The sequence below is a fragment of the Notothenia rossii genome, assembly GCF_949606895.1.
Source record: "Notothenia rossii genome assembly, chromosome: 2".
Lineage (NCBI taxonomy): Eukaryota > Metazoa > Chordata > Actinopteri > Perciformes > Nototheniidae > Notothenia > Notothenia rossii.
The window spans coordinates 65,287,971-65,360,059 of NC_136904.1; the positions used below are offsets into that span (position 1 = coordinate 65,287,971).

The 72,089-nt window shown below is 41.5% G+C and overlaps 1 long non-coding RNA gene across 1 annotated transcript; it reads right to left on the reverse strand.

Moving 5' to 3' along the window:
• Positions 1 to 6,178: 6,178 nt before the first annotated feature.
• Positions 6,179 to 44,332, reverse strand: LOC307030431. Its single transcript, XR_013805662.1, has 3 exons — positions 44,179 to 44,332; positions 15,171 to 15,547; positions 6,179 to 6,407 (listed from the first exon to the last, which is right to left on the reverse strand). It is a non-coding gene; the product is annotated as an uncharacterized lncRNA (long non-coding RNA).
• Between the last annotated feature and the right edge of the window lie 27,757 nt (positions 44,333 to 72,089).

Here is a 72,089-nt window from a genome sequence, read left to right on the forward strand (position 1 = left end):
CTTCTCTTTAACATCTACATGCTACCACTGGCTCAGATAATGAAGAACAACAAAATAAGTTATCATAGCTATGCAGATGGCACACAAATTTACGTAACAATTTCACCAGGAGACTATGCTCCAATTCAAACACTGAGTAAGTGCATTGAACAAATCAATGACTGGATGTGTCAGAACTTTCTCCAATTAAACAAAGACAAAACTGAGGTAATGGTTTTTGGAGCCAAGGCAGAACGTATAAAAGTTAGCGCTGAGCTTCAGTCTGCAATGTTCAAAACAACAGATAAAGCCAGAAATCTAGGTGTAGTCATGGACTCTGACCTGAGTTTCAACAGTCACATTAAAACAGTTACTAAATCAGCTTACTGTCACCTAAAGAACATATCTAGGATTAAAAGACTAATGTCAAAGCAGGATTTGGAAAAACTTGTCCATGCTTTTATCTTCAGTAGACTCGACTACTGCAATAGTGTCTTCACAGGTCTCACTAAAAAATCTATTAGAAAGCTGCAGCCTATTCAGAACGCTATTGCTCGAGTCCTCACTGACACTAAGAAAGTGGATCACATCACTCCTGTTCTGAAGTCTTTACACTGGCTTCCTGTGTGTCAAAGAATAGATTTCAAAATACTGCTGCTGGTTTATAAAGCTTTGAATGGTTTAGGCCCAAAATACATTTCTGACCTCCTGCTAAATTATGAACCATCCAGATCTCTCAGGTCTTCAGGGACGGATCAGCTTTCTGTCCCCAGAGTCCAAACTAAACGTGGCAAAGCAGCGTTCAGTTATTATGCTCCAAATGTCTGGAACAAACTCCCAGAAACCTGCAGGTCCGCTGCAACTCTTACTACTTTTAAATCCAGGCTGAAGACTTTTCTTTTTGTCGCTGCTTTTAATTGAACTATTCATATCTTAGACTGCACTGTAACTTTTATCCATGTATTTTTTTTTTTATGTTTATTTTATTAACTTTTCTTTTTAATGACTGATTTTAAATGCCATTTTCTGAATGTCTTTCATTTTTTGTAAAGCACTTTGAATTGCCTTGTGTTGAAAAGTGCTATATAAATAAACTTGGACAGGCTACTTTGTACAGACAAAGTTAATAATAATAATAATAATAATAATATTCCAGTTATAAACAACATGAATCAAAGATGTGTTGCTGTATTTTAGTGGTAAAAAAATGCATTCATCATCATAATTATTCTATAGAATTTAAACAGTGCCTGTAAACCGGAGGAGAATGCTGGCATTTCTCCTCCTACTTGAAAGACTACGGAGGGATAGGGTCTGCAAAATTAGTTTGTGTGTGTGTAGGCCTACCAGTGACGGCTGGTGGAAAATATTTTTGGTGGGGCTATGGAAATGGTGACCAAACCATACTAGGGCGGTCCGGGGGGATTTTTGAGAAATTACTTCTTCAATTATGACTTCTGGTGATGTTAGAGGGGGGGGCTTAAAAATATGAGATAATCCTTAATCTTCAGTGTGATTAGCTATGAATCTTCCAACACTTTGCAACAGTACAGTAGGCCCACACAAACTGCAGAACACTGGTGCTAATTTTTAATGACAATCAAACATGTGGGAAGAGGGGGGGGCGCCACTGAGGCCTATATATATGCTATATATGCTCTGAATGTTCCACTTCCTGCCTGCCCGACATGACCTTACGGCTGCGGGGTAAGAGTGAGAGGTGACAAGGGGAGCACGTCTGTATTAAAACCCGTTGCAATGAATCGACATCTGACCAATCACGGCTTTGATACGGCCACTAGTGCAGGTGAAGAGATGTCGGTGAAAATACAGTTTCAGTCCGGCGCAAACAAGAGGGAAAAAAAACAAAACATGATGCTACTAGAGCATCACTCGAAGGTGGGTTAATGTATGAGTCAAATGTACAACTTGCGAATGTTGTATAAGTAAGATTGCCAATTGCCATATTAAAACATCAGCTGCAATTCACGACATGAAGAAGGTAGTCTCTGCATAGCATATAGGCTAATGGAGATGCAGTTATTTCCAGCATTCTTTATTTACCATTCATTCAAGTATGTTATACCTTGTATCTGCTAATGTACAGGAGGAAGAGTGATAAACTGTCTAGTTGGCTTATATAACAGTCAAAGTTTACAGCCTAAAAAACATGGAGCATTTTTCCCCCTTTTATTCATTTTTATGTCAATTTGCACATTCCATGGTGATGCTCAGCCTCTCCCCTTAAATCCTAACAGTGATCATCATGTCAACCACAACACAGAGACATACTGATAGAAATGTGTGTGTAGTTGTTGATACATTGCTGACAGAGGGAACTACATTTGAATACAGATTTAAGAAATATCAGTTTTTGAGCATGTCATAAGCATGTCATAAGCATGTATTACAACTATATTATAATAAAATAATATATTATTATTATAATAAAATAATATGCTATTTATATTATTGAATTGATTATGGTTATGATTATTAGTAGAAGTAGTTTACTTGCACTAATTATATTTTAATCTTTTTGAGGCTAGTATTTGGCAGGAAATGCAGACGTGCAGACATGCACATTTACCATTTACCTCACTGTATGAAAAAGTAACTGTGTGGATAATAATAATAAACAGGAATTATATTTACAAAGTAGCCTACTTTGTTTCCAAAAAAATGTTTTTCACTCCTGTCGGTTGGGGTGGGAGGTGTGGGCCTCATCTCACAATATCGCTTGGGGCCCCAAGTTGGCCAGGGGCGGCCCTGGGAACAACAGAACATACAGCTAAGGCTTTTTACTTCATTTTTACTTTTCAAAATCTTTTTATTGGCTTTTTGACAGACATTACAATGGCAATTGTATAGACATGTATAGAAGATGGTCTGTAGGAAAATAAAATAGTTACCTCACCCCTCCTTCCCACCCTCACCCAACCCCCACCCCTATGGGCTATGATCACATTATAAACAAGACATAAATAAAAAAGTTACAAAACATAAAACGCCAGCATCCAAAAAAAAAAAGAAAGAGAAAGAAAGAAAAAATAAAGAGGGGTAGAAATTACATGAAATACAAAGACCAATAACTGAAAATTACATAAAGATACGGATGCTTCTTCATGTTAATAGTCAGTAAAAATAAATACCAGGGAAATAACGGTACTGCAGGTTACATGAGGAAACAGAGAAGACAAAAAAAGTAATGGTCAATGTATTAGGGAGATAAGGAAAGGGGGAAGTGAAGGTCTCTCCACCCCCCCCCCACCGGGTTCACTCACACCTCATCAGCATCAGGATTGATTGTAAGGTCATTGATTAGCAGTAGTAAGGGAGTCCAGGTCTTATGAAAGAGTGTCAGGGATCCTTCTAGTTAAAATCGTATCTTTTCGAGATTAATACACTGTAATAGTTCCTGTATCCACCTGTCATGTGTGGGTGGGGAGATGTGCTTCCACTTAAGAAGAATGGAACGCCTGGCCAGCAGGGTTGTGAAGGTTATGACCCGCTGAGTCACGGTGGGCATGTTCTGTGTAGGGGGGACGACGAACAAGGCAGTTAGAGGGTTATGGGGTATGGGTGTGTTAAGGGCCTGCTCAAGGGTTTTGAAAATACTAGACCAGAAGGCATTCAGGCTGGGGCATGATGGGGAAACAGATCTTTAAAGGAGCTGTTGATGGACACCCCCAAGTATCTGAAGCCGTCTGATGCAATATTAAAGGGAAAACCGGTCGGGGGGAGTGTCTTCGCCAGTTGGTTTACAAAAAATAGTTCCCTGTTGGACACAGGATTGGAGACGTATAGGAGAAGGTCATCCGCGTAAAGGGAAAGTTTGTGAACTATACCATGGCGAGTGATGCCCTCAAACCCATTGTGGCCTCTGAGCATACTTCCCAACCTTGAGTCCTCAGAAATCGGGAGCATTTCAAAACCACCGCGTGCGCGCGTCGGGGGGGGGGCGCTGGAGCTGTATTAGATTAACATTAACATGCTTATTGTAGTTGTTAGTGCACTGTCTTGCGGCCTGTAGCATGGAAAGGAGTGAGCAGAGGGTAGAGTTGTCGATTCTTGTTCAGTTTACTGTGACTATCTTCCTCACCCTCTCAGACTGTCAGTTGCGCGCACTATTAAAGAAATGCGCTACCATGGAAACCAAACAATGGTGTAGCTGTATTAAAGTACGAGTGGAAACAGTCCTGAGTAAATCTGATTTTATCAGAAGTCGGGAGAAATGCGGGAGAAATATGACCCCGGGAGGAAACCGGGAGAGGGCAGTGAAATCGGGAGTCTCCCTCGAAAATCGGGAGAGTTGGCAAGTATGCCTCTGAGCCATATAGCTAGAGGCTCGGTGGCTAAATTAAACAATAGGGGAGAAAGCGGGCAGCCCTGGCGTGTCCCACGTTGGAGAGGGAAGGCAGACGATTGAATGCCATTTGTGTTTACCGATGCAGAAGGGGAGGCGTATAAAAGCTTAATCCAAGAAATACATTTGGAGTCAAAGCCACATTTTTCTAAAATGAAGAACAAGTAGCTCCACTCCACCCTATCAAAAGCTTTTTCCGCATCGAGTGAAACTATGACTTCGGGGACATTGGACGGGGGCGAGAAAATAACATTAAGTAGCCTCCTGGTATTGAAGAAAGAGTGTCTCCCTATCATAAAGCCTGTTTGGTCAAGCGGAACTATAGAAGGTGTCACGAGTTGGAGGCGGAGGGATAAAATCTTAGCCAATATTTTACAATCAATATTTAGTAGGGAAATTGGTCTGTAGCTGCCACAAACAGTAGGATCTTTATCCTTCTTCAATAGTAGAGAGATGGATGCCATGGACAGGGTTTGAGGTAATCTGCCTTCTTTAAGGGATTCATTATACATCCTTGCTAGAATTGGGGCCAAAATAAACGAATATGACTTGTAGAATACGACTGTGAAGCCATCCGGACCAGGGGATTTCCCATTTTGCATAGATTTGATGGCTTCCTGTATCTCTAAGTGGAAATAGGGTCCCCCATTCCGCCTGCGTTAACTACGTCAATTTGGGGCAAAGTTAAGGAGTCAAGAGGATTTGGGTTTATTGTTCCAATTGTGGGGCATTCAGAAGTGTACAAATTATTATAAAATTCAAAGAAAGACTTGTTTATTTCAATCGGGTCAGAGACTAAATTGCCTTCGGGCGACTTTACTTTGGGGATTAATCTGGAGGCATTAACTGCCCGAGCCTGTTGAGACAGAAGCCTTCCAGCCTTGTCCCCCTGTTCAAAAAAGCGCTGCTTAGTTTGCCTCAGTTGTCTCTCCACGACACTCGTCATTAAAAGGTCATGTTCCAAATGTAATAATATGCGTTTTTTATATAAGGTCGGTGAGGGGGAGGAGGAATACGTTTCATCAATTCGGAGAAGTTCTTCCAAAATTGCAGACAGCCGAACCCTTTCATCCTTTCTTAGTTTGGAAACATACGATATAACCTGCCCACGAACATAGGCTTTGAGAGCCTCCCACACTGTTCCACAACTTACGTCAGCAGTGTCATTAATTTCGATATATAAACAAATCTGTGAATTAACAAAGTCCTTAAACTTGTCATCTGACAGCAGGTGGGAACTGAACCTCCACAACTTAGCGGGAGTAAAACTAAGAGGGAAGTGGATGTCAATTGATACAGGGGCGTGATCTGAGGTGGCTATAGGATGGTATTGACACGCGCTGGCAAGGTGTAGCAAGCTGTCATCAAGCAGAAAAAGATCTATTCGCGAGAATGTGTGGTGGACGTGTGAGAAAAAAGAGAAAGCTTTACTTTGAGGGTTTTTAAATCTCCAAGGGTCTGAGATTCCTAATTGTGTTGCATAATTTGAGACTACATTAGCTGATTTTGAGAGAGTGCCAAGCTTAAGGGATGACCTGTCGAGATGCACATCTTGAATCAAGTTAAATTCTCCACCCATGATTATGCGGTGATTGTCTGCGTTCGGGACTTTAGCAAAAAGGTTCATAAAGAATTGGTCATCATCCCAGTTGGGTGCGTAAACGGAAACCAAAATTACATGCATGCCCTGCAAGACACCTGAAACTATGACGTAGCGGCCATTATTGTTGAGAATAGTATTTATTGGTACGAACATCACACTCTTGTGAATAATAATGGCAGCACCTCTGGCTCTACTAGAAAGTCTTGATTGGAAGTAATTGCCCATCCACGCCCACTTGATGCAAAGGGTGTCAGACGTTTTAAGGTGTGTTTCTTGTAAAAATATAATGTCCCCTTTAAGATGTTGCAGTCGAGTCAAGACCTTACCAATTTTAATAGCTTTGTTCATTCCTCTGCTGTTCCAGGAGATCAGGTGCACACTCCTGCCAGCAGTCGTCATACTGTTAGTCATATGGGGAGTCTAATGAAGGTGTTCTGAAACCGTTGTTCTTCCAGAGGACTGAGGGGAGAGGAGTGGTGGGGGGGAAAGAAGAAGACCAGGGAAGGGGAAAAAACAGTACAAAAAAAACAAGTGAAGGCAAAAATAGACAAACCATAAACAAAACACAACCCATAAACCCAAATGTGACCATACTGTACCTGGAGCATCCCAAATACAAATCTTGACTGAGCGCTATAGCTCAAAGCTCAACAGCTGAACTTATCTTCCGGGGTCCCGTTCCCTATACTAAAAGCGGGAAGCCCATTGTAACACGGAAGAGTATTAAAGTGAACAAACAAAAAAAAACTCAAGTGCATATATATGCATAGAATAGTAATTATAATAACATCCATAGATAGGTAAAAAGCCAGCCATTATAAGCATAGCAGAGGGCAATAAGGCACTGACATAGATCTCAAGTAAAAAAATAAGGCCCAGAGATCAAGTAAAACACAATAAAATTGCACTTTAAGGGTTAACACCCATAGAAGGAATCAGTTCAAACAGCATTCAGAACAGTCCAAGTACCTGGGTCCCATGCAGTGTAAACAGTAGCAGGTGCATTCATGCTCATTGCAATATCAGCACTAGGCTCAAACTATCAGTGCAAATACCAGAGCGGCTAAGGTGCATGTACAAAAAGTGTCCATGAAAGCAGAATCCGAAAAAAAAGGAGTAATAGTCTCTTACTAAACGTCCCATCAGACGCATGAGTTATCGGCACTGTTAGTGCTAGTCAGCGTCAGGAAGAATGGATGCTATGTAGCCATTAGCCTCTGCCACCGAGGAGAATCTCTTCTTACCTCCCTCCTTCGATACGATGGAAAGCCTCGCAGGGAACAGCAGGGCTGGCTTGAGCCCAAAGTTGTAAAGCTCCGCCATCACCTCCCGGTATTTGTAGCGCTGTTCCATCACTTCGGGTGTGTAGTCCTCGTAGATGGCGATGGGCGTATCTTGGTACTGTAGCTTGCCTCTCTTAGCCCGGGCCTCGCGGATAATTTTCTCCTTCTGCTGGTACCTGTGGACGCGGATGATGACCGGCCGTGGCCTTTGTCCCGGCGTGGGCTCGTCGGTGAGTGAGCGGTGGGCCCTGTCGCACTCCGGCGGCGAATCAAGGACGCCCTAACCAAGCATCAGCAGATTCGGGAAGAATGTCGAGGGATGGGGGCCCTCAATGGATTCTGGCAAACCGACAATTCTTATATTGTTGCGCCGGCTGCGGGACTCGAGATCAGTGACTTTGGCCAGCAGTTTAACATTGCTGTCCGTTAGCGTAGCACAAGTAGCTTCCAGGGCTAACATGCGTTCGTCCTGCAAGTTAGCATTGGACTCGAGCGAAGCAATTGTCTGCCCCGTGGTCTGACACAGTCGCTTGGATTCGGTCTAGTTTTGCTTCGAGAGTTGAGATGGCAGACTTAAAGTCGGCAGAGAGAGCTCTACGGTGGTCTTCAAGGAGGCCAGCTATGCCCGCGATGCTGAGATTGTTGCTAGCTAGCTCGGGGCTATCGGTCGTGGCGTTTTGTTCTTTTTTGTTGCTTTTCGCCGATTTGGACGGCATACTACGGTGGCGTTGTGAGCGGAATAATATTAATGTTCACTTAAATGTAAGTTAAGGAAGAGTTACGGGCTTCAGAAAAGTTACAACACAAGAGTTTGCGGGAGCAGAACTACGCACGTCTCTACTCCGTCATGCCCAACCAGAAGTCCATTTTTACTTTTTTGTATTATTTTGTGTGGTTATTGGCCATTCAACACATAATTCAAATGAAGAGTAAATCAATTATTTTATTTTTCTTTAAAAATACTAATGCCAATCATATTTTTGCCGCAAATATTTAAAGTAGCAGAACCCTCCATCATTGATCTATATACATTTCTGAATATCAAATCATAATTCCCACAACTGGGATAAATTTGTATGTAAATACTGAGCAAGGCCATTAGAACATTACCTGATCTGACAGTGCCAGTGTCATAAAAATATATCATTGGCATATACAATACTATACAATAATATCAAATACGAAATATCATAATTTGTTCCTATTTCCCCCTTTCCCTTACAATGCAATACACCAGTGTTTTTCTAACTTTTTCATACCAAGGACCACTTAACCAATAAAAAAGCACTCGCAGACCACCTAACTCCACAAATATCCAAAAACAATAGGCCTGCTGCTTACCACTCCAACAGCATAAATTACAGCCTAATAATGACAGTTTAACCTTCTCTATATTGCCTCGTTCACACATTAAATCAACAATACAAATACAACTACAGATTATATAAGCATTTCGTTCAAATGCGATTTAAAATGCTCAGGTTTTACATCTCTTATGAAATGTAGACTACATGTATTACGGAGTTTATGTCCGAGCCAACAGACTCACAGATCGTTGGCTACTGAGAGATATGCAAAATACACCGCATGTAGTACGACACAAACCTCCGCTGTGGATTTTCAAAACAAAATACAGTAAAACTATGGTCGCAGGCCCAAGTTTATCTCTCTGAGGTCAAAGCCATTCTTTGTAAAAATGCTATTAAAACATCAACCTTGGTGACCATTGGGCTGGCCTGCATAGTCTGCCTACAAAACAAAAATAAAAAAACGTTTTTGCAGCCCCAACAACACCCTCTGATCATCGACAGACTTCCTGCAATGCTTCATTGGATGCATATATTAGATAATAATCTCTATCAAAATATACTTCCAGCATGGATAAATGTTCATAAATACATCCATTGTTTGTTTTATATGCTTCATGAAATCTAAAAAAAACACATCGTTTTTCTAGAACAGATTAGAAATCGCCTGAAAATGGTACAAACAAGTGGCAACAAGTGTGACAAATGTGTTGCGCTGGGCTATATCATGCAATCGAAAGTGAAGTGAAGCTCACTCCATTGCGGAGATATTCCCGCGAGAGTGCGGAAAACTTAAATAAATACATGTATTTCAAATGTGAAATGTTACCAATATACTCACGGACCACTAGGGGGCGCTCACAGACCACCAGTGGTCCGCGGACCACACTTTGAGAAGCACTGCAATACACTATACACTTCCATGTTACTCGAAAGTCTGAACTAAGATAGGGTTTCACATTGTGTTGCAATGTCACCATTCATTTAGTTTTGCAGAGCAATGATGCAAACACACTACATGACATTCCTACATCCTCTAGTTTAGTCATCACCTCAATTAAGTTGTGTCTCCAAATTCTTGACATATATGTTTTCACACTCATCAAATCAGATCTCTTATTTTGTAAGTACAGTATGAGAGGGCTCTTGCAATATTGACATTGAAATGTAGGATGAAAATATTATGTAATCAGTGTGTTTGCCTCTGCAGATTTTACTGCTTTCAGTTGCTTCCTGCTCTTTTTATTTTGCAGTTCTTAAAATCGCTTCCCACTCACTTCATCTCAGCCTTTTTTGACTGAAGGAGCTGGCATGCTTGCCATAAAAATCCCAACTAACATATACATCAGCATCTTTCACTGAACAGATTATGTTTATGAGCAATTATTTTATTTAACATGTTTGCCTTATTAATAAAACTCATTTTGCCTATATCTAAGCTGCAATACAGGGCACATTTACCAATTTTCACACTTCAAGGTTTTTTATTTTGATATAAATTACTCATAGTTAACCATCAAACCATCAAAATAAAATACCTACTGTATCGTTTCAAATACACACACACACACACACACACACACACACACACACACACACACACACACACACACACACACACACACACACACACACACACACACACACACACACACACACACACACACACACACACACACACACACACACACATACCCAAAACCACCTTAAAAAAGAAGTTGGGGACATCGATTTAGAGGGACATGGATCAGCTATAAAAGTTAATGAGGCAAATAAGATTTTCTGTCTCTTTCTACGGATTATGTACAAAGTGCCCAAGTAATTGCAGGTAGGAAATCTAAGGATCTACTTATGGCGCGTTTCCACCACAGGCCTCGCTCGACCTCGCTCGGTCTCGCTCGGTTTGGTTAGGCCTTATTAGGCCCGGCTCACTTTAATGCTGCGTTTCCATTACAGTTTAGGAGCTGGGGCAGTAACTATAGTAACGCAGTGTAGGCGGAGCCGTGACATCATCTTCGATGAGCACCCGTGAGCACCCCAGAAAAAACAACATCAGCCGTTAGCTGTTTGCACTCATGCTCCTCATATCTGTTCAGAAACTAGACAAAAGTTAAACAAGTACAAACCACTGACTGTCTGTGTCATGGCGAATACAGTCGCTGGTTTATTTATGTCTGTATAGGCCGTTGTGAGTGTGCATGGTCGGCGCATATAGCCTATATTGCGTTAGCTTAGCCGATCTCCATTTAGACAACAAATCAAATCAAGTTTTATTTATATAGCACATTTTTAAACGATTTTTGGTCGAGCCAAAGTGCTGTAGATATAATAAAAATACCCTTCAGTAAAGAAACTTTACAGCAAATACAACAGCACAGTTTTTGCAGAATATCAGTATGAGAAATTGACACCCTCTGTCCTTAGACCCTCACATCGTACAATGAAAAACCTCCGGAGAAAAACCCACAGTTTAAAGGGGAAAATGGGAGAAAACCTCAGGGAGAGCAACAGAGGAGGGATCCCTCTCCCAGGACGGACAGACGTGCAATAGATGCCGTGTGTAAATCGAAGAGATAATACATTTTACAGCGTAGACCAAATGTTTGGAAATACATGTGTCTATAATAATAAGATCACGCATTTTAAAAGGTTTTTCGCCTGCCGTCTGTCTGCAGACTTGTCAAAGCATTAATTCATGGTTTTTACTAACAGGTATCAGTATGTTGTTACTTCGGCATAATTTTGAAACGTGTATTACAGTTAAATCACGGTCAAATATGTTCATCTTGTTGTAGTTGTAGCCCCCTTGACAGCGATTCTCTCTCTAGATTAGCAAACTCAGCCCGACTCAGCCCTGTTTGTTGGCCTCGATAGAACCACGATTTAGTCGGGCCAGAAAAAGGTGAAAAAGTAGCCCCGGGCCAAAACTAGGCCAAGTGGAAAGGCAACCAAAAACGGGCCCCGCACGGCTCGGCGCGCTTAAAGCGAGCTACCCGCTGCAGTGGAAACGCGCCATTATATAGCCAAGCATTCAGCCTATTATTTTGTTCAAACCAGCACCACAATATGCTATGCACACACTAAATGGCATGGTCCCCACTGAGCATAATGACACCTACTCAGTCGGTAGAGCTATTTCTCCATAAGAACACAGGCTAATATGATTCACTTGAACAACAGCTAAAAAGCATTATGGTGTGCAGGACCCAAGCAATTTCCATCGAGCAATCTGTGACTCATCCCTGTTGAGATGGTGGAGAACCAATTCAGTCTTGATGGCATGTTAGCACTTGTTTTATTGAAGATACATTATACTTCAATTGGAAACATTAACACGAGAAACACTTCTCTTGAGTAGTGTGTCAACTGATTGTCTCCTTAGCGACCATGACAAGCAAGGTCTGAGTGTACGGTAACTGACAAATACTAGCATGTGCCTAGATGGCTAGCATGTTAGCAGTTACATATTTATCACATGGATCCATTGTGTTGTGGCACTTGCAATAGTTGGTCCTTTTAAAAGAAAAAAACAGGCGGATAGTTTGCAGATTGCAGGACCATGTTGGATAAATGGAAGAAAAACACAGAGGACTTTCCCCCTGCTGACCAGTATCATACCTGCCAACCCTACCGATTTGGGCGGTAGTCTAACGCTTTTTACATGTTTCTGGCCTACCGACTTAGCTGGCTTTCCCTACCAATTTTCAATCTTCCCAAACTATGACAAATAAAAATGACACTGCATAGACACTGGACTCGACTTTTGGTGGACACCGTTTGCAGCGTGTCAGTGATCGCATCATACAAACAGTCCTCTGTGTTTCTGAAAGAGAAACAACGTGCAGACCGGGGGTAACGCTGCGGGAAAGGCAGCGTTACCCCCGACGAGGCATTTGAGTCCTGCAGGATTTCCCCGTTAATATCAGTGTCTCGAAAACACATGTTGGCGACTGAAAGACATCCAGTGTTTGGTCTTTTCCGGAAGCATCCTACAGTGTCTCAACTGAAAGAGGACCACAAACACACACAAAATATAATACAATTTTGAGATTTGGGGATATTTATCTCCCGTTCTTTCACTTTTTCTGACATTTTCAACACCAAACATGTCGTTGATGTCTCTGTTTAGTGAACTATAGCAATCTGAAAGCCTGTTCATTATTTATATCACACTTTATCAGTAGAAAAATGCAGGAAATGACTTTTTTAATGCAGTATTTTCTGATATATCGCGCAACACAAAGATATTTCGCTCTGTGCAAACCTTTGACTCTAATATGTCAACAACATGAAACAAGAATATGAACCTGGCTTTATCCAATGTTCACACAAGAGTTCTACATCCTGACACATCCTTCATCTAATCTACAGTGTCTCAACTGAAAGAGGACCAGAAACACATTAAAAATATAATAAAATGTGGAGACTTTGGGATATTTATCTCCCATTCTTTCACTTTTCGGGCATTTTACAGACCATACATGTCGTTGATGTCACTGTTTACCAAACTACCACTTTTTCTGAAAAATGCACAAAATGATGCAATATATGTTAAATACATAGTTTGGGGTTCCATTTATTCTGATTACCTAATTTGGGCGTGCACATATGCCGCGCGCAAACCTACCTCTTTTGGATTTGGAAAAGTTGGCATGTATGCAGTATGTCCCCTGTGAAGCCAAAAGTCCACTTATTTTGTCCTATGTGCTCAAATTATCTGATATTTAACTTACGTCACATATACGAAATGAATTTCACTTATTTCATTACCTAAGTGAAAAGACATACATACTTTGTTGATTTCAAACAATTACCTTTTCAGATAGTGTTGTTTAAATTCACAAAGTTAAATCAATCAATCAAATCAACGATAAACTCATGTTTAAAAAACTGTGACAGTTTCATGACATGCTGGTATTCTCCAACGCTCATAAATGTCATTGCAAACAACCCATTGGTTGGTAGAAGGGAGGAGAATGTGTTGCATAGTTGGTTTAACACTTTCTTAGAAAACTCTATTTCCCATTTTCGATCGATGTCCGAATAATGCTAAAACAAAGGCAGAGCTTACTTTTGTTCAATCTGTGTTTCTTTTACAGTCTTCCACCAGTATTATAAAAGTGCCATTTACAGTGAACTGCAGCAGGCCCGTTGTTTGACATTCAGGATACACTAACAGTTCAAAGGGCAGTAATGGCCTGAGGGTTAGACAACAGTTACAGCGAAATGACTCTTTTAGAAATATCAAATCCAGACCGGAAAAGGCTAAAATAGGGAAACAGGAAACGCCAGATCCAACCAATATTTTTTGCTCCTTCAAATACATTCTTGCTCACTGGCCTTTAATAGAAAAGCTAATTGGCAGCCGATTGGTGTGAAAATGTGAAATTGGTGTTAGAGATTTTTCAGCTAATAAATATCACAGGCACAAAGCTATCGGTCAATAAGGCTTACAGTATGAAGTTATTTTTCTCACTCCACTTCTCAATCTCAAGCTTCCAGACACACTGCCAGCATTAATGTCCGACTGAAAGGCCACCTACTCTTAATATAAAGGACTCTTTTACTGGCTCACTGAGAATCCATTGTACAGGCTGACATAGTAATGTGGACATCTGCTACACAATTATGTCAAATTCTCTGTCTTCACTTTTTTTTTACAGTAGTTTTTCTCATGCAAAGTCAAACTCTCCTCCAATCCAAAGCAATATGCATTTGCATTTACATTTTTATATGACACCTCTAACTTCCCAAAAATGATCTATTTACCCTCCATCACTTTACTTCCCTTCCCTATATCTATAATGCAAACCAACACTGCTAGATAAAATAGACAAATTATATAACTTTGATTGTATTGAGTGGATTTGCATATCATAAATGGTCTTGCAGTAAGAATCCAGTCTCACAAGCATGCATGGCTGTTAGCTGACAGCATAACCATATTCCTCAATTCTTCTTGAATTTATGTTCCAAGAACATTACAATTTATTTGAAAATATAATAAATGAACATTGAAAATAACCAGATGTTTCCCCTTCTTTCCATTTTAGTTTTTTGCTAATATATAAACATAGTACCCAAAATGTCCAGCTGGAGGGATGCTGGACACATGCTAGGGATTATTTCTAGCTCAGAACTGACAATCTCTGTGTTAAACAAAAAGGAGGAGCTTTTGGATTGCCTTAGCATCTAACATTTAAAGGTTAAAGATAATTTGACGTTAAAAATGTTGGTGGTTACAGATGTGATGAAGTTATAACTGAAAAAAGGTTCATTTTGTAACACTTCATAATGCCGGACACCAAAGTACTGTACGGTTTAATTTGATCTGCTAAGGAGGTTGTGTTTTCGCCACGGTCAGTCAGCAGGATTACTGAAAAATGAATGCCCTGATGAAACTTGATGCAAGAACATAGCAAAGGCCAAGGCACAACACATTAGATATTGGAGCAGTTCCGAATCACATAGGAAAAACACTCATCATCTTTCAAATAACCTTGGCAGAGGTCTTCACTCTCCACTTGCCCTTTGAAGATGTTTTTGTGTATGTTTACTTGACTTGTGTTTCAATTATTCATCTCTTCTGAATGAAAAGGTTAACGTAAGAAACACCTTAAAGTTATTCTTACCTGTTGTAGGTTGATAAACACATCTATCTCTTGCGCATGACCTCCTGTAGCCATGGGGCCAGGCGTGCAGCCAGTTGGAGAAGAATAGCTCTATTTTGAGGGCAGGGGGCTAAAATAAAATATTGTAGGATTGGTATGGAGTGCTAATGGTAAGGATTACTTGGGGAAAGATACGACTACACAAACGATTCAAGAGGTAAAGGGCGACAGGACCAGTGTAGGAGTCTGGTGGGGTTAATGCGGTTGGGAGAAGGGAATAAGCAGGTGAAAGGTGAGGGGGAAGATGGGGTGCAAAACAGCAGTAAACTGGGGGAGGACAGGGATCAGCCCTTCTTTTTCACGGTTGGGGATCCAGGAAGCCTTTGGGGTGGCATAACCTGCAGGAGAAGGGACAGAAGAGACAGTTATAATGGGTGAAATGAGGACGATATGGGCAACTGTTGGATGGTAACCAAGCACACCAATCAGTTAACCTAGGTCTGGGAGCAAGGCACCGCCTTATCCACACCACTATTCACCTGCTAATCTTCTTTTACCTGGTCACCAAATATGGCCCTTGTTTGTCTATTATCCAGAGATGGAGTACTCGAGTCCCGGACTAGTGCCGATTTTTGTGACTTGTGACTCGACTCGGACTCGCGCACTGATTGACACGACTCGGACTCGTGAAATCTCGCGGACGATGACTTGGACTCGTGAATTTTCCCCCCCACGATGAATCGGACTCGACTTGTACATTGACGCTCAGACTTGGACTCGAGCAAGTTTTCTCTGGAGTCTGATGTCCTCTATCCTGGCGTGTGCACAAGGCGAGTTCACGTACTGGGCCCCGCTATTCCAGTCTAAAGATGTCTAGAGACACACTCTTCATCGTGCTGTATGCTTTCACACATGCTTCCACATTGGAAAAGAGCAGCGCAAAATGCTCCTTATGTGGTAAAAAGATTGAAGAGAAGGCTCCGTAACACATTGCTCTAAGGATCGAGTTCAGACATATAGGTTGTCTTGAACACTATCATCAGAGTAACATGATCTAATCAATAAATAAAGATTCAGCCGATAACACGAAAGCACATGGCTACTTAACATACAGAACGACGTAATTTTGCATGCTAAGTAGCCATGTGCTTTCTGGGGCTAAATCTTTATCAGTAAACCGATTTAACCGGTAAAAGTTCCTTCAAAATAAGAGTCCCGATCTTATTACTATCAAAATAAAAGTGCAAAATGAAAACTTTACCATAGGAAAATATTGGCATACAAATATAATCACTTCTCTAAAAGGTAACTCATTTTAAATATAGTTAGACATATTATAGGTCCTTTATAATGATAATAATAATAATAATATTAATACTAGTAATAAGCTTTATATTTGTATAGTACTATTAAAAGAGTTGTAGCCAAACTCGCTTCACAACAGTTCAATAGACAGATTAGTATAACAAGACAGGATAAAAGCAATGTAGAGGAGCAGCTAAATTTCAACACATATATCCACAAAGATTAATACATGAAGACTTGTGACTCGGACTTGACTTCGACTCTTCTTACTGTAGGTGACTCAGACTTGGACTCGGACTCGAACACAGGTAATGACGACTCGGACTCGGACACTCCTTGGGTGACTCGGACTTGGACTCGGACTCGACTACGACTCTCCCTTGGTGACTCGGACTTGGACTCGAAGAGTGGTGACTCGAGAGTGACTCGTGAATTGGTGACTTGACTACAACACTGCTATTATCCCTACATCCCTACCTACATCCTTCCCCCCTGCATCCTCAACCCAGCGGTTTTCAAAGTGTGAGGCACGCATCCCCGGGGGGGCGCCAGAGAGCTTCAGGGGAGGTGCAGCGTGAGATTTTACTTTTATAATACTGGTGAAAAATTACAAGAATTTCAGATAATTAACTTCAGCTAACTTTATGCGAGCGTCAACATGGATCGATTTTTAGTGAAGTTACCTAAAGTGAGAGCGGAGACAGCGTCTGGCAGAAAACGTCACTTGCACACTTTTGGCAGTCTGTGGAGACCGAGTCCCCCCACCTCGCCAAAAAGGCTGTAAAAGTGCTTATTCCCTTCACCTCCGCCTACCTGTGTGAGTGCGGGTTTTCCGCATTGACTTTGATCAAAAGCAATTACCGGTCAAGCAGGGGCGGATCTACCGGTGTGGCATGGGGTGGCAACTGCCACCCTAAAAATAGACTTGCCACCCCAGCTGCCACCCCAGTTGACAGATTTGTTTTGGAATAAAAGTTGTGGCTCATCGGACATTTATGAGAGAAAATCCCTAATGTCCGAGTGCAAGTGAATGTAGCACAAGACCCGAGCCTTGTATCCCGGCCCTGGCAAGAGGAAATGTGATTGGCGGCGATTTCATTTGAACGGGACGGCGCAAAACGAGAAGCATTCAGACCCAAGTAGTCGGAAGGAATGAGGTATTTGCGGTCTACAATGACAGAGAAGAGACTGTCAAGTTTGGCTGCACTCAGCATTGAATCAAAACGCACTAAAGCTTTAGATCTTAATAAGTTTGTGAGGCGTTTTGCTGAACAAGATGGTAATCGCCGCATTCAGCTGTAATAGGCATGCCAACTTGATGCTCTGCTCACGGGTGACTCGATGACCATACCAAACTGTTAGGATGATGACCTTACGTGTGTAAATATATTTTTTTCTTTGTGGGGCTCTGCCCCCAAAAACACCATTAAGTCCTGAGAAAGTCAAATAAGACGGTGTGTAAAACTACACTGCCCAGCCAAAAATAATTAACCACTTACCATTAGGTAAGGGCATTCCACTGGATAATAATACCCCTGCATTATAGCGACAACAACAACAAAAATAATAATATGGGAGGGGAGGCTCACCCTCCCACACTTTGAAAACCCCTGCTCTAACCCCTTCCTCCTTATATCCCATTGACCCTGCATCCATTTAGCCTTTCATCCCTTCAACTATTTATCCCTACATCCTTTCATCCCTCCCTATTTAGACCTTCCCCCTACATGCTGTCATCCCTTCCTCTTTATATCCCATTGACCCTTCATCCATTTATCCCCTCATCCCTTCGACCCTACATCACATTCATCCCTCCCTCGCTACAGCCCTTCTACCTCTTTTATCTGCCTCCCTAGATCTATACAACTCCTCATCCTTTCCTCCCTAAATCCCTTCATCCAGTCATCCCTTTCATTACCATATCTCTACTTCCGTACATCTTCTCTTTTCATGTCTCCACTTATCTATTTCTATTCAATCTGATGCATACTTTAGTCTAATCCTAGGTGTTGTCTGGTGGTTCTTTTTTAGGTTGAGCAGAAACACGCCTGAGACGGAACCCCCAACATGAGTCTCCCATTGCCTTGACTTAAGAACGACCTCCATACCAGCTTGACAGATGTCACCCCTCACCCTTTGTCAACCCTTCCACTTACATTCATCACTGCCTGACATCCAATATTTCCCATAATTAAATTTGTAACTGACATTTGTTGTGGCATGGTCCTTGTTAGTGAATGTGCAAACACTGTAAATGATCACTGCATGCTGAGAAATGTATAAAGAGGATACTCATGTTATGCTAAATTCCTGTTTAAATGCTTTACATGTTTTAGTATATTTGTAATTCAAAAGTAATTGACTAGGTCATATCATTTACAACTCCTCAATCTTATACTGTGTCATGGTATTTCACTGGCGCCCCCCACCCACAAAATTGTATTTGTGTTTTATTTTTAAAAGGATAGATTCATCTCTTATGATCCACATGTTCCCTGTGGTGCTTTTATCAGCTGCAATGGTGACCATTCTGCCACACATCCTCAGGAGATTTCTTGCACAAAGGGAACTTCTAAGAATACAGGATGTGAAATGTCATCCCATACCCGAATGTCACTTCTCTTAGGTTTTAGTGCTGTATTCAAACATTTTGAAGGACAACATTAAGGAAGCATCATTATACATATTTCATAGCAATTAGCAATTTACTAGTCTGAATCACAGGACTGCGGGAAGAGGCCTGCTTATTGGCCACTTATTTCCCAAGGTATTTCCATGACCTTCCACATTAATTTAATCTGCGTGTTACCGTTTTGCAAGGTCACAGTCCTCTGCTTAGAGAGGCTCAAGACAATTGTGTTTGGTATACTGAAATACAAACAAGCAAGATCATCCACCCCCCCAATCAGAATGATAATACGGGCAGCCAGACTTTAATCCAGTGCTGACAGGCCGGTGAAGATAGGTCTGGCACTTTACTAGCTTTATATTGACTGATTTATAAAGATATTTACGTTCAATGGTGGTGCCATGAAGATAAAACTACCCTGAAACCTTCCACTTTCTAATTCAATGCGTTTTACTCAACTCAACTTTATTAGTGTGAATGCTGTGCCACAGCATTCACACTATAGTTCTTCAAATTGTTAATCTTCTTCTTATTGTTATTATTATTATTATTATTATTATTATTATTATTATTATTATTAATTCAACCAATACTTTGGCTCTCAATAACTTTTCAGCACATGATGGGAAACTTTATACTTTTCCAAAATATTTTATACTTTTTGAAATATTCAGCTTTTTTAACTCTTTTTTTAACATAGAAGTCAATGGGAGGGACCTTAAAATCCTCTTTTAACACTGTGCGCCAAATGCTACTCCTTCCACATACTTTCAGCTAGAGACTTCATTCCAACTTTAAAATGGTCACAAGACCTTCAACTATAAAACTTTTTGAGATATTTAACTTAGTTTGGAGCTTGGTAAAGAGGCCTTTTTCAGATTTTTAACATGAGTGTGTATTGCGCAGCTCGTTAAGGCTTAGAGTGTGTGATGTCACAGCTAGAGTGGAGGAAAGCTTGCAATTTGCCTTACATTTCTTTGTTTAAACTGCCATAATTCCCAAACCCTACACTCCTTGGACATAATTGTATGCCTGAATTGTAGGAAAACCTCTCTCTAAAAAATGTGTGTGTGTGCAGCACACACTAGCATAAACAAACAAGAGAAGGCACCTTGGGGCTGCTTGATTATCCCGATGATGCCAAAATAGACACAGTGCTGATTATTTTGGTTTCTCACATGGAAGAAAACAGGTGCCTCTCATCCATGTAAACATGCCAAGGATTGTTGGTCTGCAATTATTCTGGGCAGTGTGAGAGAGGGCAGGCCAGACCAGGCCATTTATCATTGTCATTACCTCCAGTAATGTTCTAGTCACTCAGAGTTAATGTTCACAGTTTTAAAGGCAGTGTGCACTGTTTCCATTCTGCAAGGATTGTTGCCCTTTGAACATATGAACAGGCAGCCTGGTCTCCTAAGACATGTGCAACAGTTAGGGGTGTAACGGTTCACAAGCACTTCGGTTCGGTTCGTACCTCGGTTTTTAGGCCACGGTTCGGTACGTTTTCGGTACAGCAGAAAAAAATTATCACAAAACATTAAATATTTTTTTGCTTTTTTATTATTATTAAACTGTGAATAATGTATTCACTCCAATTAATACAAAATATAATATATAATAAAATACACATTAAGGTGCAGCATTTTGATGAACTGAAATAATATGTACTTTAATTCTACTGTACTAGTACTCACAAAACATAAACTATTAGTTTTGGGTTTTTAATTATTATTAAATTGTGAATATTCACTCAAATAAATACAAAATATAATAAAATAAACATTAAGGTGCAGCATTTCGATGAACTGAAATAATTTGTATTTGAACTGTACTCTACTAGTACCTAAGCAGCCAATTTGACATTAGGACTTGCTTGTCATTGTATTATTTAAGAAAAATTTACTTGTCAACATTGCTTGCCGAGAGGGCAGATCTGCTGGCACTAACAATGTCTCCTGCTGTAGAGAATACCCTCTCGCTAGGGACAGAAGTAGCAGATACAGCCAGGTAGCGCTTTGCTAACATGGCAACATAAGGATATTTGGCGTTTGTAATAGCTTTGGCTCGGTCTGGACTTTTTGCGAGTGGTGGAGGCTTAAATGCTAGTGGGAGTTGGGTTTGCACTTCAGTCTCTTTTCTTTTGGTACCGGTGATATTCACGTTCGGGTGATGTTTTTTCAAATGAGTGTGCAAGTTTGATTATGTGCAAGTATTGTCAGCCGCGTAACCAACTTTAGTTGAACAATGCCGACGAACAGCTTTGGTTCGGTCCACCTGTCTTTGTCCGTCATCCTTGTACGTAACTGCGAAACTAAAATGTTCCCAAACCGGAGACTTCAATGATGCTGGAAGATTTTCGAGCTCAATTTCTCTGCGTTCGCCATTTCGACAGTTCCTCAAATTACTGACTACATTTGAACGCATCCCTGTGACCAGCTCTCATAGTATGCCTTTCGTCCAATGAAATGACTTGGTCGCTCTATGACGCGTTGAAACCAATGTGAGCAAATTACTCTGAATGCTGCGACGCAGCACCTGAGATTACTTCCAAAAAGTTTTTCACATTCTCAATTTTTTACGTTTAACGTTATATTAATTCGGCACACTTCGGTACACACATGTACCGAAACGAAGGGCCCGTACCGAATAATTTCGGTACGGGTACGTATACCGGTACACCCCTAGCAACAGTGTGTATTGTGAATAACATTTAAAGAAAACACATTTTGTCATTGATAACGTTTCTTGATGTATCACTAATATGTTTCCAATAGAAGACAGCGGAAGTTTGCATTTGGCGAAGATTGGGATGGACGGTTGGGTCAAACAAACAAAAACCTTTGTATGTAACTTAAATAGCAGATAGCAAACATATATTTTTTATGAAAAACTATAATCTTTGCCAAACCAAATACTCTTGAGTTTTAATGGGGTTTGGTTTGTAGCATGAAATAAGGTTGGTGGTGCAACCCACTCATTAATTGCTATATTTTTCTAAAAAAGGCGGTGTCTAAATGAGTCTTCTAAATGTCATCATGACGAACACTAGTTGGCCTTTATCTTGGTGGTGCTGACCTTAGCTATGCAACTGTGGTGTTGTTTGTTTATAGCCTTTGCTGCCTTACACACTCAGTAGAAAAATGGCTCGGCCCTGTAGTTGCCTTTTGTGTTTCTATGGAGATAGCAGTCCCATCAAACTAGGTGAAGATGCTGCCATTGGTGCCGCACAACGCTCAAAATTGTCACCCGCTCAAAGTTTGACCTTGATTAATGCTAACCTTTTGACACGAAACCTATCAGATGGTATCTGTATTAACCCTCTGAGAACCACGGGGCCGTATGCGATCCCAAATATCACGTTGTGTTCAAAGCGTCATAACTTCTCAGCTGCTTCAGCCAGAGACATGCCGTGTTTTTCCTCTTAAACTATAGAAACGGCAATAAACAACTCTACTAAGTTTTTCATTGAGAGGCGTTTACTTATTTTGGTGAAACGAATGTGCGTAAGGTTTTGAAAGATGCGGATAGTCTCACCTTGATTAACGTTTTCTGTTGTTTTATAGATCTATTCTCATCCACCATCTTTGTTTGTGACGTGAAGAGTCACGTTTCTGAATCGGACACTCTGAGTGGATGCAGTCATAGCCAATAGGAGTCTGATTCAGAGGGTTGCCTGTCAGTTCCGTTGTTATGTGTATGAAACGAGAGCCGGAGTAATTCCACGTGCGAAAACAAAATAAAAGTTGGAATACGTTATTTAGTGTTATTTTAGGAAGTTTACTACAGTGGAGGCTTTGGAGCTGATTTTTCAAGCTGACGATGAAAAATTCGGACGAATCTGCTCAACATGCCATGTGTGATTGTGGACAGGAACTGCCATGATATATATCATGTGTAGTCTGGAATTCTTTTTACAATTCCTCGCAAAAAAACGCCCATGGACACTGCCCAAAGGAGTGGGCATAACTAGTGAACAGAAAGTTAGCATCTTCTAATCAGTTCTGATACAATGATAATAAATGTGTGCATTTGTCTGCATTGAATGTTTATTTTAATGTTATGGTTAGTAGTTCTTTTTAATGAAATAAGTAAAAAATGTAAGCTCCGTTTTTTATTTAATTTTTATTTATGGGCAAATATCCCCCATTATATAAGTCTCTAATGCAGGGGTAGCCAACACGGTGCCCGCAGGGGCAACGTGAGTCGCCCGCAGGGCATGTTCTAAAAATAGCTCGCCAAGCAAATCCAAAATGTAAAAAATACACAAAATAATAAAGGAAATGTAATTAAAATAATCTACCAAACCTCAATCATAGCGGACTCTATCTACTTACTACAACTCTATATCTATCAAACACCCCTCCTCCTCACACCCCCACAATGAATATCGACCAATCACGTTCTTGCTTGATTTGCGGGACCAGCGTTGCAGTCGGGAAGAAAAGCAATGTGGAGCGGCAGCTCCCCGCTTCCTCCGCTTCGCGTCGGGCCGAACCACGCCCCTTAGCTGTGATATAATGAGCATATACCACGGCCTGTCGTGAGCTATTGCTTAAGTATACAGCTCCCTTTATTATGATTGTTGAGAGCTGTATCCATAAATTCATGTTGTGCTCAAAGTGCACCAGATTGATTGACTTCAACATTTAAAAACAAATCTTCCCGGGGGTGCATTCCCCCGGACCCTCCTAGAGGAGGTGAGGTCCACCCCCAAATAAAGCAGGTTAAAATAATTAAATTGAATAAATGTTATTTTAGTAAACACTGAAAACGGGTACCAGAGACCCAAACAGCACACAAAGGTTAAAGGTAAGCATATAATAATGTTAAAATGTGCTAAATATATACTCTGCAGAGGGTTAAGCGGCCCAAGCTAGCAGGGCAGGTAACAATAGAAACAAGCAAACTGGTAAGGTAAGGTACGTTTATAGCGCATTTCAGATGCAGAGGCAATTCAAAGTGCTTTACATGATCATTATCAATTAATAGTAAGACAACAGAAAGAAACACAATAAATAAACATAATGGAATAACAGATAAAAAAAAAACATGCATAAATTAGATACAAAATAGTTTAAAAACTACATTGTAAACACGGCAGGTGCTAAAACAAGTTAAAAGGCATCTGGGTAAGCAGCTGTAAAAAGTAGTGTTTTTAGCCTCAACTTAAAATAACTCAGCGTTGGTGAAGACCTCAGGTTTTCTGGAAGTTTATTCCATTTGTGGGGAGCATAAAAACTAAAAGCAGCTTTGGCGTGTTTGGTTCTGTGTGCAGTGTGCAACTCGTTTTTGACAGGATAACAACTGGTGACTTCTAGAATTGTGTGAGTAACATTCTGTTTTTAGACTTCTCTGTTTCAGTGTGTGTACTCTGTATAAATGCTCTTTAGTTGATCTGACTGAAATTGTGATTTTAAATCTCAAAACCGCTACAGTAGCTGTCAGGCAGAAACTTGGGACAAGTAATTTGACTGAAACCTTCAAACTGAACTAACTGAATGCTAGGGTTAAACTTTGATTTAAACAATACTAAGAGCTTTATTGAGTAGGTGTAACTGTATTAAGTTTTAAACTCATAACTTTATAACTTAGGGTTTAATGTAATTGGAAAACCATTGTGACACTGAAAATACAATAACAACTCAGGAGGGAGCCAGTCTCGATTGAGGCCCATCAGCTCTGATCTGCGGCAACTTCCCCCCCAGAAACTGTATTTAAGTCTCATCCTGGTCACTGACCTGCCAGTGTGCAACTCGATTTTGACAGGATAACAACTGGTGACTTCTAGAATTGTGTGAGTAACATTCTGTTTTTAGACTTCTCTGTTTCAGTGTGTGTACTCTGTATAAATGCTCTGTAGTTGATCTGACTGAAATTGTGATTTTAAATCTCAAAACCGCTACAGTAGCTGTCAGGCAGAAACTTGGGACAAGTAATTTGACTGAAACCTTCAAACTGAACTAACTGACTGCTAGGGTTAACTTTGATTTAAACATTTGTAGAATACTAAGAGCTTTATTGAGTAGGTGTAACTGTATTAAGGGTTAAACTCTTAACTGTATAACTTAGGGTTTAATGTAATTGGAAAACCATTGTGACACTGAAAATACAATAAAAACTCAGGAGGGAGCCAGTCTAGATTTCCTTTTGAGGGCCACCAGCTGCAGAGAGTTAACTAATTAAAGGGGCGTGGCCCCACAGCTGTGAGAACTCAGCAATCAGGTGTCCATTTTAGGTAGCACTTTCCTCGAGCGTCAGACAGACGAAGACTGACAAAGACATTGGAGTCCTGCGGGAGTCTCTAAGATTGACAAAGACATTAGAGTCCTGCGGGAGTCACGAGGGAGGCAAATCCTACTTTGATTGAGCTAAGTATCTCTAGTATTTTATTTTATTTGGTTTGTTAGCCCCTCATGCTATAATCATGTGTATTTTCTCCATTCCTGTTTATGTGTCTTCTCGCAATTATCACTGGCCCTGTGTATCTCCTAATCGATATAACCGCCCAGCTCTCGTCTATCCCACTGAGAACCCACATCTAGTTTCAGGGGGCCTGTGGAACTGCCAGTCAGCTATTCCTAAGGCTGACTTCATCTCTGGCTACGCTTCCCTGCAGTCTCTGGATTTCCTTGCTCTCACTGAGACCTGGATTACTCCATCCAACATGTTCACCCCAGAAGCTCTCTCCACAGCATATTCCTTCTCCCATACACCCAGCCCCTCTGGCAGAGGAGGTGGCACTGGTCTCCTGCTCTCTCCCAAATGGAGCTTTTCACTCTTCAAGCTACCTAACTTCACTCCTTCCACCTTTGAATTCCATGTCGTCACAGTAACCCATCATATACAATTAACCATTGTTGTTCTCTACTGTCCACCAGGCGCCTTGGGGGACTTCTTGGAGGAATTAGATAATCTCCTCTCACAAATCCCTGAAACTGGCCCTCCCGCTGTACTTCTCGGAGACTTCAACCTCCAGACAGGGAAGATAGACGAACTAACATCTCTTTTAACCGCCTTTGCTTTCTCACTGTCTCCATCCCCACCAACTCGTAAAGCTGGCAATGTCCTTGATCTCATATTCTCAAGGAACTGCACTAATTCTAACCTCACTGTAAACCCGCTTCCACTGTTCGAAATGGGGGGGAGCCAGGACGAGCTTGGCTCCCCCGAAGAGGGAGGGAGCTCCCCTGAAGGCGGACTTTGAGATAAATAGGGGGAGCCCAAAATAATCGTGCATATTTGTGTCCCACAGATTAGAAATGTTGAGTTTCTGTAAATAAAAGTTCTTGAAATAAATAATTGTCATTGTTCATTACAGTTTCTGAATATTTGTTTTATATTTGTGAATATTTCTGGGTGTTGCCATCTGTACGTGGCGGCGCTGCATTCTTTACGCTAATTACGTTGCTATGGTTACGGCATGCGATGCTGGAGCGGTATTTGATATTTTCATACTGATATTTTTTTTTAACTCTGGCTTTGTAATAAAAAATATAGGGCGAAACGAAAACAGCCAAGCCTCGCAGCTTTTGGATTCACAAGCAAGCCTCGCAGCTTTTGGATTCACAAGCAAAGAAGCGAAGGAGTCTAAAAATGACAACGTGAACGGAACAACTTTTAGTTGGCCGACTGTAAGCGGCGTTAGGGTCGAGTTTGACAGCTCCACAACGAGGGAGAGGCCTGCCGATGCGGAGCCTGAAGAGGCTTCAACAACGGCCACAGCTGCCCATGACCTGCCTTTTAACTGGACACAGAACATATGGAGTGAGTGGAATGAAAGGTATCCATGGCTTTTAAAAAAAAAAAAAAAAAAATGTGGATGTCAGATTTGCAAAGAGGCAAATAGTATATTGATCTCCCTGCCGCTCGCAAACAAATACACCTTTGTGCACCTTTCACAAGAATGGATTCAGGGAAAAAAATCAGTTGTGATCAACAGAATAACCTGCGGAAAAAGATTTATGAGCACCATAAGAGCCAGGCACACGAAAAAGCGATCGAGATTTCGGAGATGAGAAAAAAAGATGTAGAAGGTAGGCCTATTGGCAATCAATATTGATCTAATGCAGGAAACATATACATCTTTCAGGTCTGCCTATACAGATGTAGCGATTCATTTCAGACAGTTTGAAACGCGAGGGCCGTGATTGGTACGTGATCTGCCCTCGCTCAAGGGAAAACCTCCAGCTTGACTTGAGACCGCCCCCGTGATAGATAAATGTAATTATAATGAAGCCAGCTGCAATGGATCATTGATCCACCAGGGGGTGCAGTGGGGTTCCACACTGGAGCTCATGTGAAATAAAGTGAGATACAGTATGCTGGATGTACAGCGGAACTTTGTTAAGATCCATATGTCACGGATATCATACTACTGTGCTAAATAAGAGACATGTAATCATTTACAAAACATCACCAAGTTGTTATTTAACAAAATAATTTTGTTATTCGAAAAAAACGAACGGGAGGAAATGCAGCCCGGCTCTCGATTTGTAATCCTAATTTAATCATCATCTTCACCACGATCATTTATGTTTATGTTCGCCGAATTGACATGATATCACTGACACATATGAATATACTGTATTCAACCTCATTAAAACGTTATTAACGTGCCTAAACTCAGTAATTCACCAAAAATATGTATATTTTAATGGAGCTTCGTCGGTCGATCAGGATCCCAAAGTGTAGCGGAGGGATCCTCATCTGGATGAAGGGTGTTATTTTCTCCATAAGGAACAAGTCGCTGCAAATTATCCCACTTATTACACGGCCACATTCTCAACAAAGTAACGACATGACTCCCAATATTAATTGAAATGCTTTTATGGATTTAGAAAATGTTTTTATTGATTTAAAAAATAGTTGTATGTATTGATTTAAATTGACATGCATCCGCTAAGAAAAATAGTCCGTTGTTACAGTTTTTTAAACAGTCTGAATGAAACGGCAGCTCTCAGCTGTGTATTTACACAACTAATGGCCCATCAACCACAGCTCTCTCCCCCCTTCCCCCCCTGATCTTTCTTCTCCAGCAGCTAAATTAACAGTAGGTTACTCTGAGTGACCATAGACTGTATGTGACAAGTTTACAGTTAGTGACGTAACAACACCATAAAAGCTGGTGGGTTGAAAGCAATACGGGAGGTAAAAATAACTAGAATAATTGTGACTTATTTATTGTGGCTTTTATGTTTTTAGGTATAAAATGTTATGTAATTCAGGCTTATAGTTCACCCTTCTCTAAAAGCCTTCAACAATGACAATATTCATTGTAATTTAATAAATCCTTCCAACACACATTGTACAAAATAGCCTACTGTAAGTTAATAAATCATTTCAATATGTACATCTTCTGATGTAACAACAATAACATTATAAATAGTAACATAGCTGAACATGGTATTGCACATTTAGCTTTGAGTGTTACTGACCTGAGATGTTTTTATTACATGAGTTAAGGTGACTGAGGCTTTTTAACATACAGGGATGCAAACTCATCAGGTATGAAAAAGGTGACAAGGATCCGAGCCCCCGGCTCCCCCACCCCACGGAATGACAGAGGATTTTAGCAGTCAGAACAACTAAAGCAGCAGTGTTAATAATAACAGAAACGCCAAAGAGTCACATCTAATAGAAATATATAAAAGCATTTATTTTAAATTGTGTAGCAGTCAGTTTATAATTTTGGCAGCACTGTTTGAAAATGTATTTTCGTGCCTCTGTGCAAGGCTTAAGTCTTTTTATCTTTATAGCCACATGGTGTAAAGTAACTAAGTTCATAAACTCAACAAGTACTATGCTTGGGCACAATTTTGAGATACTTGTACTTTATTTAAGTATTTCAATGTTTTGCTACTTTGTTCTTCTACTCCACTACAGTTCAGAGGTACATGGTGTACTTTGACTCCACTACATGTATTTAATACCTTTAGTTACTTCACAGATCTGGATTAATTAAGTGAAATATAATCAAGTGTTAAATAAGACTTTAGTTCCACCTGGAGTAAATCCACAAGCTACCCTGCAGTATACAACGTCATTCAAACTAGCTGCACCTTTACCAGCTTTGAGAACACTTTCATGATCAATCATTATAAAACATATCATATATATTATTCTGAAATGGACCAATCTGTACAATGACTACTTTTACTGTCGCTACTTTCACTATATTTTGATGAGAATACTTTTCTACTTTTACTTGAGGAACATTTTGAATGCAGGACTTTTACTGTAACAGAGTATTCCTACACTCTGGGACTATTACTTTTACTCAATTACAAGATCTGAGTACTTCTACTTTTACTCAAGTACAAGACCTGAGTACTTCTACTTTTACTCAAGTACAAGATCTGTGTGCTTCTACTTTTACTCAAGTACAAGACCTGAGTGCTTCTACTTTTACTCAAGTACAAGATTTGAGTACTTCTACTTTTACTCTAGTACAAGATCTGTGTGCTTCTACTTTTACTCAAGTACAATATTTGAATACCTCTACTTTTACTCTAGTACAAGATCTGTGTGCTTCTACTTTTACTCAAGTACAAGACCTGAATACTTCTACTTTTACTCAAGTACAAGATCTGAGTACTTCTACTTTTACTCAAATACAATATATATATACTTATACCACCTCTGTTTATAGCCTATGAAAAAAACTATTAGAAATAGAAGGCTAAAGCTAACGTTAGCAGATAGTGACAATGTATGCTAGCTAGCTAGCTCAACGATTCCTTAAATAATATTGCCACAGAAAAACTTTTCAGTTCACATTACGCTCTGCCGCTCCGACAGGGAGCTCTGCTCTGAACACCTGAACGGCCCGTTCTAACAGCTGTTCACCAGCGGTCCAGTCTGTGCCACAGTGACTCCGGACGCACAGTTAATATTAACGAACGCACCCGTAGGTAATATAGCTGCTGAAGCTAGACCATCATCTCGGAGCAGCAGAGCCTTATTATACATCCATGAGCAGAGCCGACAGGCAGGAAGACTCGAGCACACAGCTCGTACTTCATTATAATATATAAAAAAAGAACACCATGCGTGTCATGATGGCACATAACAACTCACGGCCGCAGATTACTCCGGGTCCCAGCCCCCCCCATACCCCAAAAATATTTGTATTGCAGATCTACATGAATCACACAAACAACTTATTTTGGATTCAAAACGGTGAATTTCGACGAAAGGTGACACGTTTGCATCACTGAACATAGACAGAGCACAACTGAAACATAACATCTGAGATGTAACAACATAATACACTTGTGGGGATGCTTGGGATGTGAGGAGTGAGGGACACGGCTTAGAACGGGCGTGTCGCCTGGCAGGACAGGAGAGTGTGTGCACCAGTCTGCCTTGATCTATGAATTCATGTCCGTGACACTCACTGCTGCCAACAGCTGTTTTATAGAAGGAAATTCCTTCACTTCATGAAAGTGTTTTAACCACACACACCTCTACACACACATGACGGGTGTTATTTTCCCCATAAGGAACAAGTCGCTGCAAATTATCCCGCTTATTACACGGCCACATTCTCAACAAAGTAACGACATGACTCCCAATATTAATTTAAATGCTTTTATGGATTTAGAAAATGTTTTTATTGATTTAAAAAATAGTTGTATGTATTGATTTAAAAAATAGTTGTATGTATTGATTTAAAAAATAATTGTATGTATTGATTTAAATTGACATGCATCCGCTAAGAAAAATAGTCCGTTGTTACAGTTTTTTAAACAGTCTGAATGAAACGGCAGCTCTCAGCTGTGTATTTACACAACTAATGGCCCATCAACCACAGCTCTCTCCCCCCCTCCCCCCTTGATCTTTCTTCTCCAGCAGCTAAATTAACGGTAGGTTACTCTGAGTGACAAGCTTACAGTTAGACACAACACTGTAATTGCAAGTGACCCTCAGTTAGTTGACTTTTATGTTCAACTGCTAAATTCATTACTGATAAAAAAGGGCTTCTACTGTACCTAATTACCTTAACACTAGAACCGCCAGAGGTTTTTGTATAGGCCTACCTAAACCCGTCAAATCCCGCTATTAGAATGCAATTTTTAACAACATAGGGTGCAACATAACACACTTTCAGGAAAAGTCACGGACTGGGAGACTTTAATATTTTATTGAAAAAAAGTTACATTGCACACACACAACACACATCACACAAATTGACCCGATTGGCGATTCTAGTGTTAAATAAACTCACTAATTAATGAAATCAGTTCAATACTCATTATTCTTATTCTTATCATTCTTTATGAGCGCAGAAATAGTCTTAAAATCAGATCTGTTTTTTAAATGAAATCTGACGGCAGGCAGTTAGCTCTGATCAACTATGATAAATGCGCCGCACCTAATCGCTGGCCATTCAGCCACAGACACTGTTCGAAATGGGGGGGAGCTAGGGGGAGCTTGGCTCCCCCGAAGAGGGAGGGAGCTCCCCTGATGGCTGACTTTGAGATAAATAGGGGGAGCCCAAAACAATCGTGCATTTTTGTGTCACACAGATTAGAAATGTTGAGTTTCTGTAAATAACAGTTCTTGAAATAAATAATAGTTATTGTTCATTACAGTTTCTGAATATTTGTTTTATATTTGTGAATATGTCTGGGTGTTGCCATCTGTACGTGGCGGCGCTGCATTCTTACTTACGTTGCTATGGTTATGGCGGTGATGCCGGCGCGGTATTTGAAATGTTCATATTGATATTTTTTTAACTCTGGCTGTGTAATAAAAAAATATGGCAAAACTAAAACAGCCAAGCGTCACAGCTTTTGGATTCACAAGCAAAGAAGCGAATGAGTCTAAAAATGACAACGTGAACGGAAAACAACTTTTAGTTGGCCGGCTGTAAGCGGCGTTAGGGCCGAGCTTGACAGCTCCACACCGAGGGAGAGGCCTGCCGATGCGGAGCCTGAAGAGGCTTCAACAACGGCCACATCCGCCGGCATAGTGACACCGTCTGTATTAGTAGAAGAGTATTTTTATAGCAATTGATCGCATCCGCGCTGCTGCGCCAGTCAACAGAGCGTGCGTGTGACATATTTAGTAGCAGGATGTGCTCTGAAAAATAGGGCTCCCCGAAAGCAAATGGGTAATTCGAAAACTGACAGAGCTCCCTCTATACAAATCAAACTGTAGACGGTGTGAAAGCACCTATTGTTTTAAATAATGGTCGGAATGTGACCTGTGAGGCTTCTGAATTACCGTGGGACAGCACATTCTAAACTAAAATGTTCAATCAATAAAGTAACATCTTATCTTATCTTAATAATATCTTCATATTAATAATAATAATAAATAATACAGTATGTGTCCGAAAGGGAGCAGGAGGAAGCAAACACAAAAATATACTGCATATTAAAGCAAACGATTGTAAAGGTTAAAGTATGAGCATAACAAATAAAGAAGTGTAACGTAAACATTTACATTATGATTATTTAATATATAAAGACTATATATTATTGAATTACAAGATTAGATATACTTTAGTTGATCTAAAATATTGATGTGTTCAAATGCTCTTCAAAACACAACTGAAAGTCCATGAAACTTGTCTTTCTTTATTTGTGAATGAAGCGCCATCTCCTGGTTAAAACCTGAAATTGAAAATCTGGCAACACCCTCTTGGAAAATAGTGGGAGGGCTTAACATTCCTCTATACTGGTATTTGGCAGGTAGTAGACAGGAAGCTGTAAGCTGGAGTCCGAAATTCAGTGCTACATCTGCATGATTGCCAAATAAATAAATAAATAGGGCTCCCCCGAAAGCAAATGGGTAATTTGAACACTTCCCGCTTCACACATCCGATCACTTCTTCATTTCATTCTCTCTACCCCTTTCCAAACATAACAAACTCATCTCTTCTAATTATGCACCTGTCCGCCGCAACCTTTGTTCCCTCTCCCCCTCTACCTTTGCCTCATCGGTGCTCTCAGCCCTCCCTTCCTCTGACTCGTTCCAACTCCGGCCTCCAAACTCTGCTGCAGAAACCCTCCTCTCTACTCTCTCATCCTCTCTGGACTCTCTCTGTCCTCTCACATCTCGGCAGGCTCGTCAGTCCCCTCCTGCTCCCTGGCTAAATGACGCACTGCGTGCTAATAGAACCATCCTTCGGGCAGCAGAGCGGAAACGGTGGAAATCCAAACACCATGACGGCCTCCTAATCTATCAGGCTCTCCTCTCCTCTTTCTCTGCTTCCATCTCTCAGGCAAAAAGCACTTTCTTTCAAGATAAGATCCAATCTTCCTATTCCAATCCCAAAAAACTATTTTCCATCTTCTCCACCCTCTTGGACCCCCCCAAAGCCCCTCCCCCCTCCTCCCTTCTGTCAAGCGACTTTGTTAACCATTTTGAAAAAAAGGTTGATGATATTCGCTCTTATTTTTCTGACTCACCTTTACTCACCGCTGGGTCACCAGACCCTCCCTTCATCCACACACTGACCTCCTTCTCCCCTCTCTCTCCAAGTGAAGTTCGTACCCTCGTTACCTCTGCCCGTCCTACCACCTGTCCTCTGGACCCTATCCCTTCAAACCTCCTTCAAACTATCGCTCCTGATATTCTACCGTTTCTCACCCATTTAATCAACACTTCTCTAACTTCTGGTCACTTTCCAAACAGTCTCAAGGATGCAAGAGTAAACCCTCTCCTCAAGAAACCCACTCTCAACCCGTCTGATGTTATAAACTACAGGCCTGTCTCTCTCCTCCCGTTCCTGTCTAAAACACTTGAACGCGGTCTTTACAACTCTCCTGTTATCTCCATCAGAACAACCTTCTGGATCCGCACCGGTCTGGTTTCAAGGCAGGTCACTCAACAGAAACTGCCCTCCTTGCTGTCACTGAGGAACTGCACACGGCTAACACAGCCTCCCCTCTCCTCTGTCATCATCCTTTTGGACCTGTCTGCTGCATTCAATACGGTGAATAATCAGATCCTCCTTCGCACTCTCCAAGAACTTGGAGTTTCAGGCTCTGCACTTTCCCTCCTCACCTCATACCTCAAAGACCACACCTACAGGGTTACTAGGAGAGGGTCGGAGTCCGACCCTTGTCAATTAACTACAGGGGTCCCTCAGGGCTCTGTTCTTGGTCCCCTCCTCTTCTCCTTGTCCACAAACTCGCTCGGATCAGTCATTAGCCCGCATGGTTTGTCATACCACTGCTACGCTGACGACAGCCAATTCATTCTGTCCGTTCCCCGCTCAGAGACCCAGGTCGTCGCACGCATCTCTGCTTGTCTAGCTGACATCTCTCAGTGGATGTCTGCTCACCACCTCAAGCTCAACCTTGACAAGACTGAACTGCTTTTCCTTCCGGGAAAAGATTGTCCCACTCTTGACCTAACAATCAACATCGGCACCTCTATTGTTTCCCCGACTCAGAATGCAAGGAATCTGGGTGTGATCCTAGATAACAAACTGTCCTTCACTGCTACAACCCGCTGCAGCAGATACCCTCTTTACAACATCAGGAGAATACGTCCCCAGTTGACCCAGAAAGCGACGCAGGTTCTGGTCCAGATTCTTGTCATCTCACGCCTAGACTACTGCAACTCCCTCCTGGCTGGTCTACCTGCATGTGCCATCCGACCTCTGCAGCTCATCCAGAATGCAGCGGCTCGTCTGGTCTTCAACCTTCCTAAATTCTCCCACACCACGCCGCTCCTCCGCTCCCTTCACTGGCTTCCAGTATCTGCTAGAATCGACTTCAAGACAATGGTACTTGCGTATCATGCTGCGAATGGATCTGGCCCTTCCTACATCCAGGACATGGTTAAACCGTACACCATCAGCAAAAACACGTGGGTTTGCTATCCTGGCTCCAAAATGGTGGAATGAGCTCCCCATTGACATCAGGACAGCAGATAGCTTACACATCTTCCGGCGCAGACTGAAAACTCATCTCTTTCGACTCCACTTCGAGCGATAGAACTATTAACAAAGCACTTATATACTAATAAAGGACTGGCTAATCTAAAGCCAGTTGAGTAGCACTTGAAATGTTTTAGCTCTATGAAACCTGATGTATTTATATGATTCTGTTTTCTTCAAGTTTTTATTTTGTCGGTCGAACGCACTTATTGTAAGTCACTTTGGATAAAAGCGTCAGCTAAATTCAATGTAATGTAATGGTTCTGAGCCGGGGAACAATGAGTAAGCCCGCCCCCGATGATCTCAGAGCCAGCGTTTCCACAAGGGGGGCGTCTTGCCGTCATTTGACGCCCTTATTCAGCTCGGGACCCCCTGAACGCGAGCCGAGGATGTCCAAAAATATTAATAATTCGAGAGAAGATCGAGAGTTTTTATCGCTTGAAATGATGAAAAGGAAAAAAGTAGAAGGACATCCCTCTCTTGGAGGGGCAAAAGCGTCTGGTGGGATTCTTTTTGGAGTATTGAAGATCGTTTCCCTAACATCTACAGGACAACACGGAGCGTACGCGATGAGTGGGGGGGTTTTAGTGGAGCACGCGCATGAGCTGCAGGCGCCGGAGCCTCGCAGCGGCAAAACTGAGGCTCCGTGGTAAACTGTGGTAACATGAAGAGCCGTTTGGGAGCCAAAACAGTAAGAGAGAAAATTCAAAACACCCCCCCCCCCCCCCCCCCCTCTCAGGGTGGACGCCCTCTCAGCCCTGGTCTGATGGAAACACTGCTCAGAGCTCTGTGTGGCTCATAACAGAGCAGCATGTCGGACATTGGGGTCCCAAACCATTTAATGCTTTATAAGTTAGTAATATACACTGAACAAAAATATAAATGCAACACTTTTGTTTTCGCTCCCATTTTTCATGAGATGAACTGAAAGATCTAAAACATTTTCTATATACACAAAATAACCATTTCTCTCAAATATTGTTCACAAATCTGAAAAAATCTGTGATAGTGAGCACTTCTCCTTTGCCGAGATAATCCATCCCACCTCACAGGTGTGGCATATCAAGATGCTGATTAGACAGCATGATTGATGATGACAGCAGGTGTGCCTTCGGCTGGCCACAATAAAAGGCCACTCTGAAACGTGCAGTTTTGTTTTATTGGGGGGGTCTGGGGGGGTCCGAAAACCCTATGGTTAAACCCTAACCCTAACCCTAACCCTAACATGTCACCCATCTCTTTCGCATAGAGTTGATCAGGTTGTTGATTGTGGCCTGTGGAATGTTGGTCCACTCCTCTTCAATGGCTGTGCGAAGTTGCTGTATATTGGTAGGAACTGGAACACGCTGTCGTATACGCCGATCCAGAGCATCCCAAACATGCTCAATGGGTGACATGTTAGGGTTAGCGTTAGGGTTAGGGTTTAACCCTAGGGTTTTCGGACCCCCCCAGACCCCCCCAATAAAGCAAAACTGCACGTTTCAGAGTGGCCTTTTATTGTGGTCAGCCTAAGGCACACCTTTGCAATAATCATGCTGTCTAATCAGCATCTTGATATGCCACACCTGTGAGGTGGGATGGATTATCTCGGCAAAGGAGGAGTGCTCACTATCACAGATTTTTTCAGATTTGTGAACAATATTTGAGAGAAATTGTTATTTTGTGTATATAGAAAATGTTTTAGATCTTTGAGTTCATCTCATGAAAAATGGGAGCAAAAACAAAAGTGTTGCATTTATATTTTTGTTCAGTGTAATTAAAAAATCGTTTCTGTAAGCTACTGTTAGACAGTGCAGAGACCTGAGTACTGGGGTGATGTGTTCTACTCTTTTTGTTTTGGTCAGGACTCTGGCAGCGGCGTTCTGGATTAGTTGAAGTTTTTTAACCGATTTTTTACAGAGACCTGTAAATACACTATTAGTCATCAAGCCTGCTAAAAACAAATGCGTGAACTAGTCTTTCAAGGTCTTGTTGGGACATGAATGTTCTAAGTCTGGCTATGTTTTTCAGGTGATAGTATGCTGATTTAGTAATTGTATTAATGTGGGATTTTAAATTGAGGTCGGGGTCCATAACTATGCCTAGTTCTCACCTGTTATGATGTATTTAGCAGTAGGGCTAGTTTAGCGCTTACTTCAGCCCGTTCCTCCCTTTTAGCACCAAAGATAATTTTGTCTCTGTTTTGTTTTTGTTTAATTGTAGGAAATTGTTGCTGGTCCGAAGCCACCAGGCTTCATTGTAATGTATAACTGAGTGTCATCCGCATAATTGTGGTACGACATTTTGTTTACTTTTAGGATCTGGGCTAGTGGAAGCATGTATATGCTGAATAGAATTGGACCAAGAATCGACCCTTGGGGAACTCCACAAGTCATTGCTGTTTGATGCGATTTAAAAGAACCAACAGACACAAAGAAGTCCCTGTCCTGCAGATACGATGTTAACCAATTAAGTGCTTTGCCAGATAAACCAACACAGTTTTCTAGTCTGTCCAGTAATATGTTGTGGTCCACTGTCCAGCAGTACCAAAATAGTGATTTAGCCATTGTCTGTGTTTACATATGTTGTTTAAGCTAATGTTAGCTTTTTACTTCTAGCGATTGAAATAACACCTTAAAAAATGATAAAGGTGGGCTTGATACGTGGGGATTCTTTTTTGGAACAAAATGTGTAAGTATCATAAACTCTTGTTTGCCATAGATTTTTATTTCCGGAAAAATTCCATTGACATTTTGACGCTGGAAACAGTGCGATGTGGCCTACAAAAACAAGTCATGCTTAAACCACTCTATTAACCCTCTGGAGTCGGTGGACGCGCCGGAACGTCCAGGTGCGCATCATTTACCTAATTAATCATATATTTTCGATTATAAGGAGTAGAAATATGATTCAGATATCCGCGGAATCGCTGGAAGTGTAGCTTTCCAGTGGTACCTCCTATGAGACTGTAACCAGGGCGCAGAAGCCATTGTGGCCGTTCAAAGCAGCTTGACTCTGCGTTACAAGGGGTGTTTCTCAATCTCGAGTAAAGCTGCTCCAGAGCCACTATTTCAAGCATACTACGTCATCGAGTGCCGTCGAAAGACTGTTCCAATGTCCAGCTTACTTGGAATTCTACCGAGCCCGGCGTGCTTTGTTTGGAGAAATTTCGAGGCTGCACATGTGTAGACCCCGCGGTCTTAAAATCCCCACAATGCTTTGCGCAGGTACCAATTTCCCAAAATCTCTGGCGGAAAATGTAAGGCGGGGCCTCTCATATGACGCACACCTGCACACTTGCTAGCCTGTTCCACTCTTCGTTTTCCGAATGCCAGGAAGTATTCTTGCCTCGCTTCTGAAGCAAGACGCTCGGAAGGCATGTGCTACCAAGCAAGCGTACTCGACATTGAGAAACACCCAGTGTGTAGGATTGGTGGATTCGTGTGTCCGTCAAGGAAAACTCGGCCGGCATCCATGTGTCCCCTGTGTGATGTAATATGACGCTTTTGACGTATGACCTTAAAAAAAAGCCCTTTTTAAGAGCAGAGCTCAAAATTGCTCCTTTCCCTCTGAATTCCTGCCCTTATGTCTCGTAAAACATATCAAATCCTGCATTCACTTTTTTAATTGTAATTTTCAAGCAAGTTTAAGCATAAATGTAGAAAAAATAAAAACCTGCAAGATGCTCTTTAAGGATGCTTTTCAGTTGCATGGGAACGCAGTTTTGTAGGATACAGGGTTGAGATAGGGTTACCAAAATGTGCTGCTCCTTTGATCCCTCATTATAAAGTTAGAACAGAGCATGCAGTGATGAAGCAAAACAAAAACATAATGACCCCAACCAAGCATACATATTTGTAAATATTAGATACTGTGTACATAAAGAAGTCATGGGAATTGATGGAACAGAGTCAATAAATCCCAAGTGACCCACTCTGTTTGGAGCGGCTGTTTTCCCACTGTCACAATAAGACACTCTACATCGTTTAATTCGGCTGACTCACTTGCTCCTTCTGCGACATTTAGTGCTGGCTTGGAGCTCACATTTCGCACAAGATGCTGCACCAATAAGTCTGAGATGAGCATGCAGACATGCAATTGGGCAATTATTTAGCACAATGTGGCATATTAACGCTGTGCTAAAGCATGTCCAACAGTTCAATAAGAAGCTTGCAAATGGATACACCTCACACAAATCATATTTGTGCAGTTTTAACATGAAAATGGAAAATATACCCCCTACACACATTACTTCCTACCTTCTATTTTCTCTGAAGAACCAGTGTGTCATCCTGATTGGCCTTCGGTGGAGTATGTAGTGACCTTGGCCAAAGCTGCCCAGGCTCCTGCCCACCACCACCCACCTCCTTGCTACAGTAATATCCAATGTCCCACCCCCTCCATACCAGCAGTGTAATCAGAGAGCTCTGAATGGCTCGCCCTTTGAATGTGTGAAGGGGACGCTGACATACATTACATTAGTGGCAGACATTGATAGTGTTGTGGTATGGGGGGGGGGGGGGGGGGGGTGCCAGCTGAGATATACAAACAGACACAAAAAAGGAAAACAAAACCACTGGTGAATGACAGAACCACAATATAAATGGTGATGGTGTCCCAGGACAGACCCCTTTAAAATAAGAAGTACTGGCCTGAAAGCTGAAGGTCATATGGATGAGAGGGCAGCAGAGTCACCAGCTGATCCTTAATTTCACCCCCCGCTTAACTCAAAATGTGCTGCTGATGATGGAATAGTTATGTAAGTAAAATATAATTTAAATAATGACGGCAAAAAAGAGAAAGTAATAATGAAAGATATCAATGACAAAAACTAAGAACAACAATATTACGCAGACACATTGATTACATAACTGGAGATTGAACCTTTTTTATCAAAAATCATTTCACAAATCCAAAAGTAATTTCATCCAAAAGCTTGTTTTGTCAACCAACAGTCAAACACTGAAAGATATTCAGAGTAGGGATCTAACGATATATCGAATATCGCGATATCGCGGTAAATAGATGTCTCAATACTGTCGTGAGACTGACAAAATATACCGCGATTAAAAAAATTAAAAAAATTAAAAGAAAAAATTATAATTAAAAAAAAAAAAAAACTTTATTTAACCAGATGGTCCCATTGAGATCATCGATCTCTTTTTCAAGAGAGACCTGTCCAACATGGCAACAATTAGGTTACAACATGAACATAAAACAACAGATAACACAAAAGGACATCGTATTTACAGGGCTACATGTACATACCTAGAGACATTGACAAGTACCGACAGTATATTTATATCTCGCCCTGTCAATAAGCCTCACCTTCTTGGCAAAAACTGTATTGTTTTTGAAGTGGTGGAAAGACAATGCACAGTTTGACCCACTGGTGTCACCCATGGCCAAAGCATATCTCTCTGTCCCAGCAACATCAGTACCAAGCAAGAGAGTTTCTTCCACAGCACGGGATATTGTAAACGCCCAAACATCCCAGCTTCTACCTGGAAATGTGGACATGCTCATATTCCTAAAAGATAACCTTGATGATGCTGAGTGAGTGAGTTAGTGAGTTAGAGTTGAGTTACTTGAAAAACTAAAGTGGAACTTGATTTATTCTATTGCAGGGTCTGATTATTATATTGTTGACATTTAAAAATACTACTATCCTACTAAAATACTGTACAAATCAGACGTATTATTTAAATTAAAAACATTAAAAAAAAGATTCACATTCTTTTCCTTTATTTTTCAATATCGCGATAAATAGCGTACCATGGACTTTTTATCGCAATATTATCGTACCGTGAGTTTTTGGTAACGTTACATCCCTAATTCAGAGTATTATTAAATTAAACAAATAGAAGCAGCAATTGGCGTGTAAATAGCAAGTGATTAACCTATTTGGATTCCTAAAGCTTTTAGTCTACCTTACCATCATCCAAGGGTAGTTTTCACTATAAGTACAAAATATTTTTTTGACGGACACTATAATTTACAGTTTTTTACTATGTTCAATCTGAATTTTATTTAAAATAAAAAACATCTATATTGATTCTGACTCTTCTACATCCAACTGACAGGTTTATCATTACTTTGAGAACAAATATTATTAATGTAACCCTTTTAGAAGGGAAGATATAGTCATTCGTTCTGGGAATGTCATTTTCGAGCCTGAGACCTGAAAAACAGGCTCAGGGTTGAACAGGTTAACAGGTGAGAACTAGTTAGAAGCCTAAACCTGAAGATATTGGTCATTTTCCAAGCAAAAGTTATTAAATGGTCATTAAATAAAAATGGTTACAGATTTATTTCTATTCATCTCACAACAAAACCATTCCTTTCAATGAACACTAGTTTTTTCAAGCCATCAATATGGTATGCAATATATATTAAGAAAACATGTTCACATGACTATCTACAGAAATATAACATCAATAAGTTGCAGTTCTGCTCTAATACATTTTATTAGAAGCCTGCCAGCCAATTTGGACAGAAAGCTCAAAAAGAGTCGGAGAAACTGAGAAAGTGTGAGAAAAGAGGAAGGTGAACTTTTAATTGGCACAAACCAAAAGAGTGCTGATTTTAAGATGAACAGTTGGACGACACAGTTGTGCAAATATTGTAAATACTGATTATTGATGAACATACCTCATCCTTTATGATTTGGGGTTCATAGTGACTCTAATAATAATAAAATACTTATTTTTGCAGTCAGTCCCCCTCAGTTTTTTGTCATGGCTTCAGGGCCAGGACTTGAAACTTAGGTTCCAAATGTATTGGAGTTAGGTTCATAACGCAGGTGCTTTACAGTAGGTACCTGACATTATCGCTGATTTATTATGACACTGTAGAAACCAGAATGATCAACTTTGATTAAAAACTGGACAAGAATGACTCTTGGCTTCAGTGCGGAGACATCTTGCAGAGTTTCACAGTACATGATGGCAAACGTGGAGAGGACTTCACACATTACAGTGCAGAGGGAGAGTGTAAGATCACAAGTCACTGCATACCACAGTTAACCTGTCAAACCACACGTATCACTCTGTAGCACCCTCACACAGTACTTCATGTAGCCTTGCATATCTGCACAACAGGCAGCACTGCAAAAAATACACTATCTCTGCAAACACATTCAGAAAGTCTTATCAGAGGCCACCTGCATATACCTCATTCTCAGGTCTTTGCACGATAACAACCACTCCCCCACGCCAAGCCAGATGCCCAGATCCAGCGATTTCAGACGCAGCTTCAGTATTACTTCATGTATGGATCTATATTTAGAGACAAGTGGGTAGAAAACTCAGAGACACTGTGTCTCATAGTTCTACAGAAGCTTCAAATACAACACTGTGATGTGGAAGACAGTTGCAACAGTGGGATAAGCTGCAAGGCTTAAGCTAATGTACATTATGTTCAAATCACAGGAAAGGCTGACATTACAAGTAAAATATTGTAGGGATAATTCACCCTTACTAAAGAGGTCACCTTTGCCCAGACTTTAAGACACCCTATCATAAAAAAAGGTCTCCATGGAAGCAGTTTTTCAGATTCTAGCAGTAATAGGGGCACTTATTCTGGCAGGATATGCAACACCTTGGTCCAGAATAAAATATCTCAACAGTAATGGAAATAAATAAAATGTCTGTTGACATGAAATATAACTTTGAAATATTTACAAAATGCACATTTAATGCGTTAAAATAACTAACTAATATATAATGTGTCACATTTTAAAAAGTAATTTGACCATCACTGATCAATGAGATCAAAGCCTAGCTAGTATAAGTATTGTGTTCTTATTTAACTAACTAGTAGTGTGTGGGATTACAAATTACTACACAATCCCAGGATGCTCTGTAACTTTGACATTCCGAGGTCAGTTTGTTCACTGTCCTACAAAGAGTTGAATGGAGGGTTGAGATCAGTTTGTATTTTTTGGATTCATTGGAGAACAGTTGCAGGACAAGTTAGCTTGATGCGGGAGCTGAGGAAAAAAAGGATGAGAAAGGGACTTCTGCAAATAGTAAAGTTGTCCAGCGTACATAGTATGTGTTCTTGGCAGGCAATAATAAGTACTGTAATTAGTAATAGTTTTCAAGTAGCAGTATGTTAGCATGGTTAGTCTGTGTTTATTAGCATGCTGACATTAGCATGTAGCTCCAAGTAGTGCTGCTACCATAACTGGAGACTCATAATCTTGTTTTAAAGGACACATTGAACAAATAAATCAACCTTTTGGTATTAAGTTGGAGGCAGAAATCGTATACACGACTCAGGAATAATTAAAACCAAAACTTTTGCACATGCACGGTGAAATACCAATTAAGTTTCGCAATAACATGTATTTGTTTATATGTAAATATGGTGACCTGATCCTTTAATCACTTGGCACCAATCATAAGGTTTCAGTCATGTACAATTAGCAAGATTATTATTATATGTTACATGAAAAACAGATAAGTCTTTTAAAATATTTTCTTTCTGGTCATTTATGATGATGACCCTACTGGAGAACAGTCTGTAGTTTACACAGCTGCTATCCCACTCTCCACTTCTTCTTCTTGCCCAGACATAAGTGGTGCACTAATCAATACTTGCACTCAATTCTGAAACTCCATATTTATAAAACAGTGACGCTCAAATGTGTCAGGTTACCACAGGCACTCGGTTTCCACAAGAACTACACAGCCAGCTGCTCTGTACCATCATTTGAAAAAAATTAAAACCTGTGACGCACCATTAGTTTACGCTCGATATTTGCTGAGTCATTACTACAGTATGTGACCTTATCCACCTCCAGATTCAGTTTGAACTTGAATCTCAGACTATCACACTGATTACAGATAACATATATTGTTTCATGCTTAATTAGGTTATTAAGAATAAGCCAATGCACTTTATAGTACCTATACTGCTGCACAACAAGGACCAGACTACAACCAGTAAGCCACCGCCTCCACAGCCCTGCTGCTCTGACTGTGCACAAAAAAGACGTCAAAGCATTGCCGTGCACCTAAAGACAACGTCATACCTGCAAGGACACACTCTCTAGCATCGATTCACCATGGTGCATATCTCAGTCTGTGCAAAAAAATACTAATTGACTGCGCTTCTGCACGTGTCTTTGTTGCATTGCAATTACGCAGACAGCGACTCAGCATCATGCGTAGTTGCCCATTAAAGTCAATGCATTTGCTACCTAGCGTACGCCTTACCTGCGATTTCAGAGAGCAGACCAGCGGTAGGAAAACTGGAAGCAAGAGATGCTGCGACTAAAATTCATAACAGCAGCAATCCTGGTCCATGATGTAGTGGAGAGCATGCAGTCTGTGGTGGAGAGATACGCTGCGCACTGTGATGCCTCTGCAAGGGATGCTCAACAGGACCACGTGACTCTGGAGGACAACCTGCCAATCTGAAGTCACTGATGGAGGGACAACAATAACATGCTGCCTCAACAGTGTGTTCTGTCTAAGGGGGGGGGGGGGGGGTAGGTAAGAGGGAAGTAGTTGTATAAGCTGTTGTAGGGGAAGCAGTAGTATGGTAGTAGTATTTGCTTAAACAGCCTCAGGGATGGAGTAAATGTGTAAATGTGTGGCGCAATGTATTCAATGTATGCTAATATATGCAGCCTTATCACAAGCTTTCCACTTTTTTTTTACTGCAAGTATACACCACATGCATACTTAAATAAACACACATAGGACAAATGTTCTTGATTTCACAATTATTTTTGCAGATATTTACCTACTCCCTCACAATAACATTATCATTAAATGTTTTCTTGTATGTTGTTTATCTGAGGGCAACAGTTATCTGAATGTCTGCTGGCTAACACTTTGAATTATTGCGTTTCTTTTAGTTTGCAAACTTAAATAAACACACATAGGACTTAAAACCATATAGTCTACACAAACAGGATTGTCAAGTTACAGTATATAGCTGAATATGTATTCAATGGGAACATTTACATAGTACATGTGTAAATAAACAAAGATAATTGCCAGCTTTTGAAAAAAAACTGTTTTATTCAGTTTGTGTTTTCCTTTTATTATTTACCATCAATGCATCAATGCGTTCATGATTATGTCATTCTCATGACATTGCCCCATCCCTAAACTGCAACATACAGTCATATTCAGCATCATCTCATCTAAACATTGATAGCAGTCTTTCATCATAGCTGTTCAGTTTATAAAAATATAATTATATCCAAAATAAAGATTATGTGAGTTTGAAGGTCTAAGGAGAAGCAGGAAATAATCCCTTACTGTATAACAGCTTTCTTATTGAGGTTTCAGAACAGTAAAATGACCACCACTGTGTGGCAGCAAAGCTTCAAAGTAAGTACAGAGATAGATAGGTTGCAGTCGAGTTGTCCTAGAATCAGCTCCTATGGTCTTTTCCTGTCCACTATGTTCTTGACCTCTGTGTGAAACTTCACAGAGTTAAGGAATAGTGGTTAGGAGAATTCAAAAGGACTTAGGAAAAGAGACTACACTTACACTATCCAATGTATTTATGAAGCGCCAGAGGATGTTTTATAATGTGCGTCGGGTGTTGGGAAACTACAGTTTTCTATACAGCGGACTACTTTAAGCGCATCTAGTTAGTTTGCACCGTGCTCCTATGCAGGCTTAATGAACATGGAAAACAGTGAAACATGTATTCTTCATTAGGTTGGAGTTGAAATAAAAAAGTGAAGTGAAACTTTTGTTGTCAAACTCCCCCCTCCGGTGATGTATGAAAATATGTATGAAACTTGTTAGGCCTTAACCTCTATCACTGTGTATATCACCTATCATCAGTAGGCTACATTGTTTCATGTCCATGCCATACAACCTTAACCAATAAATACAAATAAATACATCCTTAATATTCCATTATAACTGTCATTTATAAAGTAAGGTAACTCACTTGAGTAAGCTAAAGTTAGACATACTAACTTTACCCAACTTATGTTAACGTTGGCATGAAAACATCAGGAAAGCAATGCAAAAAATCTAATGTAATAATTTCAGCTTGTGTAAAAAGTTTTCTGCTGCGAGCTATAGCATAACATTCTAACATACAGCTAAACGCCTATCTTAAGGCAATTACATATTGGGTTGTAAAATGAAAGGTCACCTATGCATGTATAAACATGTGTAAAGGGATTCTGAAAGTTTCAGTAAAAACGATTTGCTACCTTTTTTCCTGATCCATTTATATAAAAACCTGTCTGAAAATGAGCTGATCAGATTTTGGCCATTTCTTTGCAGCTATTAACCCTCCCTCACAATAACATGAACATAACATTTTTTATTTTATGATGTTTATGTGAGAGAGCAACAGTTATTTAAACGTCTGCTGGCTAACACACACTTTGAATATTTGTGTTTCTTTTAGTTTGCCATCTTAGTCAACTCAGTTATATGCCATATCATACAAGAATGTTCACGTCTGCAGTGTTACGCATGTTAGCCTGAAGTTTATAGGTCTGAGTTCTTTCTTTTCTGACATGTCAATACATTGTGTCAATAATCCAACACAGGTAATCTAATTTAGCTAGATTAAATATTACCGCTGGACAGTATCTTTAACTTGGGAACGCCATGTGTAAGTGTGAACTCTCACTGTTGCTTAAGATAATACTAAATTAGTCTGCAAATCCACACACAAATGATAAATAAAATAAAGGGTAAGAACACGGAAATAGTTCTTACTGCTCTCAATTGTTTTTTGTTTCTACACGGACCACTATTGCGGTAAGCATGTTGTAACTTCCGGTTGTTGTTGTCATCTCCGGGTATCCTGTGTGCCTGTTCTGTTGCTGATAGCTTATTATCTTAACTTAATCTATCGTTTTAAAACTCTTGATCAAGGCAACTGCCTGACGTTGTAATCACACGTTACTACAGCTTAAAGAGCCTGTGACACGATTTTACCCCATCATCCAAACCCATCAATTTGAGTAAATATTGTCCCCTTGAAAACCGTTACTGAACTGATTTTGGATATTTGTACTTTGATAACCATTAATCTGCCCTTCAATGTTGACCATTTCCTGGATCATCTCAGGGATTCTTCAAGTCCCGCCAAATTATGGGTGACGTCAATGCGGGCACAGCGCTCCAGCTGCACCGTTCAGGATCCCAGCATCTGCATGTAAACGCACGATGGCGCACACAGCAGCAAGCTCAGACAGCGATGACAGTTTAATTTTGAACGTGTCTGAGAGCTCATATGAGGCTGAAGGATCGGTTTATTTTGTATCTGTTAGAAGTTTAGGAATTAGGTGCGTCAATATGGGCGATCATACGGTCATGTAGCCAGTGGTGGACTGGGACTAAAAATCAGCCCGGGACTCTCGACCGGCCCACTTCGGTACAACTAGTAAATTGTCAACGGGGGGAGTGGGGGATGTGCTAGTGACTTATCCGACCGGCCCACTTCGGTACCGGCCCATCGGGATTCGTCCCGATGGCCAGTCCGCCACTGCACCCAGCCCAGCCCACGTAAACTGTCAACGGGGGGAGCCTCGCTGCGGGGAAACGGTGGACCTAGTGTCCCGATCGGAGTGGGAATAATAATAATAATAATAATAATCCGTGCATTTTATCCATTAATTTCCCCAACATTGTGGTAAAAAAAAACACACGTTTAATCCATGTTGGTGTACTACTACAACCAGTGGTGTAGTGGGGATGTTTTTACTGGGTGGACGGGGTGGTGGGTGGACGGGAGACACTATGGACGCGCTCGTGAACTGTCAACGGGGGGGGGGCTTGGGGACCTCTGTGTCGCCTGTCAGCGCAATTTACATGATGCCGTTTAGACAATATAATAATAAAGGGCGGTGCCGGCTGTCAGCGAACCGATCCGGCCTTTCTGCGCGACTATCACTCAAATGCGGGACATAATCTCAATGTGTGGGACGCGGGACAAATAATAAAAATGCTGTGTGTGCAGTCCCGCAGTGCGGGACACCTGGTCACCCTACACACACAGTTCTGCCACTCACACATCCATCCATCCATCTTCTCCCGCTTATCCGTGGTCGGGTCGCGGAGGTAACAGTTCCAGCATTGAGCCCCAAACTTTATTTTCCCTGGCCACATCAACCAGCTCTGACTGGGGGATCCCAAGGCGCTCCCAGGCCAGCGAAGAGATATAATCCCTCCATCTGGTTCTAGGTCTACCCCTTGGTCTCTTTCCAGCTGGACGTGCCTGGAACACCTCCCTAGGGAGGCGCCCAGGTGGCATCCTAACTAGGTGCCCGAACCACCTCAACTGGCTCCTTTCGACGCGAAGGAGGAGCGGTTCAACTCCGAGTCCCTCCCGGATGACCGAACTTCTCACCTATCCCTAAGGGAGACACCAGCCACCCTGCGGAGAAAACCCATCTCGGCCGCTTGTACCCGCAATGATTTTAGATGTATTAGACTATTAAAAAAAGAAATCATGCTTCAAATAAGTGGGGGTACGGCGTACCCCCGCATCCAACGCCCACTACACCACTGACTACAACTACAAAAAGCTAAGGTTTGTTTTCTCATAAGGAAATGCAGACCGGCTCAAACAAAAGATTTTTAAATCATCATCCTCACGATCATTTAATGTATCATATGTTCGCCGTATTGACATGAAAGCACTAATAAATGTAGTTTCATCCACTTGAGTTTAAAAAAATAATCGATTTGTTTTTATATCACATCCGACGGGAGGAAATTCAGCAGCTCTCACTACCGATTTTTAATCCTAATTTAATCATCATCTTCACCACGATCATTTATGTTTATGTTCGCCGAATTGACATGAAAGCACTGACAAATATGAATATACTGTAGTCAACTTCATTAAAACGTTATGAACGTGCCTAAACTCAGTAATTCACCATTTCTACGCATGACAACACACTTTGTCCGTGTTTGGCTCTCTCGCCGCACAGTGAAGCGTTCCCGCATTGACGTCACTTCCGGCTTCCCCCAAAACCTCAAAATGAGTCGAAGGAATTTTCCCGCGATGTTCGAAATTATTGATATTTATCGGAACGGTATCGCTTTTTCTTTTTTAAACTGACGGTTCGAGATTACTAGTAGCCCACTATTTCATTGCACAACAGTTGTTGGGTTCGTGTCACAGGCTCTTTAAGCACTCACAACTCTCCTTCTTTTAGCGACTGTAACTCCACAGTTGCCTACACTCTTTTCGGGTTTGCTAACGGTAGCTACTTTAGCTTGATAGCTAGCCATGGCTCTTTCCCCACCCTCGGGTGCTATTTCCTGCTCTAACTGTCTCATGTTTGGTTACTTCCCTACCTCCTTTACTGGTACCGATACATGTGTTAAATGTAGTATAGTTGTTAGGTTGGAGGCGGGAATCATAGCCATAGAAGCCCGGCTCCGCATCTTAGAAAGTAACTCAGCTACAGTAAAGCCCATGTTAGCCGGTGCGGACCGGCAAAAGGTAGCTCCTCTTAGCCGTCCCCCGGCAACTCCCGAGCAGCAGGGAGATTGGGTGACTGTTCAGAAGGGGCATAACGCGAAACCCGCAGGTCCCCACCAACCCGTTCACGTATCTAACAGATATTCCCCACTCAGCGAGATACCCGCTGAGAAGCCAACTCTGGTTATTGGTAGCTCTATTATGAGACGCGTGAATTTAGAGACCGAAGCCTCCACAGTCACATGCATTCCGGGGGCCAGAGCGTTGAGGTGCATCTTAAACTGCTGGCTAAAAATAAACGTAAATACAGTAGGATTGTTATTCACGTCGGTGGTAATATAGGGTGACCAGATGTCCCGCTTTGCACGGGACTGCACAGCATTTTCACGACTTTTGGTGCGTCCCGCAAATTGAGACGATGTCCTGCATATTTCATTTTGATTGGCTAAAACGCTTTTCTAAAATCAGCTTTATCCTATGGCTGTTGAGAAAGCAGGGAAGGCTATCATCACGACGGTGTGTTTGCTGTCAATCTAACTGTAACACACGGCGGGTGCTGGTCAAGTGTTAACCAATGAGACACACACACCCCCCCCCCCGCGGCCCCGCAAAACAACAACAACAAAAGTCAGTCAATAACGCAGGCGACGCAGCAGGTTATGGAAAATGGAGGAAACTGTAACTACAGCTAAGAAGAAAAGAAGATGCACATACAACAAAGACTGGGAAGACACTTACCCGTGGGTGAAGCCAGTGCAGATTATTTTGCAATCTTTGCAAGAGTAATTTTTCTATTTCACATGGCGGTGAATACGACGTCAAAAGACACAGAGAAGGCGATTCTCACAAGAAACGTGTCGCTCAAAAAGAGACATCACACTCTATGGAGACATTCCTACTCAAGCCAAAAAATGATGGCCACTCAGACAAGGTAACAGTAGCAGAAATAACTAGTGTTTACCATACAGTGCAACACTCCCAATCATACAAGTCAAATGACTGTGGTAACAAGCTCGCCGACCATTTTTCAAGACTCTGAGATAGTAAAGAAAATGTCATGTGGTCGTACAAAAGCAGCGTCCATGGTAACAGATGTGCTTGCCTCTGCCTCTGTGGAGAGTTGTTTGACAGAGTTAAAGACACCAGTGGTTAGGTGACATAATAGCCCACACAATGTGGGGGGGGGGGGGGGGCACCTGTTGTTGCTGTGATGGACAAAACTGAAAGCTATTTTATTTTATGTCTTATTATGTTTTTGTTCCCTCCTGGCCAGTTTTGATTTGTATTTATGGTTTTATTTTATCTATTAATTTATGTTGTACCTACTTTTACAGGTAATACATGACTAGTTGAATTAGGAAGATGCATCTCTAAACACTTGTGAATAATAATAAGTGAATAATGCCTGCTGCCTTGGTAGCCTTAGTTTACTTTTCTTTATCAAGATACTAAATTGTTACTGCATTTTGACTTCACTTTCTGTCAGTGTTTATTGGATGCTGTTGAATAAACCAAATGAAATAGAATAGAAATAGAGATTTTTCCGGGGTGCTGTTGAGAGGGTGTCCCACATTGTCCCACACAAACATACTCCTTGTCCCACATTTGGTTTGTTGGGACCTGGTCACCCTATGGTAATGATGTTCGTTTAGGCCAATCAGAATGCACCAAAGTTAATGTGGCGTCGTTTTGTAGTTATGCTAAAACAATGTCGGACACCGTAATCTTCTCTAGTCCCCTCCCCAATCTGATCAATGATGACATGTATAGCCGCATGTCATCATTTCAGCGCTGGTTGTCTTGGTGGTGCCCAGCAAACAATGTGGGCTTCGTAAATAATTGGACAGCCTTCTGGGGAAAACCTGGTCTGATTAAGAGAGACGGCATTCATCCTACTTTGGAAGGTGCAAATCTCATTTCGGCAAACATTTCAGGGGTTTGTGGACTTAATCCATGACAAACTGGAGTTGAGACCAGGAGGCGGAGTCGCAGTCTTACACGCTTCTCTGCGCTCTCTCCTAGGCAGTCATCCATAGGAATCCCGAACCCAATAAAATACCCAATATTAACGGTGTGTGTGTCTGCCCAAGGACAATTTAAGGTAAAACCTAATAGAGGTGTCATACATAATAACCTAATAAAAGTAAATGTAACAACTACTACAGTGCAACAAAACAGGAAGATTAAATGTGGTCTCTTAAAAATAAGATCTCTAGCATCTAAAGCAATATTGGTAAATGATTTAATATCAGATTATAATATTGATATGCTGTCTCACTGAAACTTGGTTGAGACATGAAGAATATGTCAGCATAAATGAGGCCACTCCACCCAGCCATATCAATACTAATATTGCCCGAGGCACGGGCCGAGGAGGTGGAGTTGCAGCAATCTTTGACTCAAGTTTACTTATCAATACTAAACAAAAATTAAATTATACCTCCTTTGAAAGCCTAGTTTTTAGTCTTACGCATCCGACCTGAAAAACTTTGCAGCCAATCTTATTTGTTACAGTGTACCGTGCACCAGGTCCTTATTCAGAATTCTTATCAGAATTCTCTGAGTTTTTATCAGCTTTGGTACTTAAAACAGATAAAGTAATTATCGTAGGTGACTTTAATATGTATGTTGACGATGATAAAAATAGCCTTACTGTTGCATTTAACTCTATATTAGATTCTGTTGGTTTTTGTCAGAGTGTAAATAAACCAACCCACTGCTATAATCACACTCTCGACCTTGTTCTGACTTATGGTATTGAAATTGAGCAACTATTAGTCGAACCGCATAATCCTGCTTTAGCGACCATTTCTTAGTAACTTTTGAAGTACTGTTACGAGACTACAAAGCATTAGCCAAAAGCTCCTGCAGCAGAAACCTATCTGTTAGTGCTATAGCCAAATTTAAGGAAGAGATTCCACGAATACTTAACTCGATAGCATGTCTGCATGTAAGGGAGGAAACTTATACAAAATGTACACCACCCCAAATTGATCATGTTGTTGATAGTGCTACAGATGCGCTGCGAATACAATTAGACTCTATTGCTCCTTTGAAAAAGAAGAAAATAAAACAACATAGATTAGCTCCATGGCATAACGCCGAAACCCGCAAAATAAAGCAAAAGTCGAGACAACTTCAAAGGATATGGCGAATCTCGTTTAATTTGGCATATTACTCTCAATGAATATAAGAAAGCACTGCGTAAAGCGAGAGCAGCCTACTACTCTTCATTAATAGATGAGAATAAGAATAAAGCAAGATTTCTTTTCAGCACTGTAGCCATGCTGACAGAGAGCCACAGCTCGATTGAGCCTTCTATTCCCATAGCACTCAGTAGTAATGATTTTATGTGCTTTTTTAACGATAAAATTGTTACTCTTAGAAACAAAATTAATGACCTCTTGCCTTTGACCAGTATAGTATTATCAACAGCTCCCGGAAACGTAAGTTCTAATATTACACTAGATAGTAAACTAGAATGCTTTTCAGCCATAAACCTTGAACAATTAAATTCAATGATTCTCTCTTCTAAACCATCAACGTGTATCTTAGACCCGATTCCAACTGAGCTGTTCAAATAAATGTTTCCATTAATTAGCACTTCTTTATTAAATATTATGAATATGTCTTTATTATCAGGCTATGTTCCACAATCATTCAAAGTAGCAGTGATAAAACCACTTCTTAAAAAGCACAACCTCGATCCAGAGGTTTTAGCCAACTATAGACCTATTTCTAATCTTCCGTTCCTCTCAAAAATTATTGAGAAAGCAGTCGCAAAACAGCTGTGTGATTACTTAAAAAACTATGATTTATTTGAAGATTTTCAGTATGGCTTTAGAACACATCATAGCACAGAGACAGCTCTGGTTAAAGTCACAAATGGCATTCTAATAGCCTCAGACAAGGGACTTGTCTCTATTCTTGTTTTGCTCGATCCCAGTGCTGCATTTGATACTATCGACCATGATATCCTATTGCAAAGACTAGAGCACTTAGTTGGCATACAGGGAACTGCCTTAGGCTGGTTTAGGTCCTATCTATCTGAACGCTCTCAGTTTGTACGTGTCAACGATGAATCTTCCACGCAAACCAAAGTTAGCCATGGAGTGCCACAGGGCTCAGTGCTCGGACCTATTTTGTTCAAATTATATATGCTTCCGTTAGGCAATATTATAAGGAATCATTCTGTAAACTTTCATTTTTATGCGGATGATACTCAACTATATTTATCAATCAAGCCTGATGAAATTAATCATCTAAATAAAATTCAAGACTGCCTCAAGGACTTAAAAACGTGGATGACCTTACATTTTTTGATGTTAAACACGACCAAAACTTATTGTACTTGGCCCGAAGAATCTAAGAAACAAATTATCTAAAGATATACTAACTATGGATGGCATTAATTTGGCCTCCAGTGAGACTGTAAGGAATCTTGGTGTTATATTTGATCAGGATTTATCCTTTAACACCCACATAAAATCAATTTCAAGGACCGCCTACTTCCATCTACGTAACATTGCAAAAATCAGGCATATCTTGCCTCAAAATGATGCAGAGAAACTAGTCCATGCATTTGTTACTTCAAGGCTGGATTAGTGTAACTCCTTATTATCAGGGTGTACCAAGAAGTCAGTCAAGCCGCTTCAGCTGATTCAAAATGCTGCAGCTCGTGTACTAACCAGAGTTAGGAAAAGTGACCACATTACTCCTGTTCTGGCTGCCTTACACTGGCTCCCTATAGAACACAGGATAGAATTTAAAATTCTTCTTCTCGCCTACAAAGCCCTTAATGGGCAGGCGCCATCTTACCTTAAAGAGTTAATTATACCCTACTATCCTACTAGGGCATTGCGTTCCAAGAATGCAGGGTTGTTGGTTGTTCCTAGAGTCTCTAAAATTACAATGGGAGCCAGAGCCTTTTCTTATCAAGCTCCAGTTTTGTGGAATCAGCTTCCAGTTTGTGTTCGGGCGGCAGACACCCTATCCGTTTTTAAGAGTGCGCTTAAGACCTTCCTTTTTGATAAAGCTTATAGTTAGGGCTGATTAGATTCAGCCCCTAGTTTTGCTGATATAGGCTTAGTTTGTCGGGGGACATCTTACTTCTTCCTTCTCTCTGTCTATACCTGTGTACTCTCATGTTCCGATTAACCCAGCTTCCCCAAATTTCTTTCTTTTTGGTGTCTATATACGCCGGGATCCGGAGTCATGGATGATCCTGCGGTTCTGTGTCATGGATCGCGAGTCCTGGATCTTGAGTCGTGGCTGTGGTCCTAGATCATAAGTCCTGGATGGATATCCTCGTGGATTCATCTTCCTATTATACACACATGCATTTCCAAACATTTGGACTACCTATGTTGCAAATGTGTCATCTTTTCAATTTACACACGGCATCTATTGCACGTCTGTCCGTCCTGGGAGAGGGATCCCTCCTCTGTTGCTCTCCCTGAGGTTTCTCCCATTTTTCCCTTTAAACTGTGGGTTTTCTCCGGAAGTTTTTCCTTGAACGATGTGAGGGTCTAAGGACAGAGAGTGTCGTATTGTCATACTGATATTCTGTACAAACTGTGAAGTCCACTGAGACAAATGTAACATTTGTGATATTGGGCTATATAAATAAACATTGATTGATTGATTGATTGATTGATTGATTGATTGATTGATTGATTGAATTGTTTAATAAAGGTATGTTGCAATCTCAATGTTTTGACCTTTGACAGATTTGAGCAGATATACAAACAATTAAAAAGTAATTTAACCACTGTTACTTCTAATTATCACATTTTAATCAACAAACTTGAATACAAACACATACACCTAATTCCATATAATCTGTTATTATTTTAATCTGCAGACTCCTGTATGACAGCAGTTGCCACAATGCAATATGGATTCACTCCACTAGAGGATGCTGCAACTTCAATTATGAAAATACAATACTCATTTTAAGAGTTACATGTGTTTGATGTACAGTTAGTACCTCAGTATAATTACTAACATGTTGCTATAAACCTATGAGTATAAGAAGGAATTAGAAGGAAGAGCCACGTGTATTTTAATAGGAGTAAAAGTAATCGAGGTAAAAAATAAGTAAGGCTTTGTTTGTTCTTCAAAATTAAGTAACATATTTGAATGCATTATTCCTTAGATTTATTTATTGCAACAAAATATCCTGTTAAAAAAAGAAGACATGTATGGCTGACTACTATTGGTGTCAGGAAACCCTGTTAATGTTTAAAGTTCAAAGATGTTTAAATCTGCGAGGCAGACGCTTCACAGCTGGACGACCATCCAAACGGAACTTTTTCCACTGCCACTATTTGTAAGAGCGAGAGAGAGAATGTATAACGTTCTGTTCCCATGGAAGCCTGTCACTTATTGTGTTCAGGTTTCCAGCTGGGACTATCTTTCAACTCTTGCAGCGAAGATGATTTCAGCCTCCCATGCCACAACACAAGTTAAACAAGACGAACACCATCTGAAAATTGTTACAGTGTGAAATATGAATGTACAGGATGGGATTTAGGAGGAGCTAAAAGTCAGGATCAGCACCTCAAAGTTGGGATTACTTGTGGAACTAAGTCAGCGGTCCAAAATACTGAACACACGTACAGTAGAAACAAAGCCTTCTTACAGTTGGTTTGAACTCCAATCACTTGCTTTGAGCCTGTTTCCTAATGTGACCTCAGACAGACCTCCTCAGGTGGTTTTACAGGATGTTTCATTTGGCTGCGTCACTACCTGAGGCTTTGGATCTTGAGACCAAGGGGCAAGGCTGTTAGTCAAGTGATTGCAGGTCTTAAAGAGCGAAATAACACAAGACCATCAGTCATTAATTTCTCTCTGTTCTTCTACTGAGAAAATCAGTGAAGCTCAGTCCAAGTTTTATCCACTGTAGTACAGGGTATTTTATGCATTTGCCCAGTTTATCCTATACTATGTTTGTTTTGACGTATCATACAAATATCAGGAAGTGAAGAGTGAATGGATGGGTGAAAAAATCAGAGAGAAGTAAACTTTGTTTTAAATGTATGTCCAATATTGTAACAAACATAATTATTTTAAGCAAAATCATTGTCATTGTTTTTCTAAATCTCACCAGGTAGTTTCATTGCCTAAACCTAACCTGGTAGTTTTGTTGCACCTTTGTTTTGTCTCAATTGTTAATGTAAGCTGTTCTGTACCGCAACCTTAATTTAGGAGAAAATAAATGTCAGTCTAAATTGTATTGATACAAGGTTTTATAACCAGATACTGTAGGGGTTTTCACATTCCTTTACTCAAAGAGATGTATGTGCGTTTCTCAAAATAAGATAAACACACATAGTGTGTACACTACTACTACACCCACTGTCTATCACAGAAATGCTGACACACATACAGGGAAACCGTCTCAGAGTTGGCATTAGCATAGTAGAAGTTTAAAATCAAACATAGTAAAGTGTGCAGTTTTTGGATCGAAACTGGAGCTTCTTCCAAATACTTACTCAGGGTGGAAACCAATAACAATCATTGGTGAATAAGAACAGAAGAACTAACATTCTGCCTGTCAGTGTATCACAGAAGGGGATTTTTCTAAATCCGCCCACCAATTAGAACCAGCTCTTAAAAATAGCAACATCATAAAAGTTTCCCCATTGGTTATAATCTCAAATACAATCTGTTAGTTCCTCCCTCTTGTTAGTCCTTGTTTCCTTTGGAATTTGATGGAGTCTATTAATTTATTTTGTGGGCAGATTTATTGTCTGAAGAGCAAGTCAAAGCTTGCCTCTCCTACTTTCTCCAGGCTCTTAACCTGCATCTTTATATGGCATGCATCTCATTTGGGGGAGGCATAGAAACACAGAATGTATAGAGAGGATTATTTGTCTATCACCAGGGCAAACCTGTCATCTGTTCATTAGCAATGTTAGTATGTTAGCTGTTTTCAAATTAGAAGCATTCAAATATAAGTGAGGTATTTTGTGTTGTAAGGTCTTTTTTGGAGACTGATTTATTCTTGGTAATGTTAGTAAAAACATTGCGTTCTCCTATTGTACAGAATGTTCGTAAAAATACCTTTTTTGGTGTATTAACTCTTCATTAACTTAAAGAAAGAAATGCATATTTATTTTATCAGCACTGCTTTACAATTGCAATGAATTATTCATGATAATCTCTGAAAAAAAAATGTAAGTACACGCCTGTACTGGAAAATGGTGAGGCTGAAGCAGACATTTTAAAAGGAAGCTGGCAGGATCGGGTCTGCAAATGTGCAGATGATGAACAGCGAGCCCCTTGGGAGCCCGGTTCCACGGAGCTGAACATCTTAAAGGAACAGTACAGCAGTTAAGATAAATTGTGATCCAGCTAATAAGTTCAAAGTATCATAAAAGAAACATAGATTGAGAATGTATTTTACTCTGATATCACATTAGAAAAGGAAAGCTGACTATTTGTGGTTAAATAATAATGTTATTACATCCAACCAAACTACTGAAAAGATCTAAGTGAAGAAGAAGCTCTTTGTCAATGTGGACGCAACCCACAACATGCAAGAGGAAAGGCTCCCCTGGAGAAGAAAACATAGGTTTGCTGTGGTTCAGCCACACAATGCAGGGAGTAGAACAGTAGAAGAGCGGTAACACGACTCATATCAGCAAACATCTGTCTTTCCTCAGCTCTGATAAAGACCCAGAGGGCTTGATCAGTCTAACAACTGAGTGCTCTGTTGAATCGGACAACTAAGTTATTAGTGACACTCATCCAGGACCGCGTGAAACCCCTCACTCTGGAGAGTTTCCCAGAAGTCATAGAACAATGCATGTAGGCTGTTATAATTATAACTTCCTCGGTTTCTTTGCGTCGCAGCAATAACGCATTAAGATGCCAAGTATGACCCATATCCCCAACACAAGTACTTAAAATGCCATGTGCAGACCCTTTCCAACTTTGTAATACTGCTTCAGCTTCCTGTCTGTGTTACCCCTGGACTAATCACTTGATCACATTTGAATAATAGGAAAAACACGTGTGTGTCCAATAAGGAATGTATGCACACAGCAAACCAACTATTCTAACCATTAACAAGGAAAAACAAGTTTAAAACATTTTTTATTCCAATTACTTATTTGGTTATAACATACATATTTAAAAACACATAGATAAATAATAAAATACCAACGTCGACTTTAATTGTGCAGCCCCTTTAAGAGAATTGACATGGAGCTGTGTCTCTGTTCTCATTCATAACACTCCGTTCGATGTCTCACTATGGGATGCGCCTCAACGCGTATGCAAACAGAAGCATCAATCTCATTACGCCAATCCTGATTGGCTGGTGATCTTGACGTCTACTAGGGAATCCACCCACCCTTTAAGTAGCTTGCGCTACGTCGCAGCGTCATTCAAACAACTCTTCTCGCTTCAGAGCACATCTCGAATATCAGTAGCAGGGCTAGCTTAACGGTCCACAGACTGAACCCAAGCTAACATTCGGTCGACGGGCGCTTGCCGGTTACTTTTTTTGCTTTGCAGAAGAATTGAACAAATATTAACACACCAGTTAATATTGTAATCTGCCCCACCGTTTTTTCTTTCGAAATAACGGTAAGGTTTGATTTTTTTCTTCAAACAGTAACATACCTGTTGCTAGTTTGTCCCTCCGCGCCGACACCACGGCGAGCGAGGACGGACTCTTCTCTCCCTCACACCAGAGTAGACGGAGATAAGAAAGATATTAACACACCAGTTAATATTTTTTAAAGAAAAATCTACCCCGTCGTTTTTTCCTTTTGGAATAATGATAATGTTGGATTTTTTTCGGTAACATACCTGTTACTAGCTTGTCCCTCCGCACCGACACCCCGGCAAACGAGGATGGACCCTTCTCTCCCTCACACCAGAGGAGTCGGAGGCTCGGAAGCTCGGAGGCTCGGAGGCTCGGCTCGGAGGCTCGGCTCGGAGGCTCGGCTCGGAGGCTGCGGGTTTAAGATCTCGGGCACGGACTCATACCAGGTCTGCTCGTCCTGCCTTGGGCTGGAACACGCCCAGGAAGCTATCTATACCCCCGGTTCGTGCAGGCATTGTGCCCGCTTCACCATCAAGAGCCTCCGCCGACGGCTAGTGCGCCAAGCTAGCCTATCGGGACAGGACCCCTTCATGTCCGTTGATTCGTCGGCCGGCAATCGGGACATGGTGGCGACCGCCGCGGAGATTGAGCCCCGCCCTGTGTCAGGCTGGGGCTCAACAACGGCGGTAGCCGCGGAATCGGAGCCCCGCACCGTGTCAGGCTGGGGCCCGGTGGCGGCAAGAGCCGCTAGAGCGGAGCCCCGCGCTGTGTCAAGCTGGGGCTCCCAACGGGACCTCACTGTGGTTCCACCCGCGGAGGATGTCCAAGAGCTGGATTATATGGAGGAGGATGAAGAGGATGCCTCTGAGTTCCTCTTATCCGACTCGGATGAGCACGAAGGTGATATCTTCGTTTCATCTGCCCAGGCTGCCAAGCCGGAGGCGATGTCCGCTCCCGCGGGCGAAAGCACACCAGCTTCGCCCTGCCTCAGTATGGACTTGCAGGCCGTGTGCCAACGCGCTGCTTCCAGGCTGGACGTCCCCTGGCCTGAAGTGGCCAAGGACACCTCCAGACCTCGCTATGAGGGGAAGAACTTGCCCCAAGCAGCGAGGATGAAGAGGCAGCTTCTCCCAGTCTTTCCAGAGATGCTGGACGAGGTGTCGGTCTCGTGGAGAGACCGCCCTTTCAGCAACAAGGTCCCAATCCAGGGTGCCTCCTCTTTGGACTGTGACGGCATGGAGAAGCTCGGCCTGCTCCGCATGCCGCCCATGGAGCCGCTGGTGACTGCGCACCTCCAACCGCGGCTGGCTTCGGCACCGAGCGGGAACCCCACGCTACCGGCAAAGGCAGACCGCTTCCAGTCAGCAATGACCGAATGAGCCTACAGATGTAGCGATTCATTTCAGACAGTTTGAAACGCGAGGGCCGTGATTGGTACGTGATCTGCCCTCGCTCAAGGGAAAACCTCCAGCTTGACTTGAGACCGCCCCCATGATAGATAAATGAAATTATAATGAAGAAAGCTGCAATGGATCATTGATCCACCAGGGGGTGCAGTGGGGTTCCACACTGGAGCTCATGTGAAATAAAGTCAGATACAATACGCTGGATGTACAGCGGAACTTTGTTAAGATCCATATGTCACGGATATCATACTCTGTGCTAAATAAGAGACATGTAATCATTTACAGAACATCACCATGTTGTTATTTAACAAAATAATGTTGTTTAGTCGAAAAAAACGAACAGGAGGAAATGCAGCCCGGCTCTCGATTTTTAATCCTAATTTAATCATCATCTTCACCACGATCATTTATGTTTATGTTCGCCGAATTGACATGAAATCACTGACAATAAGAATATACTGTATTCAACTTCATTAAAACGTTATTAACGTGCCTAAACTCAATATTTCACTAAAAATATTTATATTTTAATGGAGCCTCGTCGGCAGATCAGGATCCCAAAGTGTAGCGGAGGGATCCTTATCTGCATGAAGGGTGTTATTTTCCCCATAAGGAACAAGTCGCTGCAAATTATCCCGCTTATTACATGGCCACATTCTCAACAAAGTAACGACATGACTCCCAGTATTAATTTAAATGCTTTTATGGATTTAGAAAAAAAATGTATTGATTTAAAAAATAATTGTATGTATTGATTTAAATTTACATGCATCCGCTAAGAAAAATAGTCCGTTGTTACCGTTTTTTAAACAGTCTGAATGAAACGGCAGCTCTCAGCTGTGTATTTACACAACTAATGGCCCATCAACGACAGCTCTCTCCCCCCCCTCCCCCCCTGATCTTTCTTCTCCAGCAGCTAAATTAACTGTAGGTTACTCTGAGTGACCATAGACTGTATGTGACAAGCTTACAGTTAGTGACATAACAACACCATCAAAGCTGGTGGGTTGAAAGCAATACGGGAGGTAAAAATAACTAAAATATTTGTGATTTATTTATTGTGGCTTTTATGTTTTTAGGTATAAAATGTTATGTAATTCAGGCTTATAGTTCACCCTTCTCTAAAAGCCTTCAACAATGACAATATTCATAGTAATTTAATAAATCCTTCCAACACACATTGTAAAAAATAGCCTACTGTAAGTTAAGAAATCATTCCAATATGTACATATTTTGATGTAACAACAATAACATTATAAATAGTAACATAGCTGAACATGGTATTGCACATTTAGCTTTGAGTGTTACTGACCTGAGATGTTTTTATTACATGAATTAAGGTGACTGAGGCTTTTTAACATACATGGATGCAAACTCATCAGGTATGAAAAAGGTGACAAGGATCCGAGCCCCCGGCTCCCCCACCCCACAGAATATCGGCTTTAAAATGAGGAATAACAGAGGATATTAGCAGAACAACTAAAGCAGCAGTGTTAATAATAACAGAAACGCCAAAGAGTCACATCTAATAGAAATATATAAAAGCATTTATTTTAAATTGTGTAGCAGTCAGTTTATAATTTTGGCAGCACTGTTGAGCATTTTGAAAATGTATTTTCGTGCCTCTGTGCAAGGCTTAAGTCTTTCTATCTTTATAGCCACATGGTGTAAAGTAAATAAGTTCATAAACTCAACAAGTACTATACTTGGGCACAATTTTGAGATACTTGTACTTTATTTAAGTATTTCAATGTTTTGCTACTTCGTTCTTCTACTCCACTACAGTTCAGAGGTACATGGTGTACATCTACTCCCCTACATGTATTTAATACCTTTAGTTACTTTACAGATGTGGATGAATGATGTGAAATATAATCAAGTGTTAAATCAGACTTTAGTTCCACCTGGAGTAAATCCACAAGCTACCCTTTAGTATACAAAGTAATTCAAACTAGCTGCACCTTTACCAACTTTGAGAACACTTTCATGATCAATCATTATAAAACATATCATATCTATTATTCTGAAATGGACCAATCTGCACAATGACTACTTTTACTGTCGCTACTTTCACTATATTTTGATGATAATACTTTTCTACTTTTACTTGAGGAACATTTTGAATGCAGGACTTTTACTGTAACAGAGTATTCCTACACTCTGGTACTTCTACTTTTACTCAAGTACAAGACCTGAGTACTTCTACTTTTACTCAAGTACAAGACCTGAGTACTTCTACTTTTACTCTAGTACAAGATCTGAGTGCTTCTACTTTTACTCAAGTACAAGACCTGAGTACTTCTACTTTTACTCAAGTACAAGACCTGAGTAGTTCTACTTTTACTCAAGTACAATATCTGTGTGCTTCTACTTTTACTCAAGTACAAGACCTGAGTACTTCTACTTTTACTCTAGTTCAAGATCTGAGTACTTCTACTTTTACTCAAGTAGAAGACCTGAGTACTTCTACTTTTACTCAAGTATGATATATATATACTTATACCACCTCTGTTTATAGCCTTTGAAAAAAACGATTAGAAATAGAAGGCTAAAGCTAACGTTAGCAGATAGTGACAATGTATGCTAGCTAGCTAGCTCAACGATTCCTTAAATAATATTGCCACAGCAAAACTTTTCAGTTCATATCACGCTCTGCCGCTCCGACAGGGAGCTCTGCTCTGAACACCTGAACGGCCCGTTCTAACAGCTGTTCACCAGCGGTCCAGTCTTTGCCACAGTGAGTCCGGACGCACAGTTAATATTAACGAACGCACCCGTAGGTAATGTAGCTGCTGAAGCTAGACCATCATCTCGGAGCAGCAGAGCCTTATTATACATCCATGAGCAGAGCCGACAGGCAGGAAGACTCGAGCACACAGCTCGCACTTCATTATAATATATATAAAAAAAGAACACCCTGCGTGTCATGATGGCACATAACAGCTCACGGCCGCAGATTACTCCGGGTCCCAGACCCCCCCATACCCCAAAAAATATTTGTACTGCAGATCTACATGAATCACACAAACGACCTATTTTGGATCCAAAACGGCGAATTTCGCCGAAAGGTGACACGTTTGCATCACTGAACATAGACAGAGCACAAATGAAACATAACATCTGAAATTATGTAACAACATAATACACTTGTGAGGACGCAGCTTGGGATGTGAGGAGTGAGGGACACGGCTTAGAACGGGCGTGTCGCCTGGCAGGACAGGAGAGTGTGTGCACCAGTCTGCCTTGATCTATGAATTCATGTCCTTGACACTCACTGCTGCCCACAGCTGTTTTATAGAAGGAAAATCTCCTTCACTTCATGAAAGTGTTTTAACCACAAACACCTCTACACACACATGACGGGTGTTATTTTCCCCATAAGGAACAAGTCGCTGCAAATTATCCCGCTTATTACATGGCCACATTTTCAACAAAGTAACGACATGACTCCCAATATTAATTTAAATGCTTTTATGGATTTAGAAAATGTTTTTATTGATTTAAAAAATAGTTATATGTATTGATTTAAATTTACATGCATCCGCTAAGAAAAATAGTCCGTTGTTACCGTTTTTTAAACAGTCTGAATGAAACGGCAGCTCTCAGCTGTGTTTTTACACAACTAATGGCCCATCAACCACAGCTCTCTCCCCCCCTCCCCCCCTGATCTTTCTTCTCCAGCAGCTAAATTAACTGTAGGTTACTCTGAGTGACAAGCTTACAGTTAGACACAACACTGTCATTGCAAGTGACCCTCAGTTAGTTGACTTTTATGTTCAACTGCTAAATTTGTTACTGATAAAAAATGGCTTCTACTGTACCTAATTACCTTAACACTAGAACCGCCAGAGGTTTTTGTATAGGCCTACCTAAACCCGTCAACTCCCGCTATTAGAATGCAATTTTTAACAACATAGGGTGCTAGATAACACACTTTCAGGAAAAGTCACGGACTGGGAGACTTTAATATTGAACAAAAGTTACATTGCACACACACAACACACATCACACAAATTGACCCGATTGACGGTTCTAGTGTTAAATAAACTCACAAATTAATGAAACCAGTTCAATACGCATTATTCTTATCATTCTTTATTAGGGCAGAAATTGTCTTAAAATCAGATCTGTTTTTTAAATGAAATCTGACGGTAGGCAGTTAGCTCTGATCACCTATGATAAATGCACCGCACCTAATCGCTGGCCATTCAGCCACAGACACTGTTCGAAATGGGGGGGAGCCAGGGGGAGCTTGGCTCCCCCGAAGAGGGAGGGAGCTCCCTTGATGGCTGACTTTGAGATAAATAGGGGGAGCCCAAAACAATCGTGCATAATTGTGTCACACAGATTAGAAATGTTGAGTTTCTGTAAATAACAGTTCTTGAAATAAATAATAGTTATTGTTCATTACAGTTTCTGAATATTTGTTTTATATTTGTGAATATGTCTGGGTGTTGCCATCTGTACGTGGCGGCACTGCATTCTTACTTACGTTGCCATGGTTACGGTGGTGATGCCGGCGCGGTATTTGAAATGTTCATATTGATATTTTGTTAACTCTGGCTTTGTAATAAAAAATATGGCAAAACGAAAAAAAGCCAAGCGTCACAGCTTTTGGATTCACAAGCAAAGAAGCGAAGGAGTCTAAAAATGACAACGTGAATGGAAAACAACTTTTAGTTGGCCGGCTGTAAGCGGCGTTAGGGTCGAGCTTGACAGCTCCACACCGAGGGAGAGGCCTGACGATGCGGAGCCTGAAGACGCTTCAACAACGGCCACAGCCGCCGGCGTAGTGACACCGTGTGTAGTAGTAGCAGAGTGATTTTATAGCAATTGATCGAATCTGCGCTGCTGCGAGTTGAGTAAAGTTAGAACGATATTGGCAGATTCGGATTTCACGGATCAATAACTGATGAACAAAACGTTATTCAGACACAAATGACGTCTCCTAAGTACCGTGGTAAGGTTGACAACTACAATCACATGTTGATAAAAAAAAAGGCAATATGCGCCGTCCTCCGAGCTGGACACATTAAATTGGTCTCTTTCCGCAGCCGGAGAAGAAACAAGTGCTCAGGGACCGTCTGCAAAGTGCAACACCGAAAAAAGAGAATACAATCATATTCAATCACTTCACTATTATAAAGTATTACTACCAAACTCACTACACACATCAATAGTCTCCTGATGCTCAGACTACAGCAGAGAGTTTGGAAGAATGTGCTTTTGAGTAATATTGGGGAATATTTATAGTGTAACATCTTCAATACATATGGCATCTTCTTCAATCCATTCACTATTATACAGTATATTTCTACCTAACTCACTACACACATCAATAGTCTTCTGGTGGTCAGACTACAGCAGAGAGTTTGGAAGAATATGGTTTGGCTTTGATTTCTTATATTGACAAATCCAATGGCTCCATCATATAGATCAAATGTGACCTGAAAAACCTAGGGAACCTTTTCTCAAGCCTACAGTACTAAAGGGATGCAAATACTTTGAATAATCAGTTTCACTCACCTTTTTTAGTTCTTGCCTGGCCATCTGCTCTTGTGTGCCGTCTAGGATTACACCCATGATCCAGGAGGTATAGACGGTTATTGAAGATGATGCCATGATTTTACATTATAAATATTCCCCACAATTATTTAAAAGCATATTCTTCCAAACTCTCTGCTGTAGTCTGACCACCAGGAGACTATTGATGTGTGTAGTGAGTTTGGTATAAATATACTGTATAATACTAACGTTATTGAAGATGATACATTAGAAATATTCACCAAAATTATTCAAAAGCACATTCTTCCAAACTCTCTGCTGTAGTCTGACCAACAGGAGACTATTTATCTGTGTAGTGAGTTTGGTAGTAATAAGCTGTATAATAGTGATTGAATATTATTGTATTGTCTTTTTTCGGAGTTGCACTTTGCAGACGGTCCCTGAGCACTAATTTCTTCTCCGGCTGCGGATAGAGACCAATGTAATGTTTCCAGTTTGGAGGACAGCACGTATTGGCATTTTTTTGATAAAAATGCAGTTCGTTGTCAACCTTACCACGGTACTTAGGAGACGTCATTTGTGTCTGAATAACGTTTTGTTCATGAGTTATTGATCCGTGAAATCTGAATCTGCCAATATCGTTCCAACTTTACTCAACTGCTGCTGCGCCAGTCAACAGAGCGTGCGTGTGATATATTTAGTAGCAGGATGTGCACTGAATAATAGGGCTCCCCCGAAAGCAAATGGGTAATTCGAACTCTGACCACAGAGTTCCCTCTATACAAATCAAACTGTAGACGGTGTGAAAGCACCTATTGTTTTAAATAATGGTCGGAATGTGACCTGTGAGCCTTCTGAATTACCGTGGGACAGCACATTCTAAACTAAAATGTTCAATCAATAGAGTAACATCTTATCTTATCTTAATAATATCTTCATATTAATAATAATAATAAATCATACAGTATGTATCCGAAAGGGAGCAGGAGGAAGCAAACACAAAAATATACAAAAAATATACTGCATATTAAAGCAAACGATTGTAAAGGTGAAAGTATGAGCATAACAAATAAAGAAGTGTAATGTAAACATTTACATTATTATTATGATTATTTAATATATAAAGACTATATATTATTGAATTACAAGATTAGATATACTTTAGTTGATCTAAAATATTGATGTGTTCAAATGCTCTTCAAAACACAACTGAAAGTCCATGAAACTTGTCTTTCTGTATTTGTGAATGAAGCGCCATCTCCTGGTTAAAACCTGAAATTGAAAATCTGGCAATGCCCTCTTGGAAAATAGTGGGAGGGCTTAACATTCCTCTATACTGGTCTTAGGCAGGTCGTAGGCAGGAAGCTGTAAGCTGGAGTCTGAAATGAAGTGCTACATCTGTATAAAGCCGCAGCTTTGTCCGCCAGGGCGCTCAACGTCTCCTCGCTGCTGACCGCCTACCAGGCGGAGCTCTGCGAGGACATGACGAACAAACTTGAGCCTGCCGTGTGGGACTAAATCGCAGCGATCACGGACATTTGCCTCCGTGTGCAGCGCTGTGCAGTCCAAGCCACGGGCAAAGCACTGGGGATAATGGTGGTACAGGAGAGAGCCAGGTGGCTTAACCTGACGAACCTTTCAGACCGGGGAAAAAAGGACGTCTTGGACATGCCTATTGTTCCCGAGGGCTTATTTGGCTCCGCTCTAGCTTCAATGCAGCAGCGGTGTGAATCCAAAAAGGAGGATGAGGCTCTCCAGCTTTGTCTTCCCCGAAGGGTCCAGCCGCCGCCTTCAACGGCCCCGCGGCAGTCCTTCGCTCAGGCTGCCTCACGTCCTGCCCGTTTCAAGATCCCGAAACAGCAGAGGCCACAGCCCGCCCCGGGTCTCCAGCCCAGACAAGAGGCGAGGACGAGCTGGCCAAGAAAGTCTCTGGTTCCGGCAGCAGCCGCTTTTCAGCCACCAGACGAGGAAGAAGAAAAGGGCGGCCTGACAGCCGCCTCTCCTCTCCTCGATAAAAGAGCTGGAAGTTCCCTGTTCTCCAGCTCCAGAACACGTTCCAGTGTTAGATGTTCATGTGTTTCCAGGGTGCAACCATGCCCCCATCTTCCCGCCGCCTCGAGTGATGTCAGAACGGCATCCTCAAGTTCGCGCCATGAGGGAAATGGACTTAACATCAAAGACGTCAAGCTCCGCTGCTCGTTTAAGTCACACAAACACATGTCATCACTATTGTTTCTTAATAAATCATTTTCCACTGTCGTTTCCAGGCTCAAAGCCAAGGGCGCAGTCAATAAAAATGAAAAGAAAACAATAAAAACAATAAACAGTCTGACGTCTACCCCCCTTCTAAGAGTGGCTGCTGCCTGTCTCAGAAGGCGGACGATGGACGGGGCTGTGAAGGCATCACCGCCACGCGCATGCGCAGTGTCGACCAGGGTTGTCAACCTGGGGTACCACCGTGTTCAGACACTAGAGGGCCCCATAACACAACAAATAAAGACACAGAGGGCAGACGACAGGGATGTGTCATCTCCACTCGCTTTGAGAAGCGAAAAGTGGGGGATGCTCACAGATTCTGCTTGGGTTTTCAAGACAATAGCATGGGATTATAGACTCCAATTCGCTGTCACCCCCCCTCACTTTTCGGGCATTCTGCATTCGCAAGCCCGGGGAGAGTCGGCCCATATTCTGGAGCAAGAGATTCTCTCGCTACTAGAAAAGGCTATATCTATAATACCCTCCGAACAGAGTCAGAGCGGCTTTTATTCCAAGTATTTCCTCGTTCCCAAACGGGGAGGGAACGGAATTCGGCCTATACTAGATTTGAGGGCTCTGAACAAATACCTCAAAAGATACATATTCAGAATGCTCACTCACACATCTCTGTTGCGTCTCGTGCGCCAAAATGATTGGTTCACATCAGTCGACCTGAAAGACGCGTATTTCCACATCCCAGTATATTATCCACACAGGAAATATCTGAGGTTCGCCTTTCAGGGTGTCTGTTACGAGTTCATAGTACTTCCCTTTGGTCTGTCTCTCAGCCCACAAGTGTTTGTACGGTGTACGGAAGCCGCGATAGCCCCGTTAAGACAACAGGGTATTCGCCTGGCAACTTATCTGGACGACTGGCTGCTTCTCGCACAGTCGGAGCAAGAGGCTATTACGCAGACGAATGTCCTCGTAAAAAACACCTGCTCGACCTGGGTTTCGTAAAAAACACAGAAAAGAGCATGTTGTCCCCAGCCCAGACTGTACTCTTCCTGGGCCTACGCCTGAATTCGGTGACTTTACAGCCCGCCTTTCAGCAGAGAGAGTGAAAGCCTTCAGGGGTTGCCTCGCTCATTTCCAGCCACGCAAATATGTTCTCTTCAGATCATGTCTGCGGTTACTGGGGCTCATGGCGTCAGCCATCCTGGTGGTACGACTGGGACGCTTACACATGAGGGAGTTTCAGCGCTGGGTAGCTGCCCTCACACTGGACCCCGCTCGTCATGGCGCGCGGAGAGTGATGGTCACTATGAAATGCGTAATGGCACTGCGCCACTGGCTGCACCCAACTTTTCTAGTACGGGGCGTGCCTATGGGTGCTGTCCTATCGCGGAAGGTGGTCACCACAGACGCATGTCTGACGGGCTGGGGGGGTATATACGAAGGTCGACCTGTGAGGGTTCTCTGGAGCAGAGACCTCCATTGGTCACACATAAATTATCTGGAGCTTTTAGCGGTGTTCCTCACCCTGACACGCTTTCTGCCTTTTCTCAGAGGACATCATGTCCTCGTGAGGACAGACAACACGACCACAATATTGTATATAAACCGCCAAGGGGGTTTGCGTTGTTACACATGCTGGCACGCAAACTGATCTTATGGAGCTGCGGACGTCTCCTCTCTCTGAGAGCGACGCACGTACCAGGAGTGATGAACCTCGGGGCAGATCTGCTGTCCAGAGGTGCACCACTATATGCAGACTGGACTCTACATCCAATAATTGTGAGTCAGCTGTGGGTGCGTTACGGCCGGGCCGCGGTGGATCTGTTCGCATCAAAAGAAAACGCTCAATGTCAGCTGTTCTTTTCAATGCGCGATTTAAACGCACCGTTAGGCGTGGACGGGCTCGCGCACGTTTGGCCTCCGGTCCTTCTGTACGCGTTCCCACCCCTGGCTCTGATACAACCAACTCTGGCCAGAGTGAGAGAACAACGCCACACACTGATCCTAATAGCTCCACACTGGCCTGCAATGTACTGGCTGGCGGAGATATATCAGCTGCTGTGCAGGCAGCCGTGGAAGCTCGCGCTAGGCAGGGACATATTGTCTCGGGGGGGCGATTTTTCACCCACACCCAGAGCGCTTGGCACTATGGGCCTGGCCCGTGAGTGGTATAACCTGAATATAGTGGGACTCCCTCAGAAGGTGAAAAACACTATTCAGAGTGCAAGAGCTTCCTCCACCAGGTCCCTCTATGACTGTAAGTGGAGGGTGTTTGAGGAGTGGTTCCTTCAAAAGGGACACATCTCTTTTCAATGTCCTGTCGGGGTGATTCTATCATTTCTACAGTACCTGATTGATAGACACAGATCTTTCTCTACGATCAAAGTGTACCTGGCTTCTATTGCTGCATGCCATGTGGGCTTTGAGGGAAAGACGGCTAGCCACCATCCCTTGGTCTGCCGTTTTATGAAAGGGGCTCGCAGGCTCCTCCCTGTTTCCAGGTCACTGGTGCCCTTATGGGACTTGGCAGTGGTTTTATATGGGCTCACTCGACCTCCATTTGAACCCCTGGAAGAAGCTGACATGAAACACCTGTCACTGAAGACAGTGTTGTTACTGACTCTTGCATCTGCCAAGCGAGTCAGTGACATTCATGCGCTCCCTGTATATCCTTCATGCACTCAGTTTGCCCCGGGGCAAACGAGAGTGTTGCTGAAGCCCAACCCTGCCTTTGTACCTAAGGTAGTTGGCTTTTCCTCCGCCACTGTGTTCCTCTGAGGAACAGCGGCTGAATTGGCTGTGCCCAGTCCGTGCTTTACGCACCTATATGGACAGGTCAAAAGAGTTTCGATGCAATGACCAACTCTTTGTATCCTGGGCTAACCCTCATAAGGGCAAGCCCGTTACCAGGCAACGGCTCTCCCACTGGATTGTGGAAGCGATTGCTCTGGCTTATACGAGTCAGGGTTTGCAGGCACCAACAGGCCTGCGTGCTCATTCTACTTGTGGACTGGCTACATCCTGGGCTTTGTTCCAGGGTGTTTCCATCCAAGACATTTGTGCAGCAGCGAGCTGGTCCTCACCGCTCACTTTTGTCCGCTTTTACAGGCTAGATGTCTCTGCTCCAAGTGTGGCCCGTGCAGTGCTGGGCCCCGTGTTGAGACAGGGTTCTACCTGTTAAGTTCTGGTTGTTTTGGTGATTTTCGAGATAAGCATGTCTAGCAATACGGGAATTTCAATATCCCATAGTGAGACATCGAACGGAGTGTTATGAATGAGAACTATAGGTTACTTACGTAACCCCAGTTCTCAGAGTAACATGAAGTGAGATGTCTCACCAGACGGCTTCTGTTTGCATACGCGTTGAGGCGCATCCTATAGTGAGACATCTCACTTCATGTTACTCTGAGAACTGGGGTTACGTAAATAACCTATAGTTTGCCCATGTGGGCTTCCCATAACTTTATATTGAATTGTAAAAGTCTACGAACACAACAGCTCTTTTTTCCATTCTCATTCATTTTTCTCAACAGAACCTTGAAGAACATATTTCTTTAAGTAATGGGGATATGTGCGATATAAATAATTACTTACTAAAAGTTATTTGAAACCGTTTTTGTTGGTGGAAATAATGACAATGCTAATCACGTTAGCTTGTCTATTGCGTTTCCAATATTGAGTTAGCATTCAAGCTAATCATTGCTTTGCTGTAATGCATGAAAATCTCACGTTTGTGTAGTTATGTTGAGTACTGTAGTGCTGAGAGACGGGAGTCGGAGGCGGGGTATCGAAGGTACAAGCTAGACTTTTATTTAGCATCTGAAAACACATGTAAACAACTTCATGCCCGGGAAGCGAAGACCGGCGGAAACAGGAATTCCGGTTCACTAAAATGTCCGTGCAGAACAATACCCCAACCCATAGATCCGTGGGTGAATAATGTCAATAACCACAGTACAGTGATTGATGATGCAGTGTTGTTAATGTGACAACACTTAAACTTATTACAATTTGT